Source organism: Ctenocephalides felis, unplaced genomic scaffold (assembly GCF_003426905.1).
Source record: "Ctenocephalides felis isolate EL2017-DRISC unplaced genomic scaffold, ASM342690v1 CF-g0.4_SCAFFOLD_01604, whole genome shotgun sequence".
Taxonomy (NCBI): domain Eukaryota; kingdom Metazoa; phylum Arthropoda; class Insecta; order Siphonaptera; family Pulicidae; genus Ctenocephalides; species Ctenocephalides felis.
This window is the reverse complement of record NW_020537758.1, coordinates 7,183,333-7,245,237: the sequence shown is the minus strand read 5'-3', so window position 1 is coordinate 7,245,237 and position 61,905 is coordinate 7,183,333. Positions and strand designations below refer to the sequence as shown.

Here is a 61,905-nt window from a genome sequence, read left to right as displayed (position 1 = left end):
ATTCTTGTGCAAAAGAAGAAAATAACACAAGACTGAGAACTTGAATTTTTTTCACAAGTTATAGTTAAGTAATTTTTTTTTATAAGTATAGATAAGTAAAACTTACCAATATTCAAAGTATAATAATTAAAATGAACTAATTAAGACTTTAAATATTAGTATAATAGATTAAAGTGATTGAAAAATGAGTGAAAAACCATAGATTAGTCTATTTAAAATGGCCAAATTTATAACTACATTAACAGTATTAATCATCATAGAATTAGATTACAAAAAAATATATTATATGAAATTTATTCAAAATAATAAATCCTCTTCGAAGAACGAATTAATGAGTATATTAATGTTTATGATAACATTAGCTTATCAGTTTATAGTAACTGCACCTGTACGGTGTGTTTCTAATATATATAATACTGAAAATGGTGTGAAATGAAACACTCCAAATAAAGTTTAGTTAGTTTTATTCAAAACTCTTAATGTATCACAGTATTTAATAATACAATTATATTAATTTATTCTTACAATTGCAGTAATGAAAACGACTAAAATACATTAACATTTATCTAATGTATACACGTATATAATATATATATATATATATATATATATATATATATATATTGAAATGTATTGGGGTTGTTGGTAACGTGGTTCGTATTGACCTCCTAGTCAATACAGCCTTACCGAGCGGTGGTTATAGTAATAGTAGGCTTAGGATTGCCTTGAGTTCTTTATTAAGATATTGGCTGAAATATCTTGTCACTTCTAAAGAACAACACTGATTGACTATTTTTAACAATACTTTATTAGCACCCACTTACAATGATTAACAATTATCTTTATACGACTAATATCGCGACTTTGCTGAGGCCAACAGCAACTATGTTGTGATAGACAAAAGCAACTCTGATTATGATTAAAACAACTCTGATGTACCAACTAATATCGGTACTTTATATACTTCTAAACTGGGACTACAAACACCTTACGATGGCGTATTTAAAATATTTGCTGATTGTGATAATGACTGCAATCGATATCGAATTGAGCATCGCTCTTACACAATGCAGCATTATCGATTGCTATTACACAATAATATATATATATATATATATATATTTTAGTATTATATATGTATTAATAACACAGGATGATATTAAATTAAGTGATATTTATAGCTAAGAAAAAGAGTGCACCATATTTAAAGAAATGGTCCGACGTATTAAATATTTAAGGCACTCGACTAACATAAGTGTTTGGAAAAAAGCAAAGTCCATTGTCAACGCGTTTCCACCGAATCGAAAAGCAAAGGTATAAAGAGCTTAAGCAAGATGCGGCAAGATGGTTGCAAACACCCAAACAGTAAAGAAACTGTTTTGCACAATTGTCTACACTAAAAAGTGCACTTAATAAGTATCCCTATTGATAACACAAGAAATTTTTGTTATTAAGTTAGAAATGTTTAAATATCTTCGTAATTTACGCTACAGCTTGATGTAATTTGGCCGTAAAGTGGCTCATAATTAAATTAAAACAACAAATTGAATTAAATACAATATATTTATTCATTATTTCATTAACATTTATGCACTTAACTAATCTATATATCACAGTAGACACCTTCCCTGACGACAAGACGGAGGTAGTTACTTAGGACGACATAATTAGTAGTTCGAGCGATTGTTTTTGCTGGAGAACAAGTCTTGAGTAAGTTGAGAGTTGAAGACTACTTGGCTTGAAGTTTTCGTTTACCCTATGAACAAAAACAATAAATTAGTAACAAGTCTCATAAAATATACTATAAAAAATAAATTACCTGATAAATCAATCAGCGCTGTCTTTCAAGCAACCTCAGCAAGACATTCATTGTAAAACCCAGCAAATGGTTTTTATAATAACTGATTAAGTTAGTGAGGTTAGTCGTGTTAGTGATTTAGTAAGAGTTAAGTTAATCATGCATAATTATGGGCAGTTATTAAAAAAAACCACTTGCGAATCATTTACATGAATGAGTACTCCAAACTCATGATGTTTTTAGCATCAGGGGCAGTGATAGTTGAATTGAGAAAATCTGCAAAAAAGAAACATTTTAATAAAGTTTGCATTTATACTGGTAATGGATAAACACATACTTGGTAAAATGTTTCTGGTGAGATTCCTGGTGAAGGAGTCAGAGTGCAGAGCAGCAGCGGTTGAAAGGACCTGAAAAAAAATAAACAGGTTATTTATTGTTCATATTTGTACTGATTATGGATAAACACACACCTGGTATAATGTTTCTGGAAAGATTCCTGGTGAAGGAGTCAGTGAGCAGAGCAGCAGTAATAAGTTGTAAAATATATGCAAAAATAAATTAAATATTAAACAAATTAACATTACATAAAAATAATGTTAAGCTAAATATTGGTTATTAGTCACTTACTTGAACTTGCTCAAAGAGCATTTATTCATAGTTCTTTAAAAAGTTTGTGGTCATAAAAATGAATATTTCAATCGTATCAATCCAGTTGTCCATGGTGTTGAAATCACAGTGGCTGTTTAAATATGCCTAAAAACAAATTATAAGGTTACAAAACGGCAAATATAGAACATATGAAGTATTATTCATCAATAATAATATATTGAATGTAAACTACATTTTCATCCTATACTTGGCTGTTCAATACTCAATTTGCTTGGTATGCTATATTGTAGTATTCATGTGATTTCATCTTGATGCCCAGAAATATAATGCAGAAATTTACTAGCGGCTTAATAATTGCACTTGGTTTTGTATGAAATGCATTGACAAAAATTGAAAACAGTGAAAATTTAAATTTAATGTAATACATCAAATACACATTGCATAATCCTAAAAGATTCAAACGACCATATTATTTATTAGTAGTTAAATAGATTAGTGTCTGTTAGTGTTTGTTAGTATTATTAGTTAGTAAATGGATGCAAATCATGCAAATGGTCATCGGAATCGTAAAAGCTAACGCTTTAATGATTATGTAAATTTGTAAAAAATGAAGCAAAAACTAAAATTATCATTTAATATCTTGGGTCAATTCACTGTTTAATAAATACATTCGGCCAAATGCAATTCTAATAAAACCAGAATGAGTGCATTGCAGTAATAATATTAGCATGAAAACTGAAAGATTCTGCACAAAACTACTGTAGTAACTGACTGCCCCAAACTCAAACATACCTGCACCTGTAATATACAGAAATTAGTATTAAATTATGCTAAACACTAATGGAGATTAGTGAATGATGTTGATACGTCACCAAAGCTGCCTTTGAGTACAATTCAGTTGCTCCAGAGAATCATAGAATGATTGTGGTCAAATATACGCAATTCTTGTTATCTACAAATCGAAATGAGTTAGCACCTGGTGATAATATAAATAAATATTAAAATTGAATAATATATACATATACTCACAAAATACTCAAGTCTCTCAATGATAAAAATGTTTATAAAATAGCGGTTGAATTTATACAACTCCGGGATTTTTCAATAGTGAATAAAAAATATTCCCGGAATTCTTATAACCGAGTTCAAAATATTCACAAATTTCGAATACGTTGCACAAGGTCCGGCAGCCTTTCGATTGTAAACTTTTGCATAGTCAACGAAATAATTTTATTTAACAGTAGACATTATGAAATGAAACATATCCGGCGTGCGTCTATGGCACTAATACGACTTTAGTATTAGCGCAACACTGTCGAACACGAAATGAAATCCGAGTGAATCCGTAAAGCGAAATGTATTTAGCACAAGTACAACGTACCGAATTATAGTCCAGGCAGCAATTGGCAGGGAGGCCTCTTTATTCCACGATGTTTGTTCGACCAACTCCGACGAGAAAATGAACGAATTTATGCCATGACATCCCACAGACTGGCATAAACCATAGATGTGCAAAGAAAACTTGTAGATGTGCGACTACAGAGCGTGCGAGTTCGTTCGGTCGAAGATGGCGCTTCAGTGACTCGAACGCCTCTTTTTCGGAAACTCGAACCAATTTTGTTTTGAATCTTTAATTTTAACAATAAAAGTGTTATTAAATAGATAAATCAATATCTTTAAACAAATAAACTTATTTCATGACAAAAATATGTTATTTAAATTATAAGTTTTTATAAAAGTACATACTTAGTGAATGATTTTATTATTGCAATAAATAAATTATATCTGATTTAGAAGATTATCTTAATTGAAAAACTAACTGGAACCGTGATGATTAATTGATTTGGCATTTGAAATATAATATATAATTACCCAATACCTGAAATATAAAACTAATAAATAAAATATCCAGATAAGTAGATACTAATGGCATTTATTTCGATTTATAAAATATATGCAAGTATTCATCATTAACTATATTCTTAAATAATATATATATATATATATATATATATATATTATATATATATTTATATATAATAAAGAGTTGTATATCAGATAATAGTTACCATTATGAATTGGTAATTAATTACTATATGTAATTTAGACTAACTAACCTGTAAAAGAGAGCAACAAAGATTTTTTTTCAAGTATATTTATTTATTTTAAAGACAAATATATATTAACAAAGGCCTTGAATAAAAAAAACAGTACGTTATTAAAATTTGATTTATATATTGTGTATAATTCGTATATATATATATATATATATATATATATATATAATTCATTTATAAATTTATAGAATTAATTGCAGCATGTAATATATTTGGCGTGACTGAATATAAAATGTTAAATCCTCCGTGCAGATGCGAAACTCTTGGCACACCACATTCGACTAGAAATTTGGAAAACTGAAAACAAAAGTAAATATTTTCGGTATACCGACTTGCTGTAGGGCATTATAATATTAGAAGCTTTTATAGGGTATTAAATTCTTCACAAATCTGTAGAACAATTGATTTAAGTTAGACGAACGGTTTGAGAGTTACAAGAGGAGATATAATAAATAGATGCATAAACTAGATAATTTACCTAATATATATATATATATTTATTACTTACCAATAGTACGTTTTCGTATTCGCAGCCTAAAACGACAATATTGGCCTGTCCAAGTCGATTCTGAATGGCAACACCAGGGGCTCCAAATGCGTCCAAATCTTTGGCGTCTAATTGGACGGATGTGAAAGGAATGTTAATGCTGCCGGTGATACAAGCCCGACTAAATCTGTAAAAAAAAAGATAAACCGATTCGTGAAAATTATATGTGAGACAAATTAAATAAACTACAAATTAGGCTCTGCAATAACTCGGAAAAAATAAAACTAAATATTATTTAGTTAATCCAATTATTCAATGTTGATTCTTTAGACAACGCATCAGAATTATAACTCAATATTCGACATCAATTTAAAAGTATACCAAGAAACTTCACGACATTATGTTGCAAGTAAAAGTCGTAGATAACTTAATTTTGAACATATTTGCTTAATACATCATTCAGATTAATCAAACGGTTTAAGATTTGTAGACCATTTAGAGCACAGAGGCACTTCATTGATTAGTTTTTTTTTTGTATCGAGATTTGAAGCGCACCGATTTTTGTTTGGGGGTAATTCTAGTATACAAATTAAAAAAAATCGATTTTTTTTATTTCATATTTTCAAAGTTTAAGTATCTAAGAATATGGGTACAAGAAGGTTTTTGAAAATTTGAATTATTTTCGGAGATATAGGCATTTTACTGACTCGGTCTCCATACTGGTTTGGCTTGACGCAAAACTTTAAATGCGTTTTTCTCAGAACAGACTTTTTTTTTAGTGCTGTTGACACGATTTTTTGAGTTTTAATCGACCGATTCACTTGAAATGTTCAGAGAGTCTTGTTTATAGACCTATCTATGGCCCGAACTAGGATTATCCACAAATTCCAATTTTTAATATTTTTAAAAAAATCGAAAAACTCAAAAGAACAGTAAAAACAACTTTTTTTTTCACACAGTCGCCGATTTGTGAAAAAAAATTTTTTTGCTCATCGCTAGTTCAGCCGATTGCGACATCATTGTAGATTAATAATCTATTTATTTTTTGAATTTCCGATGGCTAGGAGGGATGAAATCATGTCAAGACTAAGGTGCCAATTTTTTGAGACCACCCACTTAATCAGCTGCCAGTTTTTACAATTTTCAACTTTTTTATTTTTTAATTTTTGTTTTGTATTTTAATAATATTAACAAACAAGTGGTGAAAAAATGGATGGTAAAATCATTCATTGCTTTCTTTTACGATACTTTAAAAATGACCTAAAATGCATCGCTCTACACTTGAATACCCCCTTAAGTATAAAAAATGAACATACTAATATAAATATTCTGTGCTTTAAGGCGATTTTAAAATATACCAAGCTGCTGTAGGGCATTATTATATTAGATAAGATTATACTTAATTTAATTTTGAACAAATTTATAGAATATTTTATTTACAATTTTGAACAAACGGTTCAAAAGTTACAAGAAATATACTAAATAAATGCACATATTAGTTTACAATAAATGCATAAAGCGCAAAATGCGTTTAGAACATTTGTCAAGTTTCAAATTCAATTTAAAGTATACCGAGTTGCTGTAAGGCTTTATAATGTTAGACAATATTATCAATAATTTAATTTTGCATAAATTCACAAAATATTTCATTCACCCCTGTTCGCGCCATATCAAAGGGTGCGATTTATATTAATATGAAACAAAATATCATCAATAAAAAATCAAGTCAATCAATACTATAAAAAACAACATTTAAAATTATTGTAAATAGAACTATAACTTGTAATTAATATAAATTAAATACATAAAGTTACAAATAAAAGTGTTTACAACAAATTGGTCCTTCAAAATTCAATCAAACATCCATTGAGAAAACAAACCCAGACAAACGATTCAAAAGTTACAAAATATAATAAACGTATCTACCTCTATACACGTGAAATAAAACTAGATCAATGTACTTACAACGTTCAAAAAGATTTTAAAATACATCGAGTTGCTGTAGGACTTTATAATATTAGACAATATTTTAAATTACATATTAATTTAGTACAAATTCGTCATATAAATCTTTTACCCCAGGCAAACCGTTTAAGGGGCACAACTAGTGTGAAATTTCGAAAAAATCGATTTTTGTTTTTTGTCATATTTCGGTAGATTATACCTTTAAAAATAATATATAAAAATTTTAAATCGATATCTCAAATAGTTTTTGAGTTACAGCCATTTAAAGAGTATATATATATATAGTATATAGTATAACAATCATTTATTCTTTAAACGCGTTTTTCTCGAAACGGCATTTTCCGAATTTGCTGCAGCGATTACTCAAAAATAAATGATCCGATCACTATCAAATTTTTTTTACATGTTCTTTATATAGTTCTCCGTAAAATGAACTATCGATTTTTTGATCGGATCAAAAATCAAATTTTGGCTGTCGAAAAACGACCAAAATTTTGGGTAAAATTCGACTTTTTTTTTAATAAAAACGCCGCCATTTTGTCAATTTTTGATTTATTTTTTTCATCGTAGTTCATTTTACAGACAATATTATCTAGTTTAACGAGAATTTTTGGTTTTAAATTTCATCCAAGTAGAAGGCCGGAATCACTGCAGCAGTTAAGGGCCTTTTTTTATCGCGCCGTTGGACATCGACGATAATTTAAAAAATATTTAATTTTTTTCTTCAAAAATTTTACTATGTATTCTTAAAACATGTATAAATATATTCCTAAAATTTTGAAATGATTGATAAAGTAGTTTTTTTAATATAAATTCCCAAAAATCACCCTTATTTAAGCGGTTACTCTAGTTAAAACTTGCTAATACTTCTAAAACTATCAATTCCACTTACTGTATAGAACTGCGTATATCAACAGCCAGCAGCTCCTCATTCCGTTCCCTCAAAAGCCCCACAAAATCCTTAGCACTGATCCTAGGACAAAACTCCTTCTGCAAATCCTTAATCTCGACATCAGATATATCGAATTCGTCTAATTTCTCCTGGTCTCCCCTATCAGCCTCGTTGCATCTCCATGTGATACTTTTGGGGGTGCTCTCGTAAAGACCAGTGGAGTACTCCAGACAGGATTCTATGTCCTGTTCTGGCAGATCGGAGAATAAAAGGATGCATTCGTTGAATCCTGATGACATCAGGACTGATTCGAGACGTTTTAGGATCGATAGTCCTATGTAAAGAGGGAAGGAGCTGTCGCCTAACAAAAGTCTGTCCCAGAGATGCAGGATTTTGTGAATGGGGAAGACATCTGAAGTGAAAGATTTTGGTATAAATAATTATTTTATTTAAATAAATTACAGTTTTTTGATTTACTTACGTGAGAACATGGTCAAAAACCAAGGAATAGCGAACAACTCTGGAATAAATCCAATGTTCGCCAAATGTACTGCCAATTTGGGCTCGTGGTATGCTGTTAGTTGGGAAAATTTTCCAAGATATTCCCCAATCACCTTGGAATTATCCTTGCGGAAAAATCCGCGAAGATACCTGCTCACGAATCTTGAGAGACTTGCGTAAGCAAGAGCTAAAAAATAGAACTAGTTGGTATTGGTACTTTGCCTTGAGGCAAGTTACGTGAACTTTCCGATATGTTTAAATAATCGACTTAATCAATAAAAAAATAAATTAATTCATGAGTCATTAATATTAATCCGAGTGGATTTATTACACATAATTGGAAACGAACAAACACGTTAACTCGAAGAATTTTCTAAAAGTTAATTTTCAAAAATCAATAATTTTTATAATTAACTTCCCGTAGGGTAGTTATAGTAATGGGCCAAAAATCGCAAATGAAAATTTTTGCATTTCTCGACGTTTTGAAGGTTTCTGAACATTTTACTGGCATACCTCAGAAAAAATGGATGTGTGTGTGTGTTTTGTATGTCCGCATTTTTTCGTCCACGTTTTCGGGCGCACGGATCAACCGATTTGAATGGTTTAAAAACATTCGATTCCTATTGACAGGGTGATGTGCTGATTAGTTTTTCGCAAAGGCAGGTCCAGCCGTTACGGAGATATGGAGCAAAGAGTGCAGAAAGTAGAAAGCGAGTTTTTGAGAGAACGGATCAACCGATTTGAATGATTTAAAAAACATTCGATTCCTATTGATAGGGAGATGTGCTGATTAGTTTTTGGCAAAAACAGGTCCCGCCATTTCGAAGATGCTAAATATGCAAAAATGGCAGTTTTTGAGTGAACTAAGCGTCCTTAGATTTAAAGCGTTTAGAATGTGACTATGGAACCAAAAAAAGTTCCATAAAAATCGGCTTAAATTTTTTTCAACAGTTAATTACAAAAAAACTGCTCTGTAGATTTTCACCTAACACGAATCGGTATCATTCCCCTCAAACAGTTTTTGATTTTTTAAAATCGATTCGATAATATGAGCACTTTTTTCCAAATTACAAAAAAACGGCTCGGCAGATCGTCTCACAAAAATGACAAACTAAAGTCATCATTGAGATACATCAAATGGCTTTTAAATTTCTGAAATCGGTTCAGGCGTTTTTAAAAAAACGTCGATGAAACGTCTGATTAGAAAATTGATTCAAAGTAAACTAAAACAAGTTTTGGGTGCTAAATTTATTTGAATATAGAGTTAATTTTATTTATGCCCTCGTATATGATATTTAGAACAATTTTATGCTAAAATTTTATATTATAAATTTTATAATTATATAAAATATAGATGAACGACCTTGTGATAATCATATATTGAATAATAAAAAAACTGATAAAATGAAAATTGTATTTTAAGTTAATATTCTATCGATTGGTAAGAAGCGGTTATTTTTTCACATTTCTTCATATGACTAGAAAATTTCTTCTCGAGCACTCTACTTTTTTTAGTTTTGTAGTAACTATATTAAATTTACTATGATTTACCATAGACTGTTTTATATGTTCTGATACAAAAAAATTAAATAAAGCTAGTTGCTACGCGCGATTGTATATTCTACAAATTTCCAATATGTAGATACCGGACATTTTTTTACATTTCTTCATATAACTTGAAGATTTTTTCTAGGGCACTCTACTTTTTGGAAACTAGATACAATTTAATATATTTTACCATGAACTGTTTTATATGTTCTGATACAAAAAATTTAAATAAAGTTAGTTGCAACGCGCAATTGTATATTCGAAAATCGTCGAAAAAAATTTTTTAACACTTTATTACAAGAAAATGACCGGCCGATCTTTACCAAGAACTAATCAGCACGATTCTCAACCAATATCTTTCGAACGGTTTTTGAATTTTCAAAATCGATTCAGAACTGCGGGCTAAAACGTGGTCAAAAATTTTTCACTTTTCTGCTATTTACGAAGAAACGGCTCGGCCGATGGTCGCACAAAATTGATAAACGCTAGTCCTTATCGAGATACATCGAATGGCTTTTAAATTTTAAAATCGGTCTAGCAGTTTTTGAGAACACGTCGATTTACGGCAAAAAATTTGTTTGCGCACACGCACACACACACATACATACTTTTTCCAAATTTGGTCTCATTCGATTCAGAATGGCTTGCAACGTCCAGGAGAAAACATAAAATTAGCGAATCGGAATTTTTGATGAAAACATAAACTTCTCCTTCGGGAAGTTAATAAATCAATTTATCTCCAGAACATTAACAATCGTCTAATTTACACAAATTGAAAAAGTGCTCCCGTAAAGTCACAGTCTAAGCGCATTTGCAAATAATTCTGTGCGACATTTTCACTTATACTGTGCTTAGCTTGGGGGCATTTTCACATTTTTCAATAGTTTTCACAAAATTGGAAAAGTGCTCCAGTGCATAAACAGTCTAAACGCACTTGGGTAAACATCTGTACCAGAGTGGCGCTTAGACTGTGCTTAGCCTGGGTAATTTTTTGAATTTTTAATCCAAAATTATAAAAAAAAAATTATGGAAAATAAAAAAAGATGGAACAATTTTTTATCCTCAAAAGCAATTGTTTTGTCAATACAAGCAGAAACGGTTTAGATCATTCAAATCTGACGCTGAGTTCACTCAAAAAACTGCCATTTTTTGCTCTGTATCTTCGAAATGGCGGGACCTGCCCTTGTCAAAAACTAATCACCTCTTCTCCTAATCATTACAAATTGAATGTTTTTTAGATCATTCAAATCCGATACTCAGTTTTCTCAAAAACTCGATTTGTATTTTAAGTTTACGTTTTAAACTTATTAAGAAAGTTAATAAGCCCATCTCAGGGACTGCGGTGCGAAATGGAAATACGAAAAAACCTCTCACACTATTTCTTCCCTGAATCGTGTTGAAGTTTGACTACCCATTATTATTATTACCCAACACAATCATCTATTATTACCTTCGTCAGTGAAATTCAAATGCAAAAACGGCGCAGTCAACGAATCCAACCCCTGCCAATACACGTACTGGGGATTGCTCAGCACCCAAGCCTTCAATATCCTCTTCAGACTCGCATGCCCTGTAGGGGATGATAATAATTCATTGTACTGATGGCACCTTGGAATGTCCACTTCGATCTGCCTGTCGGTCTGTGTTGGAGTTTCCTTGTCGATGGATGCATATTTTTCTCGTTCGATCTCCAAACAGTTTACTCCGAGGAGACATGCCCAAATTTCACCTCTATATAGGGGCGGAATGTCGATTGAGCACTCGGAGAGGAGCATGTCTCTTGTGTAAGGGTAACCCTGGGAAATAAAAGATATATATATATATATATATATATATATATATATATATATATCTTGATAGTTTTTTCGACGTTGAAACATATTTCAAAGTGACTAGCAGCCCATTCGTCGAAATAAAAAAGGTATAAAGTATTCTTCTAATATGTTATAAGTTTTTTTTTTAAAAAATAAAACAATTTTTTTTTGAGTGTTTTTGTCCTGTGTTGCTGAATGATGACACGCATCTTGTGTCAAAACGTATAAATAAAAGTTTTTAATACTTTATACCTTTTTTATTTCGACGAATGGGCTGCTAGTCACTTTGAAATATATATATATATATATATATATATATATATATATCTTGATATTGTATATATATATATATATATATTAGTGTGTGTGTTACCTTTAGTAGCCTGTTGAATAAAATTATTCGATGGAACTGATATTCTGTATCGCGTTCTCGAATGATCAAAGGTAACTCTGTACTTCCTCTTATTATGTCTGAAATTTAAAAAAAATATATACATAAATAAATAAATAAATACATATATGTATATATATATATATATATATATATATATTGTTATTTTCTAGATTTTAATTGATAAGGGTTTCTTTACCGAACAGTTAATCCAACAAACAAAAAACAATAAGTTTTTTTTCTAAATGTTTAATTACGACGTTTCGGAACTAGAAATGTTTCATCATCAGGTTTTCTATCAGTAACAATATTTAAATATATAATAATATTAATGATGATGTCATCCGTTCTAAACAAAAATCACAAATAAAAAAGCCTATTTTATCGAGAAATAAATATGAATATATTAACATCGAACAAATTTATAAAATATATGAAAATTAATTATTTCAATAATAAAGCAAATATGAAAAAAACTAAATGTATTAAGTATTGGATTTTCTTTATAGATGAAAATTAAAATCGGTTCGTACAGATATATTTTTTTAATTACAATATTTATTACAACTGCTAAATAATTTAACATCTAGTAGCTTAATGAAAAATACGATAGTATTTTCATTAAAAGGATATCCGTATATAAAATATAAGGTAAGATAAAAGCAAATAATAATAATAATAATAAGATATAACCTTTTTGTTACTCTCTTGTTTATTTATTTTCATCTTTTGCCATTGTCAAACTATATTTTTTCTATAAATTAAAGATTTTGTGAAGATTTATTCGCCTTTGTTAAATTTACGCTATCAATTATGAAAAAAAAATAAAAAACAAAATTTAAAAACAATAAGTGAAGCTCTTTGTTTTAATATTTCAAGCAAACTAGTTAATACACACATAAAATTTAGTTTTGATCATAAAACGGGAAGTTCCTATCTTAATCTATAGATTTCCATTATAGATTACTAAGAATTTATAACTATAATATACATTTTGTAGAGTTGTATTTTGACAGTAAATCAAAAAAAATGTTATTGCAGATATATGCAAATTAGAGTTTAGTGTTTATAATTTCATGAAAATGCAAAATTAACAAATTTCTTTAAAAAACATTATTTTCAAAAACCGTGTAGGATCGAAAACGTGTAAAACGAGTACCGTGTAAAACGGGGTACTCGGTGTACATATATATATATATATATATATATATATATATATATATATATAATATAAATTGAGAGGTTTTCTCAGATTGTAAAATATTATAATAAAGTTGTTCTTGGGCGTCCATCCATTAATTGAAACTATTTTATTGAAGTAAAATGTTATATTGTCAAACGTTTCGGGTCCTGATTTGACCAATCTTCAGCGCATACAAATAATTTTAACAAAAAACACGGAAAATATAATGCACCAATCACTATACAAGTACAAAGCACGACTTTTAAAAACTATTAAATTAAAATAAATATTAAATTAAAATAAAATAAATGAAAAGGTTTTAAAAAAATACCCTTCTCATCGAGACATTTTAATAATTAATGTCATTATATTTCAATTTAATTAGCAACTCAACAATTTACATAACTAATGAATTTTTAATAAAAATGATTAATTTTTTTTATTAATTACTAGATTTGCAGTGTTTATCCATGAATTTTTCAGATTTTACTTGATTTGATATAATGAACTTGATGGTTTATTAAGTACTTTTAGTATTATCAATTTGTTATATTTTCAACAATGTTCTTGATTATTAATTAATTTGAATGATTTTTTTTTATAAATGTACTTAATTTTAATCAATCTCTTTTATTAACCATTCATTTAACTTATTTTTATTAATTTAATTAATATTTCGCATTTATTACATTACTCTACTATCTAGTAAATATTATCTATTGAATAGAAACAAACAAATAGATAAATAGTTAATCAAATAGATAAATTAATTATCAACTAAACAAATAAATAATAATAAAAATAATTAAGTCAACGAATGGATAATTGATAATGAAATGAACTAATAAATGTTTAATACTGTGAATTAACAGACGATTTATTTAATTAAAAATTTATATGCGGTTAATTAAATACTAATGGTGTATGGCATCTTGCCTTAAGGCAAATTGCTGGAACTTCGCGTACCGTAACGAAATGTTCGAGGAATACTGAATGTTTTCAAATAGATTATTATTAATATTGTAATATTGTCTTAACATTTATAAGAATTATATAAACTGAAATGCAAAGTTGAAATTATTTGTTTAAAGAGCATTAGAACTTTAGCCAGAATTAAAATTAAAAGTAAAGCAAAATTTTTCAATTTCGATTTTTGGAAAAATCGATCACGTGATCCCTTAATCTATGAATAGGCCTATCTACGTATACAAAAGAACTTACCATTTTTATATTTGGGACAGTGCAACAAAGGCCAATAGTGTGTGAACTTGACATGTGTCAATCTTGACATCAAATTGGTCAACTGGATTTGAACCACTTTAGGATCGTACAGGGACGATTGATCTTTAACCGCACCGTAGGTGATACCGTTGAGCATAACCAAACTGTAAAAAAATAATAGTAATAATAATAGTAATAATAATAATTTATTACAGTAAATATTGTGTTTCTATTTACTTTGGCAATGATAGTATAGGTGGCCTATTTTTCAAAAGTCCTTGTTTCTTCAACTCCAATTGCACATCGCCTCCTGCCAATTGCCAAAGACTGTAAATTTGTTTAAGTTCACACCGAAGCAAAGGATGGACAAAGTCCGTGGATTTTTTAGTTGATATAGTCTAGAAATATAAATAATATAAATATAAATAAATATATGCATACATATATATATATATATATATATATACATATGTATATAATTATAACTAACCTTATGATCCTCAACAACTTCAAACAATTTCAATTTCAACAATTCTTCAGCTGTAAGTCTTTCTTTCGGATTAATATTCAGACAGGCTTCGAGAAATACTTTCAACTCGTTATCTAAACTCTAAAAAAATATAAACACATAAATATATATATATATATATATATATATATATATATATATATATTTAACGTTTCTACACGTGATGTGTGTCATCAGTTAGTAATCTAAAAAACATATTACATAAATACAAAAATTGATAATAAATATAATAATATAAAAAGTATGTATATATAAATATACATACCTAACCAGAAAAAACAGAAAAAATTAATTATGTAAAATTTATTGAACACTAAATTTGTGTAAAAGAATAATATACTAATATATTAACAAACGATATATATATATATATATATATATATATATATATAATTTTTCGTATAATCACAAAGTCAACTCTAGTTTCATTCCTATTGCTATAAACCCCCATAAGAAACTAGTTGTGCATGGTATCGTGTTTTAGGGCAAACTGCTAGAACTTCCCGTCCCATTTTTTTTTTTTTTTGAACTTTTAATTTTTTTTGAAAACTTGAAAAAAAATAAGAATTCTGAAATGTTTAAAAAAATTTGACTTTTTTGAAAAGTTTGAATTCTTTTTATATTCAAAATATTTTTATACTTTAAATTTTTTGAAATATTTGATTATTTTTAAAGCAATCGTGCTGTGCGGCTATTTTAGAGAAGAAATATCACAGCGAATAAGCGCCCCATTGCAATTTCATCAAAGTTTATACTTATTTTCAAAATATCTGATAATTTGATGTGCATATGTCTAATGATCATTTTTGATCGCCAAATGGCATTTTTTCTACTCTTTTACTAGATCTCCAAAACCGCTAGGCCTGCCTTTCCAAAAATTTATTCACTTCTTCATCTTGTCAATACAAGTAAAATGCTTTTTGAATTATTAAAATCGGACGCTTTGTTCACTTAAAAGTTACTGTTTTTGGCACTTCGAAACGGCTAGACCTGCCTTCGCCAAAAACTAATCAGTACATCTCACTATCAATAGGAATCAAATGTTTTCTAAATTATTAAAATCTATTGAACAGTGTTCCCGAAATCGTCGAAAATTTGTATCCGAACATACACACACATGCATCCATTTTTTCTAAGGTATGCCCAAAATGTTCAGAATCAAATCTAGAATGTAAAGATATTTTTGTTTTTGTATGATTACTATCACCTAACCTACAGAAAGTCAATTATAGATTTTTTTAAAAAAACCTATATATGCATATAACAAAACATTATTATTTACACATTTACAAAACTAGAGACAACTTGCCTTAAAGTCTAGTTAATTACTTAACATTTTAAAGGATTCTTTTGAAATATTTTTATTATCATTTTTGTTAAGAATTCGATTTAAATATTTATAAAATTACAACAATATATACTTTATGTAGGCACCGGATATAAGTATTCTCGTATCTAATTTTAATATTAGTAAGTCGTATCTTTCAATTCTATTATTATTATAAATTCTTTTCAATATAAAAGAATACTGATTTATGCATTAATTTTGTCATGATTATAAATCCATTTACCTTTCCAAAGATATAGACAATGTTTATTGCTACAATTCGTTTTAAACGAATTATAGAAATTTTCCTGATTTTATAGTTGTATTAGAGTATATTTGTGAACTCCCCCTTTCAGGCACTTTTAATAAATTTCATATATTTTTAGTTTATAAATTTAGTATTCAGTTAGTCGCAAAACTAGGCATTTAACATATTACGCCTAGCACGTAAAAATTACTCATATATATATATATATATATATATATATATAAATACATTAATTAAAGATAGCACATTGTGAGTTACTAAATCTTTTTAATAAATAAATTTACTAATTACGTATCGATCGGTGTTTAGAATTCAAAGTGTAGTAAATGTATTGAGAATCAACCATAAACAAGTATTTTTTATTCTAACCTGGTATTTTTCTAGTAAATTGTGCTCGCTTGCAATTCTTTCCGGAATGTTTTTATTTGGCAAAAGACTTAAAATTTTTCTCATTATCTGAAATAATAATAAGAACAATAAAATACAAGATTTAGTAATAAATGAAAATTAATTCAAGTAATTCATACCTGTGGTAGTTTAAGAGTTGGCCAAACTATACACTGCAGACTTAGTTCTAATATTATTAAACCTATAGAAAAAAATAAAATTATATATATATATATATATATATATATATAAATTTTATTACCTATTGTCCAAATATCGGTTTTCGGTCCATAATTATCGCCCTGAGGGCCTCCTAATAAAACTTCAGGAGCCATGTACTTAGGATATCTAAAAAAAAAATAAAATAAAAAATCAAAACTTTCGCAAAAAAATCGCAAAACTCAAAAAATGTCAAACAAATATAATTTTATCTGTAAATTGACACACATAAATTGACAGTAAATTTCTAATAACTAAATATATTCATAAAATTTAATTATTTACCATTAGTCGACAATTATTATAAATTTAGACAATCAAGTTGTCATTTTTTAAATTAGTTTAAACTCTCTGTCATTATTTTTTTGCAAAATATTTTTATAAAATTATTTGGACGTCCTCAAAAGTGACCATGAACGTTGCAGAAAATAAATGCAACATGCACGAATATATTTTCGAACAGGAAGGATATAAAATCGAAGGTAAAGAAATAATAATCCAAAATTTCTTTAAACTTTTAAAATCAAAGCATATTGTTTTTCTATCTATTTATCTCTCCCAGACGACCAAAAGGATGACAAAACCGATTCAGAAATTTCCACCAGCTCCTTCTTCATCAGGCTGATGACCAAAAATATTACTTGTTGGAATTTATTCAAGAAAAACGTTGAAGATAAATCTGTTTATGTTCCATTTATGCCTGATTACTACAAAAGCACCAGAAATCAACTTTTTGGGTCTATGAGATTCTGGAAGTTCCAAAGCAATGGACTATTTCAGGTAAATCATTACCAAGTAAATCGTCTAATTTTAATTTTAACAAACGTCAAAAAAACTACTCATTTTCTCAAACTTGATGAATTTTTTAAATTAAATTACTTGTCGTACGGCCGCAATATTTAAGTAAGTTCTATAAGACCATAATATATATAAAAAATATTTATATTTCTTTAAATAACTTGAAAATTTTGTTCCGTACACCCTTGATTAATTAAAGTAACAAAAAGTAGATAAAGTTTACTACATTTGTACATAAGCTGTTTTATAATCTTTGGTAAAAAAATTTTGAGAAAATGAATCAAGTTTGAACCCACTCTTATGTATTTGAAAATTTGCACCATTTAAATTTAAGACACTTTCTGCAATTGATTAAATATCTTGAAAATTTTGTTTTGGGCAGACTTTTTAATTTAGCTTAGCAGAAACTAGATAAAATTTCTTGAATTTGCATATACACAGCTTCATACACTTTGGTACAAGAAATTTGAGAAACAAAATCATAGTATGAACTTGCTTTATGAATTTTAATAATTTGAGGTACTTTTTCAAATATTGTCAAATAACTCGAGAATTTTGTTCTTTTTTAGTTAGCTCAGCATAAACTAGATGAAATTTACTACGATTACATATACATAGCTTTATACACTACTATATAAAAATTTTGAAAAAAAAACAGTTGCACTTAGGTATTGTGTTAATTTCAAAGAAAGTTCCATAAAAATCGGCTTCAATTTTTTTTTTCAACAGTTTCAACCTAAAACTAATCAGTATCATTCCCAACTAATATCTTTCGAACAGTTTTTGATTTTTCAAAATCGGTTCGGTAGTTTGAGGTTAAATGTGGACGAAAAGTCCTTTTTTTCAAATTACAAAGAAACGGCTCGGCAGATCGTCACACAAAACTGGCAAACTTTAGTCCTCATTGAGATACATCAAATGCCTTTTAAATTTCTGAAATCGGTTCAGGCGTTTTTGAGAAAACGTCGATCAAAGGTCTAATTTTGACAAATGCCAAAAAACGATACTAATTTTTGCAAAGTTTGACGAATTTTCAAAATTAAACGACTTGTTCAAAATATTTTAGTATGATCTACAAGACTATGGTATCTACCGTCAAAAAAAAAATCATAAAAATCGTCGATTTTTTTTTTGTGTAAACTTTATTACAAGAAAATGGCCTGGCCGATCTTTACCAAAAACTAATCAGCACGATTCCCAACTAATATCTTTCGAACGGTTTTTGAATTTTCAAAATCGATTCAGAATTACGGGCTAAAACGTGGACGAAAAATTTCTCACTTTTCTGCAATTTACAAAGAAACGGCCCGGTCGATCGTAGTGCAAAACTGACAAACGATAGGCCTCATCGAGATACGTCGAATGGCTTTTAAATTTTTGAAATCGGTCCAGCCGTTTTTGAGAAAACGTCGATTTACGGCAAAAAAAATCTGTTCACACACACGCACACACACACACATACTTTTTCCAAATTTGGTCTCATTCGATTCAAAATGGCTTGAAACGTCGAGAAAAATTAGCGAGTCGGATTTTTTTATGAAAACATAAACTTCTCCTTCGGGAAGTTAATAATATATATTGATAATTGTAACTCAACTGAATTGACAAGGTTTTCCTTAATTTTTCTGCAAACATCACCAGTTACTTTATCATTTTACCCAATTATCACCAGAAAAACGTATCTTTACAGGATTCAACACAAGATGAAGTTTATAATTGCAGTACAAATGGAGTCATAGATTCTGCCCTAAAAGGGAACAACGTTCTCATAATGTGCAATGGACAAACCAATTCAGGTAAATTGAGAAACCATTTAAAATTAAATTTAATTACACAGATTCAACTACTTATTATTTTTTCACAGGTAAATCTTTCACCCTGACCAACTCCAGATGCGACTACCAAAATCGCGGCATCACATTCCGCCTAATCTCCGATCTTTTCAAAGCCAAACAAGATCTTTGTGACAAAAATTTGGCCAGAGTCGCCTTTCGTATAAGTTTCATCGAATTGGACGATTGGACGTGGTGCGATTTGCTCAAACCCTGTTCAGAAGAACGTAAAAAAACAGGAAAAAAGAAAAAAGACTGTGATGATGACTGTGATGGGTATCCGAAACGTTGCAAAAGAGCTACGACCAGAGGCGTGCGGGAGAAGTGGTTTGAGGGCGTCAATATTTGTAAAGTGCACGAGTTGTATGAGGCTTGGAGATTGCTGTTTTTGGGTAAAGTGATAAAAATTGATTTTTAACTTCCCGGAGAAGTTTGTTTTCATCAAAAAATCCGTTTTCTCGACGTTTCAAGCCATTCTGAATCGAATGAGACCAAATTTGGAAAAAGTATGTGTATGTGTGTGTGTGTGAACATATTTTTTGCCGTAAATCCATGTTTTCTCAAAAACGGCTGGACCGATTTCAAAAATGTAAAAGCCATTCCATGTATCCCGATAAGGACTGTTGTTTGTCAGTTTTGTGCGACAATCGGCCGAGCCGTTTCTTTGTAAATCGCAGAAAAGTGAAAAAAATTTCGTCTACGTTTAAGCCCGCAATTCTGAATCGATTTTGAAAATTCAAAAGATATTAATTAGTTTTTGGTAGAGATCGGCCGGACCGTTTTCTTGTAATAAAGTGTTAAAAAAAAATTTTAGACGATTTTTATTATTATTTTTTTCTATATTATTATAGTCTTCTAGATTATACTAAAATATCATGGTCCTACGACAACTAGTTTAACTTCAAAAATTCATCAAAGTTTGCAAAAATTGGTTTCGTTTTTTGGCATTTGTCAAAATTAGACCTTTGATCGACGTTTTCTCAAAAACGCTTGAAACGATTTCAGAAATTTAAAAGGCATTTGATGCATCTCGATGAGGACTATCATTTGTCAGATTTGTGCGACAATCTGCTAAGCCGTTTCTTTGTAATTTGAAAAAAAGTGTTAAACTTTTCGTCCACATTTAACCTCGAACTACCGAACCGATTTTAAAAAATCAAAAACTGTTCGAAAGATATTGGTTGGGAATGATACTGATTAGTTTTAGGTAAAAATCTACCGAGCCGTTTTCTTGTAATTAACTGTTGAAAAAAAATTGGTGCCGATTTTTATGGAACTTTTTGGGGGGGATATATAGCATGGACTTATAGAACTTACTGAAATATTACGGCCTTACGACAAGTAGTTTAATTTTAAAAATTCATCAAAGTTTGAGAAAATGAGTAGTTTTCTTGACGAATGTTACAATTAAATTAGACGATTTACTTGGTATAACAATAGAATACTTGGTCTTAATAAACGTAATAAATCATTAAAGTCCTACGGAAACTGGTTCAATTAAAAAAATATTGATTTTTGAAAATTTGCTTTTAGAAAATATTCCGATTTAACGTGTACGTTCGTTTTCAATTATTTGTAATAAATCCACTCGGAATACTTTTAATCACTCATAAATTAATTTATTTTTCATTGATTAAGTCGATTATTTACACATTTGGGGGAAGTTCATGTAACTTGCCTCAAGGCAAAATCCCAATACCAACTAATTTATTTTTGGAACATTGTACGTTGTTAATTTTTTTGTAGGTGAAGCTCGCAGAAAGACTGATGAAACGTGTTCACACAAACCTGCACACAAGGCGAATGCAATATTCACCATATATATTTATTGTGAGTCCCTGGTGTATACAAATCCAGTACTGACAAAAGCAACTATACATCTACTGGATCTGGCAGGTAAACCACCAGAAAACCAGCCTTACAGCTAGGGTTTGTTGGTTTTCAAAAACCGGTCTTAAAAACCGGTTTTTCGGTGAAAATTATGGAATTAGAAAACCGGTTTTTTAGTGAAAAAAGTCGGTTTTCACTGTATAAATGGAAAATAACAAATATAGCCAAATATAAAAGATAGATGAAAGCGTTTTGATTCTTGAAATCATATCGGTTCAATAGCATTTTATATCTTATAAGACTGTAATGGTTCTCAGAAAGGTTTTGTATATAATGATATAGATTTTTATACCAGTGTATATATTAATTTAAATCAGTGTGACTTCTTCTTGAAGAAGTAACATCCACTACTCAAACTTAAAAAAGAAGCCACATATTAAAGAACAAAAAACTTAGAATTATTATATCAGGCGTTAAAAACAATTAGGCATATATAGGTCGCAAGTAGGAGAGTATTTTCTAGTTCAGAAAATATCGCGAGTAAACAAAAGACACGTTCGATAGACGTTCTGAGTTTTTAAAATCATATTTTATTAAACAAAAAAACAATTAGAATGTTTAAAAGTAATTAATTAAAATTGCTCGGAACAGACAACACCCGAGGTTAGCTTAATTGCTTTTAAAACTAAAATTGATATTAACAAGTTTGTATCAACATGTATCTAATTTCTTTTTTAATTTAATGATTTTTTTATTGAAAAATGTATTATTTTAATTTATTCGAAAACTTTCCTTTCACTATCATAAAAATATTTTTATTCTCATATGTGAAAATGATGCATGAATAACGAATAATTATTTTCAAAGTTACTTAATCCAGATAAACTATTATTTTTTAGTTCTACTAATTAAAATTAAAATAATTTTGTTTACTATCTATAAAATTGAACAATAAATAAATCCAGTGAAATACTGCTTTAAATCACACTCAATTTGTGGATAAATTACAGAATATTCGAGCTAAAATTTATTTTCTACACCAAATTCGAAAACCGGCTAAAACCGGTTTTTTAATAAAATTAAAATTCGAAAACCGGTTTTCTGAAATGTCGGTTTTTGTATATACCCTACTCACAACATTCAATTATTTATTACAATTTTTTCTCATCAGGTTACAATACGTTTGCCCAAAATCAAACATGTCCATCATCCAAAGACATCTTGGGGGCCAACATGATGAAATACCAACTATCTTTGTACATGAGTGGTGTCAAAAAGCATGATCGACCAACACAAATGGGTGATCCTAAGAAGTCTAATTCACCTGCCGAGATGGCGGTGAAGAAACGGAATTTGCTGATATGTGAGTAGTAAAAATTTGTTACTAATGGGGAAATCCTGCCGTAACAGAGCTCATAAAATAGTGAAAGTGAAAATTATGAAAACGTCTATCTATTTGCTGTGCGATCAGGCGTACTTTACATATTAGGTTGTCAAATATCTCCCTTCCGCTTTTTTGCTCTTGGTTTATAATACAAAAAGGCGGAAGGGAGATATTTGACAACCTTAGCTAGGAAGAATCTTATGATAACTGCATCATCACAGATTCAATTATCATAACATTCTTCCTTGCGTGTTCATAAGTAAAATTTGCCTGGCATTTTCATAATTTTCACTACCAAGAACAAGTATAAGAGAGCGTTGCCGTGACAACACTATTTTATGAACTCTGTTACGGCAGAATTGCCTCATAAATCTGGTTCATATGATGTTATTTGATTATTTTCAGGTTATTTGAAAGATGTGTTGAATCCCAGCACGATTTTGAAAGTTATATCTCACGTGAGACCTGTCAAGGAAGATTTGGATATAACAATCAGCTCTTTGAAGTTTGGATCTATGCTGAAAGGTTTAAAAGGTAACTCGTGCCTTGAGGCAAATTGCTGGAACTTCCCGTACCGTAATGAAATGTTCGAAAAATTTTAAACGTTTTCAAATATATTATTACAAATACTGTAACTTACATTATTTTTGCTATCTTGTTACATCTGAGCAAATCAAATGTAAATCATAAATCAATTTATCTCCAGAACATTAACAATCGTCATTTCACTTCATTTCGAATTAAATTTCAAAAAAAAAAGTTGTCTAGTTTGCACAAAATTGAAAAAGTGCTTCCGTATAGTCACAGTCTAAACGCATTTGCAAATAATTCTGTGCGACATTTTCACTTATAATGTGCTTAGCTTGGTGGCATTTTCACATTTTTCAATTATAAATTGGTAAAGTAATAAATTCAATGGTTTCACAAAATTGGTAAAGTTCTCCAGTACAAAAACAGTCTAAACGCATTTGTACATTTGTACCAGAGTGGCGCTTAGACTGTGCTTAGCCTGGGTAATTTTTTAAACTTTTATTATAAAATTACGAAAATATTTTATGAAAAATAAAAAAGAAGATGCCATGATTTTTTATCCTCAAAAGCAATTGTTTTGTCAATACAAGCAGAAAGTTTTTTAGATCATTCAAATCAGACGCTTAGTTCACTCAAAAACTGCCATTTTTCGCACATTTAGCTCTGTATCTTCGAAATGGCAAGACCTGTCTTTGTCAAAAACAAATCACTTGTTCTACCAATCATTACAAATTGAATGTTTTTAGATCATACGAATCCGATACCCCGTTCTCTCAAAAACTCGATTTGTAATTTTTGCACTCTTTGCTCCGTATCTCCGTAACGGCTGGACCTGCCTTTGCCAAAAACTAATCAGCACATTTCCCTATTAATAGGGATCGAATGTTTTTTAAACCACACACACACACATCCATTTTTTCTGAGGTATGCCAAAATGTTCAGAAACCTACAAAACGTCGAGAAATGCAAAAATTTTCATTTTCGATTTTCGGCCCATTACTATAATTAGCCTACGGAAAGTTACAAATTTGTTTAAAAAAGTGTCTTAAAAGTGGTTATTATTGCGGTGTTATTATTTTCTAGGTAAACTTTGCCCGTACACAGAAAATGTTCCTGAATTGTACATAAAAAAATTAGAGGAAGAAGTCAGGATTTTAAAAAAAGACTTGCTGTTCCACAAAATTCTGTTAGAACAGGTTAGTTTAAAAAGCCAGTTGACATTTTTTTTTATTTTACATAGCAAACTATGCTCTGAGTGTATAGTTTCCTATGTCAAATAAAATAAAACTAGTGGTGTATGGCATCGTGTCTTAAAGTAAACTGCTGGAACTTCCCGTACCGTAATGAAATATTCGATAAAATTTAAACGTTTCCTAATATATTATTACAAATACAGTAACATCCATTATTTTTGCTATCTTGTTATGTCTGAGCAAATCAAATATAAATCATAAATCAATTTATCTCCAGAACATTAACAATTATCATTTCATTTCGAATTCAATTTCAAAAATATAGTTGCCCCCTAATTTACACAAAATTGAAAAAGTGCTCCTGTATAGTCACAGTCTAAACGCATTTCCAAATAATTCTGTGCGACATTTTCACTTATACTGTGCTTAGCTTGGCGGCATTTTTACATTTTTCAAATTTCAAAATTGAAAAAGTGCTCCAGTACATAAACAGTCTAAACGCACTTGGGTAAACATTTGTACCAGAGTGACGCTTAGACTGTGCTTAGCCTGGGTAATCCACAATTACAAAAATATTTCATAGAAAATAAAAAAAGATGTAATAATTTTTTATCCTCGAAAGCAATTGTTTTGTCAATACAAGCAGGAAGTTTTTTTGATCATTCAAATCGGACGCTTAGTTCACTCAAAAACTGACATTTTTTGCACATTTAGCTCTGTATCTTCGAAATGGCGGGACCTGTCTTTGCCAAAAACTAATCTCCCAATCATTACAAATTGAATGTTTTTTTAGATCATTCAAATCCGATACTCCGTGTTCTCAAAAACTCGATTTGTATTTTCTGCACTTTTTGTTCTTTATCTGCGTAACGGCTAGACCTGCGTTTGCCAAAAACTAATCAGCACATTTCCCTATCAATAGGCATTGAATGTTTTTTGAACCATTCCGATCGGTTGATCCGTCTGTCCGAAAACGTGGACGAAAAAATGCGGACGCACAAAACACAGACACACATCCATTTTTTCTGAGATATGCCAAAATGTTCAGAAACTTCTGAAACGTGAAGATATGCAAAAAATTTCATTTTCGATTATAGGCCCATTACTATAACTACCCTACGGGGTGTAAATATGCAAAAATTGACAATTGTTTTTTTTTTTTAAGGAAAATCCCCAAGACTACTCCCAAGCTCGTCTTGACCAAATCAAACGCACAACTTTACTCTACCTGACTTCAAATAAAAACATCAAAATATCAACGCCACCACGAAGGGAATCTTTGGAACCCAAACAGGAGACAACAACTGGGAAAAGAAATAGCAAAATTAAGCCAAACGACAACCACAAAATTGTCGAAGACGAAGAGATAGTTTTAACATCAGCTGCTGAAGTCCGAGTGGCCTTACGATCTTGCAGAGACTTGTATCAAGAATTGGAGACCAGAAAGGACCAAGAAATAATTGAGGCTTATAAACGAGGTAAAGGATTTGAAAAACTTTTTTCTACCGAATTACCGGTAAACCGCCCGATTTTTCGGCGGTATTTTTACCGGTATTTACCCCAAAAATACCGGTATTTTCGGTATTTTTACATAAGCGCTATTCGATACATAATACACTAAATTTTAAATTTCTCGGAACAAATTTATCGTTAAATTCCTTAATCGCATAAACAGCTATATCTTCAAGTGATTCAATAAGATAAACAAATGTTTAATATTATCTCAACTCGTCATTAAACTGAATATTTATTGCTTTACTAAGGGCTTCATATCGTGTAACAATAAATAGAATTGGACTGATAGATAATGATGTTTGTTTCATCTTTTGTAAAAATGTAACGGTTTTTTAAATGATATTTACGCCAAAATATAATAATTATGATAATTACTAAATATTTTTGCTTCCTATTACAATTATAAAATATTATTTTTCGAAAACGTTTCGAAGTTTGAAAATACTATAGGAGCATCACATTGTTTTAACCCTCCGTCGGTCGGATATTTTTTCACCTTCGAACGGTCGGAAAGGTCTGGCTAGACCACCATTCATTTTACATGCATTTATATGGGATAAATGAGTTTTTGGTGTCTTATATATTAACGATTATTAGTAGTAAATAAAAATAAGTAAAAAATAAGCAAATAAGTAAAAAATATTTATAGTTTTGTTTTTTTCTATTTCTTACCGTCTTTTGCAAGTGTTGAGCTTGCTTATAATAAAAATATTACATATTATATTATATAAAAAAAATCAAAAAATATAAAAAAATCGTTGCTTTTTTGTTAATTTTTCTGTTTTATATCAATGAAAAACAATATTTATTCTTTTTCGGCGTCTTTGAAATGAATGTGAAATTCAAATGAAAACGAAATGAGGTGCGTCGCCTTTGAAATGAACTGTAAAACTCAAAGTGAAAATATAATTTCACTACAGGTTTGCCGAAAAAAATTTCGAACGCAGTACGGGTAGAAATTTTTTTGATAATGTATGCATTACTCATGCGATTTTCAGTGTTTGCGATTACCAATAAGTTTGGTAGGTTTTCAAAGAACTCTCGTCATGAAAATACTAAAATTCATGTTACAACACATAGCAAAGAATGTGGTCTGTTCAAAAAGTACCCGGAATTTTCGTATATAAATATAAAATATTTATTTATTCGTCTACATTAATGTGGTCCCCTTCAAAGTAGTCCCCCCAGATATAATACACTTATGCCAGCGTTTTTTCCAATTTTCGAAGCACCCTTGATATTCACTTTTTGATATGTCCTTGAGCACTCTCAGCGATTTTCTTCAATCGAGGAAAACCGCCGTCCTTTCATGGGTCTCTTCAACTTTGGGAATAGGAAAAAGTCACACGGAGCCATATCTGGTGAATTTTTGCACTTTGCAACACTTTATTTCATTTTTTACGCAAAATTTAATACAAATTCTTTGACTTTTCAATTCTTCCATTGTAAAAATCGCCGAGCTCAGAAAAACACGTCGAACCTTAGCGACTACCACAGACAAAGTAAACAGTGAATATAGCTGAAAATTTCATCATACTTTAGGGGCATGTATACCAACACAATAAAAAAAAATTTTTGACAATCAGACACTCCAGACCCGCGAAATTTAATTATTAGTAATTCCGGGTACTTTTTGAACAGACCATATATTCTTTGCTATGTGTTGTAACATGAATAGAAAATACCATGAAAAAAGACAAAATACTGGTTTACATATATCAAAAAGCGTATATTTCATACAAAATGTATGGGTGGTCTAGACAGACCTTTCCGACCGTTCTAAGTATAAAAAAGTTAATATCCTTATAATTATCCTTCTGTACATTTTTTCGTCCTGATTTTTTCAATGATCGACAGCTAATGAAAATTTAGGAAAAGTCAAGAAATTTCAAGTCGATAGGATTACTAGAAGTATTTTTTTTTTTTAATTGAAGTCGAAAAAAGTCTGGCCAGACCACGCCGACCGACGGAGGGTTAAATAACAATACTCAACAATGATAGTAATTTATTATTTATCTCGACAAAATATCCGATCTTAAATTAGTGTAGAAAATTATTTTTTTTAAATATTGGAGATTATGCTATTTAACAAATCGGATACAGACAATACAGTTTATTACAATAATGTAATATGATCTTTTACGAGTTTTTAGTCTTTCTTACTCATAAGTTTGTTTTTGGTGAAAAGTACTCAATATTCTCGATAGTGATAATAAATTAATTAAATTGGATATAATTTTGTTGAATTATTATTTAAATAAAATAAACTTATTGTTCTATTTTATTGTATAGTTGAATATAGTTGTAGTTGTATATACATTTTTTTTTATATTTGTACTAGTAACATTAAATTTTATTTACGTTTGTTTAAGATAATAAAAATACCTGTAATTTACCGGTATTCCGGTTTTAAAATGGAAAATTACCGAAATACCGGTATTGCATTCCCTAATGTTTACTTTGTAGGTTTGATTGAGTGTGAAAAGTCAGAACCGGAATGTCCTTCTGAAGAAAAAGAAGACAAGCAGAAAAAGTTTGAGGAAAGTATTTCAGGAACAGAAGTTACAAGTGAACAAGGTACAAAATAGATTTGTATATATTGAGGTGCAAAAATTTGTTCAACACTAGGGTTTATACAAAATCCTACATTTCAGAAAACCGGTTATCGAATTTTAATTTTACTAAAAAAACGGTTTTAACCGGTTTTCGAATTTTATATAGAAAATAAATTTTTGCTCGAATATTCTGTAATGTATCCGAAATTTAGTGTGATCTAGAGCAGTATTTGACTGAATTTATTTATTGTTCAATTTTATTGATAGCAAACAAAATTATTTTAATTTTAATTAGTAGAACTAGAAAATAATAGTTTATCTTGATTAAATAACTTTGAAAATAATTATTCGTTATTCATGCATCATTTTCACATATAAGAATGAAAATATTTTTATTATAATGAAAGGAAAGTTTTCGAATAAATAAAAATAATACATTTTTAAATAAAAAAATGCATCAATATCAATTTTAGTTTTAAAAATAATTAAGTTAAACTCGGGTATTGTCTGTTCCGAGCAATTTTAATTATTTACTTTTAAACATTCTAATTGTTTTTTTGTTTGATAAAATATGATTTCAAAAAACTGAGAACGTCTATCGAATTGCTACTTAGGCGTGTCCTTTATTGTTTGAAATAGAAAATACTCTCATACTTGCGACCAAATTATGCTTAATAGTTTTTAAAGTCTGATATAGCAATTCTAAGTTTTTTGCTCTTTAATTTGTGGCTTCTAGGGTTTAAAACTCTTTTTTTAAGTTTGAGTAGAGGAAGTTACTTCTTCAAGAAGAAATCACACTGATTTAAATTAATATATACACTGGTATAAAAATCTAAATTATTATATACAAAACCTTTCTGGGAACCATTGCAGACTGATAAAATATCAAATGCTATTGAACCGATATGATTTCATGAATCAAAACGCTTTCATCTATCTTTTACATTTGGCTATATTTGTCATTTTCCAATTTTACAGTAAAAACCGACTTTTTTCACTAAAAACCGGTTTTCGAATTCGACTTTCTCTTTTCAGGTCGAGAACGGATATCTGTAGGTAAATTGGATCCCAAAGCAGGCATCGCTATTGGCAGAACCAGCAAAGACTCAACCAGATCCAAAAGAAGGTACCTAAAGTTACCCAAATTCCTCACAGCATGCATCAAAATCTATTTTTCCCCAGATCTCACGCCAATGGTTCAATAGGAAGTCAACGTACTGCACAATCCTTGATCGATTATCAGGAATCAGCAGCCAGGTTGGCATTTACATCCAGGACAACTGATGTTAGCGATGTTGTTGATACTGCTGAAGTATTAAATTCAGCAATTCCCGATTACGAGAGTACTTGGAATGAATTTTTGGGACTCGAATTGTGGAAATGCAGGAAAGTCAATGCGCTGCATCTTAAATGCCAGGAAACTGCAAAGGAGGCTGTGAGGAAACACAGAGGTAAAAATTGATTTGATAAGAATTGATTGACTAGAATCCGATTAGTATGACGCCGGATATATTGACAACCGCTTAATATGACGTAATCGCACTAGGAATTTGGTTTCCATATAAAATTCCTTAAAAAAACAGCTGTCTAGTCGGATATATTGACCTCGCTTACATTGACATGTCGCTTATAATGACCCATTTTTTGCAAAAAAATATGTCCAATTATAATGACCGACATGATTTTACATGATGTGGCCATGTCTACGAAAGCAATTGTTATGTCTTTTGTGCACAGTAGCACCAGGGGCTGTTTTTACAATAAAATTATGCAAAGGAATCAATCAAAAATTACTGATTACTTACATTAAAAAAACACATTTGTATTAGGTTGTCAAATATCTCCCTTCCGCTTTTATATATATATATACGTGTATATATATATATAAAAGCGGAAGGGAGATATTTGACAAGCTAATATATATGTATATATATATATATATATATATATATATATATATATTAGCGTGGTCCTTAAAATGGTCATTTTCGAATTTCCTTGCTCCCAGGGGCTCAAATGGTACCAAATAAATAAAAAACAATTCTCCGAAGGTTTTAGCTCTTAATATTAACGTTTAGATAGAGCGCAATTCAATCAAAGTTTTGTATGGAAATAGCATGAAAAAATTTTCAAAAATTTAAAAAATGTTTTTAGATGTAATCTAGCGAACAAATAAATGAATAAAACTTATTCATTTATCGCTAAGTTATAACTAAAACATTTTTTTAAATTTTCAAAATTTTTTCCATGCTCTGTCCATACAAACTTTGATTGAATTGCGCTCTATCTAAACGTAAATATTAAGAGCTAAAACTTTCAGAAAATTGTTTTTTATCTATTTGGAACCATTTAAGCCCCTGGGAGCAAGGAAATTCAAAAATGACCATTACAAGGACCACCGTAATATATATATATATATATATATATATATATATATATATATATATATATATATAGTTTTTGATATGAAAGTCTAAAAATAAGAAAAACACACGCATAAAAAAGTTGTGTCCTTAAGGGTATCCTTTTTCGTAGAATAAATAGAATATTTTTTATGGACAGGATGTTTTCTTTGAATTCGATATATTGAACTCGGATAGAAGATAAACAAGTCGTTAAATTGTCATGGACCTGCCTTAAAAAATATAATACACACACACACACATATATATATATATATATATATATTCCTATATATATATATATATATTAGGTTGTCAAATATCTCCCTTCCGCTTTTATATACACGTATATATATATATATATATATATATATATATATATATATATATGATACAGTTTTTATATATATATATATATATATTAGGGTGGTCCTTAAAATGGTCATTTTCGAATTTCCTTGCTCCCAGGGGCTCAAATCGTTCCAAATAGATAAAAAACAATTCTCTGAAAGTTTTAGCTCTTAATATTAACGTTTAGATAGAGCGCAATTCAATCAAAGTTTGTATGGAAAGAGCATGGAAAAAATTTTGAAAATTAAAAAAAAATGTTTTAGGTATAACTTAGCGACAAATGAATGAGTTTTATTCATTCATTTGTTCGCTAAATTACATCTAAAAAACATTTTTAAAATTTTTGAAATTTTTTTCATGCTATTTCCATACAAAACTTTGATTGAATTGCGCTCTATCTAAACGTTAATATTAAGAGCTAAAACTTTCAGAGAATTGTTTTTTATCTATTTGGAACCATTTGAGCCCCTGGGAGCAAGGAAATTCGAAAATGACCATTTTAAGGACCACCCTAATATATATATATATATATATATATAAAAGCGGAAGGGAGATATTTGACAACCTATTATGTTTATGGGTAGGGTAGACTAATTATTAATGGCCCACCACGGATATCTCATAAACAAATAAAATTAGATTTTTTTTAACAATTATATTTGATAGTAGAGGGCAAAAAATGTATAAATTCATAACCAGCCATCACATTTATTCTTATGACTTTGCTATCAAAAGATAAGCGGCACATAACTGCGATAAAAAGGACCAGCTGAACCTTTATTTTGGCAAAGGTGTAAGCAATAAAATAGTAAAGTTTAAAAAAAGCAATTTTACAAGAGATTAATTGAATAAATTGTTATTCCGGCTCTTCTGTTGAATATTTCTGACCAATAGCAGATCAATGTAATATACTGTGTGGTCTTTGTAACAAATGTACCCACAGAATTAATATTTTGCATTGGTTCAATAATGTAGCATAAAATGCCTTTAAAATTTAATAAAAGAAATTGCATCTGTTCGCCCCCTGATTGTTCCACTTTACCCCGTATGTGAAGTAAAATGGGTCAGATAACAAATGTTTAAAAAATAGTAAAAAATATAATATTCATATAATTAGGAATTATGTACGTATGTATGTAAGTTTTTCTGAACATAGTTCGATAGATGCTTCTTTGATGTATGTTATGTGTTGTTCATTGGGTTTAGACAGTACAATTACCGTAAGTCAAATTGGACCGTTGTGCCCCGCCCTACCCTATGTAAATTTTATTTTATATTAAATTTTAATGTGTCATTTTTATTTTTAATTAAAACGTTTGTATAGGATTTTCTTTAAAATTACTGAAACATGTAACATATTTGCATATTAAAAAGTTTTTCTTCAGTACGCTTTTAATGACGACCGGTTAGTATGACGAGATTTCGGCGTCCCTTCGATGTCATACCAAGCAGATTCTATATATATAAAAATGAATATTCTATATATATTAATGAATATTTACAGATTATAATGATATGGTGAAGATTCTGCAAGAAGCCAGGAACCGTCTGGAACAAGCTAAATTTGATGCCCGAGTTGCAAGACACAATCGATATCTAGTCGGTGATGGTGTGATAAATGAAGATTCAGAACCGAATGAGAAAGAACATGAAATATCTGAAGCGATTCAAGTTATTGAAAAGGAAATACTGGTCAGTTACTCACAAATGCTTAAAAAAATAATGGAAGCACGCTCATATTTATTTTTTTTAACTTTCCGTAGGGTAGTTATAGTAATGGTCCGAAAATCGAAAATGAAAATTTTTGCATTTCTCGACGTTTTGAAGGTTTCTGAACATTTTGGCATACCTCAGAAAAATGAATATGTGTGTGTGTTTTGTATGTCCGCATTTTTTGTCCACGTTTTCGGGCGCACGGATCAATCGATTTGAATGGTTTAAAAAACATTCGATTCCTATGGATAGGGAAATGTGCTGATTAGTTTTTGGCAATGGCAGGTCCAGACGTTACGGAGATACGGAGCAAAGAGTTCCGAAAATACAAATCGAGTTTTTGAGAGAACGGATCTTCCGATTTGTATGATCCAAAAAACATTCAGTTCATAATGACGGGGGGAAAAGTGGTTATTAGTTTTTGGCAAAGGTAGGCCCAGCGGTTTCGGAGATACTAAGCTAAATGTTAAAAAAATGGCAGTTTTTAAGAGAACTAAGCGTCCGATGATTCAAAGAACTTTCTTTTGCTTTTGGAAAAAAATTTTTTTGTTTCTAATTTTTTTTTTCCAAAAAATATTTTTGTAATTTTGGATTAAAAATTCAAAAAATTACCCAGGCTAAGCACAGTCTAAGCGCCACTCTGGTACAAATGTTCACCCAAGTGCGTTTAGACTGTTTATGCACTGGGGCGCTTTTCCAATTTCGTGAAAATTATTGAAAAATGTGAAAATGCCGCCAAGCTAAGCACAGTGTAAGTGAAAATGTCGCACAGAATTATTTGCAAATGCGTTTAGATTGTGACTATACGAGAGCACTTTTTCAATTTTGTGTAAATTAACTATTTTTTTTTTTTTAATTGAATTCGAAATGAAATGACGATTGTTAATGTTCTGGATTGATTTATAATTTACATTTGATTAGCTCAGATATAACAATAAGATAGCAAAAATAATGAAAGTTACAGTATTTGTAATAATATATTTGAAAACATTAAAAATTTCTCGAATATTTCATTACGGGAAGTTTCAGCAATTTGCCTTAAGACACAATGCCATACACCACTAGTTATTTTTTTTTTTTTAGATGCACAAAGAATGTCTACAACGTCTCCATGCTGACCAGAGAGCAAGTATCTCAAAACTAAACCTGTACAAACAATCCCTGGACGAATGGTTTCAAGAATACTGCAACGACAAATACAAAACCAATGTTGGCATTGTTAAATCAGAATTGTTTTTGGGCGAAGAAGAAACAATCGAAGAACAAGCCATGGAAATGGAAGAACACGATGAAAATTTAGAAACTTCTGAGGAATTTATGTTTAATGCTTTGCAGAGAGAAATGTTTAAAGAAATGTCTAGGCATAAAAAATGTATTAAGAAATTGATCAATATATAAATTATACATGAACATATATATATATATATATATATATACATATATATATATAAATATATATATATATATATATATATATAACTATAAATTATAATTTCACTCACCCAATAGGAAACGATACATATTTTCCATTTAAAGTCATGTAGTACAAGCCGTAGTTGAAAAGCTTTATTTCATTATTATCTCCGATAAGAATATTTTCAGGGCTCAAATTTCTGTGTGTTATTCCTAAGCTGTGTAAATGCTTTATGCCATTAACTAAACCTTTAGCAAACTTTGTAATAAAATTGATTGAAATATTTGGTAATTCTGAAGCACAATGTTCTGCTAAAGTTCTTCCTGAATACTGGGCAACGATAATAGTCCTTTCTAAAATAAAATATACATATATATAAATATATATATACACACACACACACACACACACATATATATATATATATATATATATATATATATATATATTTCAATTATCTTACCGTGTTTTCCTCTAACAATATCCAAGTATTGACAGAGATTCTCATGACATATTGTCTTTAGAATTTGAGCCCTGCCCAAAATTGCAATCGAATAAGGTGTTAAAGGCAAACCATTGCTGCCACAAGTCTCGACTGGATGGCACCTTGCAAAAAATGTGACTGCAGCAAATAAACTAACTTGGTCTACGTTACTTGAGATTACTGGACACATTTTATGTGTGTATACAAATATATATATATATATATATATATATATAGTTATCACAATGGGAATGAGTATTTGTTTGAATAATAATATAATGTAATACTAGTGTTAATAATAATATATAGTTTAACACATTTGTGGTTGTGACATTTTTAGTATTAAGTCTATAAGTTTAATGTGTGTATATGCACATATGTGTCGTTCACACTTATTATTACTATTAACTTATTATTACTACTAATAAATGTAATGCAAACTAATTATTTATAAATATATAGTTCAAAATATTTGAGGTTATGTTTGTGCTTATTTATTATAAATCCACTTTTAAACGTGTATATGTAATTAGGTAATGTTAACACTTTTTATTGATATTAATAATATATATTGAACACAATTTATGTATTTTATGCACATGTTTTATATTTATTAAAATTATTATATATTATTTTAATATTTGACACTTGTGTTTGACATTAACATAACCTATAATTTACAGGTTGTGCAAATTGGTAAAGCGGAATTTCCGATAACGGTTTAAAAATTCAAATCCGTTACAGAATTTGTTTATTATTTATTAATATATACATATATATATATATATATATATATATATATATATATATATATATATATATATAGAAAACCCTACGAACTCCGTTTCGCCACCAGATGGTTTCGTGTGAGATAGATGAAGAAATTTTTTGTTTGTTTTATATTTGAAAAGGAAAAATATGATTTTATTGCACAACAGTAATGAATTTATTTGATTGAAGTGTTTTTTAGTTGAACTTCTCTAAGTAAATAAAAGTGAATCCGCAAATTATCTGTTTCATTGAAGTGCTCTTTGGTAAACCACATTTTTTGTTTTTTGCTCTGACGTTAACACAAACAAAGCGGATGGTTTTCCAACTCGTGAACAGGCAACGTATAACTGCCCATGTGAAAAACAATGATTTTCTAAATAATCTATTTGAAATTTATCCCGCAAACACTAAGCGATTGGCCTTGCGACTTGTTATTGCGAACGCAAGGCGAACTGGAAATTGCAATCGTTTGAAGTCAAAGGAAGACCAGTCAGAATCATTGGTATGTCACCAAATCGCCGGCAATTTTTGATTGAATGGTGAAATTCAGTGCATGTACATCATTATTCTTTGCGGGAAGAATTGCTCGTTGACTTAACCAAGCATAATTCAGATAATTCTCACTAATGTCATTACTCGAAGTTTTAATTACGGTGCGTGAAGTTCCAGCAACTTGCATTAGGGCACAATGCCATGCACCACTAATTTTCTTAGCTATAAACCGAAACGCGAGACCTTTCCAAAGAATGCAAAATTGTCGAAATCGGTTCGTGCGTTCTGGAGTTATTTCGTCAGGAAGGAAAACCCGACTCATCTTTATATATATAGAAGATATATATATATATATATATTACAAAAAATACTAAGTTTCCAGAAATCAATCCTTTTATTATTTATTAAATAGCATCATTAAATAAAAAACTTATGTCACATACTCATAACGCACTAACTTTTTACTAATTAAACAATATACTATAATCTCGTACACAAACCAAAAACCTTTTGATCAGCAGTCGACATTTATTTAATTCTATATATGAATTCTAGACCTAAACAAATCATCAATTCCTCCTCATCTTCTTATCAGGAGGCGGCATCAGATCATGATCGTTTCTAAATCTGTGATTCTGGATAAACCTTAACAATTTTTCAGTCGTCACAGGATTTTTAATACTGTGCCAAACAGCTGAGGATAAAAACAACATGTAAATGATATTTTTACCCTTTAGTATAAGTCATTTACCTTCGGCTGTTGAGTAACTGTTGGGAAAAGATTTGTCCGTCCGTTCTCTCATAAATACCCATTTATTGTTTTCAAGTTTGCATTCGATAATTTTGCCATCTAGTTCTTTTAGTTGCTTCGTGTAATCCATTGTTGCAAACGGCTGGTCGCACTGACCAACATATAAAAATCCTGTTTTCTTTGGCAGAATTCTACCAAGGATAATGAATTTAAAACTTGCAAAAAAACGAAATTTATGAAGTCTCTTATGGTCACTTACCCTAACCCTCCTAGAGTGTTAATTTTTAATTTAAAATCTATAGAATTCATGCTCAAGGGTTTCCATTTTAGTACTTCACTGCACGCTCCAGGTACATAAGGCTATAAAAACAATTTATATATATATATATATATATATATATATATATAATAATAAATAATAACATAATAATATATAAATAATAAATTTTTGTTGAGTGTTTTTGTCCTGTGGTGTGTATAATGTTTCTCTATGCTATAATTAATTTTTATTGTTGTTTATATTAGTTAATAAAATTTTCAAATTGTTGTAGTTGCTGAATGATGACACGCATCTTGTGTCGAAACGTATAAATAAAAGTTTTTAGACTTTATACCTTTTTTATTTCGACGAATGGGCTGCTAGTTACTTTGAAATATGTTTCAACGTCGAAAAAACTATCAAGATATATATAAATATATATATATATATACATATATATATATATATATAAATATATATATATATATATATATATATATAAATATATATATATATATATATAATTTTTTTTAAATAATACTCACATCCAACGAAGGTTGAAATATCAGTCCATCAGGCTCATGAGACAAACTTTTTGCAAATTTAGGTCCCAATAAATTTTCAGCTTGAGTGACGTCCCAAAAACTTTTATTTCTGATACTAAACGGTTCTTTGATGCGTTCGATTTTACCTTCTTTCATTGCCCTATGTCTAGAGTATAAAAAAATAATAGATTATTATTATCGTCATAAAAATCTTTTCTCATACTATTTGACAAAATGTTACAAATTTCAGCAAAAAGTCTTTTAAACCTGGTGATGGAACATATCGAGTTCCGAAACGTGGTAAATAAACATCCACTGAAAAATTGTTCATTTTATAATATTTTATTATTTAAACAAATTTTGTCTTCGACAAAAATAACCTGATGATGAAACATATTGAGTTCCGAAACGTCGTAAATAAACATCCACTGAAAAATTGTTCATGTCATAATACTTTATTATTTATTTGCTAAATTAATCAACAATGTAGTTACAAACAAATTTGGTTTTTGCCAGAAAAAACCTGAAGATGGAACATACCAAGTTCCGAAACGTCGCAAACTGAAAAAATGTTCATGACATGATACAGGGTAAGTTATTGTAATCGTCTACAAATCTAAATTAAAAAAATTTGCATATTTCCACGTTTCAGAAGTTTCTGAACATTTTGGTGATGGAACATATCGAGTTCCGAAACGTCGTACTTAAACATATACTGAAAAAATATTCATGACATAATATAGGGTAAGTTATTGTAATCCTCCAAAAATCTAAAATTAATAATTTTTGCATATCTTCACGTTTCAGAAGGTTCTGAACATTTTGGCATACCTTAGAAAAAATTAGTATATGTGTATGTGTGGATTCAATTTTTCGTCCACGTTTTCAGGCGCACGAATCAACCAATTTGAATGCTTTAAAAAATATTCGATTCCTATTGATAGGTAGATATGTTGATTAGTTTTTGGCAAAGGCAGGTCCAGCCGTTTCGGAGATACGGAGCAACAAGTGCAGAAAATTAAAATCGAGTTTTTAAGAGAACGGTGCGCCCGATTTTAATGATTCAAAAACATTCAATTCTTATTGATGGGGAGAAGTGGTGATTAGTTTTTGGCAAAGACAGGTCCAGTTGTTTCGGAGATATGGAGGTAAATGTACGAAAAATGGCAGTTTTTGAGAGAACTAAGCATCCGATTTTAATAATCTAAAAAAAAAATCTGCTTGTGTTGACGAAACGATTGCTTTTGGTAAAATTTTTTTTTAGCAATTTTTTTCTGTACTAAATTTTATTCTTCAAATTCTATTTCGTTGCGGTACGGGAAGTTCTAGCAATTTGCCTTAAGGCACGATGCCATACACCACTAGTTTATTTATTAAATCAATCAATAATATAGTTACAAAACATATTTTGTTTTTGGCACAAAAAAACTGATGATGGAGCATGCTTAGTTTCAAAACGTCGTAAATAAAAAATCTTTCATTTTTAAAGAAGTATAAATAAATTTATTGAGAAATCAAGGATTAATATATATATATATATATATATATATATAAATATATATATATATATATATATATATATAAATAATTTTTACCTGGGTGCAACAATTTCACCCTCAACATACTTCAGTCGGTTTGGATAAAAAGGTTCCTGTGACACATCTCGTCCATTGAGACAAATAATATCATAAACCAAATACCGTGGTATGTTTTGGCCTTCAACTTTGTCCATAACCATTTCCTACAAAAAAATTATAATTTATTACAATAACAGTATTCAATTCATTCAACTAAATTATATATTATAATTACACTAACCCCATCAAGTAACGTATCGACTAAATGTGTATGTATATTCATTTTGTGTGGAAAGTACATTGACTCAACTTTAAAAACAGAATTGTCTCTGTCGAAGAAATATATTTCGTTCAGTTTGTCAATCAGCATCATGTACCTATAAAAAATAATAGTGTTAATATAAAATAATAAGATATAAATAATTATTATTATTTACCTGGTACCGTCGGCTTTCCACGATACCCGATAAGGTTTGATTTCCAATTTTTTTATATTTTCGTTGTCCATTGAAACGGGTTGCGACCCTGGAAAACCTTTATTCTTCCAATTACACATAGCCTGTAAAAAATAATATATCACAATTGATATAATTTTATATGGGTATATACAGGGCCGGTCCTGCCTTGCATGCGATGCATGCAAAAAATGCGGGCGCAAGCCTTAGGGGGCGCCAAAACGAGTTTCGGAAATTAAATTTATAATATAATATTTATACTTTTTATATGAAATCTAGAATTATTTATTTAAAATCTAGAATACTTAATAAATTATAATAAATAATTTAACTTAACTAGAGATACGGAGACACAAAAAGCATATTTATTTTGCAATGTGATATCAGTAGAAACAATTAACCGATTAATAATTCTGCAAATTAGTAAATAACAGCTCTGTTTATTGCTTAATCTACTTATTCAATTTTTTCTTTGTTTGAAGTTACCGTGGAATCGAAAAAGAAATTATCTATTGTTCAATCCCATAAGCGCAAACCTGCGAAAGATTGAATTTATTGTTGGGCATTATTGACGAAAAATTGCAAGCTGATTTAGTTGAATCGGAATTTGTTAAAAAATATAAACAAATTATGAAAAATGGAGAGTCAGTGCTTAGGAAATGACTTATTTATTCCGAGAAATTGAATTGTAACTTTTGCTTTTGTTGCAATACTTGCAAATATTTCGCATCTGTTGAACTTTGAATGTTGAAGACATGCGTGGAACAAATATAAAAAATGGAAGCAAAATTTACTTTGAAACGAAAATCTTAAGGCTTGTTTTATACCTAGTGGTGTCCATACTCTAAATTTATGAATTATTAACTATACAGAAATAATACATATCAAATATAATAAGTTTTTTTTTTCAATATTGGTCAAGAAATGTGTAATTTCTTTGCATTTTTTTTACTGATTTTTGAACAATACTTCTAAAATACGTTAAAAATTTAACTTGAAAACAATAAGCTGATACTCTGAATATGACGGCTCTTACGATATCAATAAGGAGAAGTTTACGACGCAATTTTGGATATTGTAAATGATGAAAAATTAAATTAAATTAAAATTTAAAAAATCCAAAATGAAATACGAGTGTTATGTTTGAAATGAAATGCTAGTTTTTTTAAATATTAATATTGCAAATACGTTAAAAATAATTGAAAATTTCAAAATACTTGATTATAATCAACCCCCGAATCGCCTCGATTTTCTACATAAATTTAAAATCAATATATTTTATACGCTTTTAAATTATATCTAATTTTTTGTGCACTAAATCCAGAATAATTAAAAATTAATTTATTTATTTCACTTAATATTTTTGTTAAATTAAAGTTATAGAATTTAAGAAATACATTTCAGAAATAGTATTTATTATTTTGATATCAAGATCTTTATATCAAAATAATAAATACTATTTCTGAAATGCGTTTCTTAAATTCGATAACTTTAATCTAACAAAAATATTAATTCTTTTGCTATGGTAGTCGAACTTACATCCTTAACCAATTTACTACATATTGAATATTACTAAAATGTGAAATTATGACAGGGACTGTTTTATTTATTGATATCGATATTAATAAATAAATTTAAAATCAATATATTTTATACCCTTCTAGATTATATCTAATTTTTTGTATACTAAATCCAGAATAATTAAAAATTATTTTTTTAAAATATGTGAATATTTATATAATTTTAATGATAAACTGTTAAAACGGTGAAAATTAATAGGGGGAGGGGCGCTAGAAAAAAAGTTGCATGCGGGCGCTGAAGACCCCAGGACCGGCCCTGTATATATATGGGTATATATAAATAAGTGTGTATGTAATTTTTACCTGTACTTTCTGTTGCAATACAGCTGCTTCATTTTCATCTCGTATGAGATAAACACCAGGAACACCTTCCATGAATGTCGCGTTCTGATTATACTTTTCCTTTCGTCTTTTCTTTTTCTTACCAGACGTCGAAGAAGGATCCCCGGAATCATTATTCCTTTAAAAAAAATATTAAAAATTATTAAAACATTTAATAACTTCCTGAAGAAAATCCTAGAAGTAAAACTTACCCATCATCAGGATTGTCACTCTCATTTCCTGCAAAGTCATCCTTATCACCATCATCGTATTCTAAAAATTTAAAAATGATATAATACAAAAATAGTATATATATATATATATATATATATATATATACTAGCTGGCCCGGTAAACATTATTTTACCATAAAAAATACTTCCACAAGAAAATTGATTCCAAAATTAAAAAAATTAACGGTGGACAATTCTTGATAAAAATAAATAGTATTGCAAAGTACTCGGACTCTATATAACTGTTTCCAGAATAATGTAGTAAATTTTATCTAGTTTCTCCCTATCTAACTGAAAAGGGATGCTTTCATATGATATTTGTGAGTTATTTGACAAAAACCAAAAAAAATTCCCAAATTTTCTATTTATTTAAATATTTTAAATCTATTTCAAGTCGTTTTATTCCAAATTTTTATATCGGGGTGTATATAACTGTTGGCATGAAATCGTCGTAAATTTTATCTAGTTTCTCCCTATCTAACCGAAAAGGGGTGCTTTTATATAATATTTGTGAGTTATTTGTCAAAAACCAAAAAAATGTCCCGAATTTTCTATGTATAGAACATTTATATAACATTTTAAATAACATAACATTTAAAAAAAACATTTTAAACATTTATAACATTTAAAAAAAAATATTGAGTGTAAACCACCCTTGATAAAAATAAATAGTATTTTGAAGTAAAAAAAGTTGTATATGTTTTGTCAATCCGCATTAAAAAAACTAAAATAAAAGCGTTGACCCCCAAAATTACAAAAAAATATTAGGATTGGACAACCATTAATAATAATAAATTGTATTTTAAATAAAAATTCAAGCTTTTTCTTCAAACTCAAAAATCTGAACTAAAATTATGTCAAAAATATTCAATGACTGAACGCGGGATAAAAAATGATTGAATTACTATAAAAAAACAGGGGTTGGTGATAAAAAAGTAAAAAATTGGGTTGTATGTATTTTTTAATGACAAAAAATTTCGCCAAAGAAAAAATTAAGTGTGTACAACTCTTATAGCTCACTAAATACTAAAAATCTAACTAATACTGAAAATTTTAGTATTTAGACTGTCAGTTAATCTGTACATACTATAATGTAACAAAAAAAATTGTCAAAAATAATTAGTTTAAATGTTCCAGTTATTAATAGCTTGGTTTATCACAGTGTAATAGTGTAGTGTATTTTTGTATAATTAATTTTCTGTAAGTATTTATATATAAGTTCAATAACTTTATATCTTTTTCCTTCTACATTATACAAAATCTTTTAGTTGTTCAGTTAATCTGTACACACTGAATGACGGTCTCGTCGAAGACCGAAACGTATTATATATATATATATATATATATATATATATATATATATATATATATAAATCTCGTATCGCGATGTTGGTTCGCGATGGACGCCCAAACTACTGAACCGATTTTAAATTTTATTGGCTCATCGTGTGCATATATATCCAACTTAGGTTATAGGAAACTTTGAAAAGTAAATTTAAAATATAAATATATAATTTTTATGAATTTCAAAAAAATTTGACAGAAAATGGCCAAAAAATAAACAAAACACTAAAATGACAAATGTCAAAATTTATGGAAAATTCGAGAAAAAAAGATTTATGATTTTTGAAAAAAAAAATTGACAGTTCAAAAAATAAAATTCAAAAACATGTACATATATAGAAATATCCAACATTTAAATCCAAATTTGATGAAATGCTATATTCAAAATCACTGTTTATAGTTTTAAATCTAATTAAAAATCAATGCTTAAAAATTTAAATAAATGTTGACATTAAAAAAATGTAAAATGACATGCCAATATTTATGAAAATAAATACATAAACAGATTTATAATTTATATTTATTTGATTTGCTTACCAAATTAGTTCGGATACCAAAATTTCATCAAAATATTATAGATCACAATAAAAAAGCGGCATATTAAATTTAAAATTAATCATAAACAAAATTTTGACAGTTCAAAAAAATTGAATTTCACTGACTTTAATTGAACGACTTCAATAAGAAACAAATAAATTAATTGATCCAAATTATGTTATAGGCAATATTGCCAAACAAATTATAGATACAAAACACTATTGAAAAATAAATTATATCATTTTATATTAATTTTCGACAAAAAAGGAAATATTTTGACATTTATAAATTTAGTGCATATTGGATATATGAAATTGGCATTCACTATTTTTAAATTAAATGCGAATGTAAAAAATCAGATATTTATATAAAAAATTGTATATATAGATAATGGTACTGCCTTGATTTAGACTAAAATCTAATTTATACACTGATCAAAAAAAATATTTCACTATTTGATATAAATACTAGCTGTAAGTGGAATTCTGTCTTAAGGCAAATAAGGCATCGTGCCTTAAGGCAAATTGCTGGAACTTCCCGTACCAAAAATTATTATTTTTTTTAAAAACAATTAACATTTTTGAAAAAAAATTACTTTGAAAGAATAAGATTTTTGAGAAACTATAAATTGGACAAAAAATAACTTTTTTTTGAAAAAAAAATTTTTTTTAAAAAAACATTTTTTTTTAATTTTTTTTTTTTTTGAAAAAAAAATTTTTTTTCTTTATTTTGACATATTGTAGAAGATCTGAACTTTTTTTCACAGCAATCGTACTGCTTTAACTGCATAGAGACAAAATATAAAGCGCGTAAGCGCCGCGTCGCTGTCTAACGCATAAGCATTGGTACGGAACCCATAGAAATGTTAACAAAATGTATACTTATTGTTAAAATCTCTATAAAATATCTGATAATTTGATGTGCATATGTCTAATGATCATTTTTGACCGCCAAATGGCTCATTTTTTTACTTTTTCCTCCATATCTCCGAAACTGCTAGACCTACCTTCATGAAAATTTTATCGGTTCTTCATCTTGTCAATACAAGTGAAATGTTTTTTGAATTATTCAAATCGGACGCTCCGTTCTCTCAAAAACTGAGTTACCGTTTTCAGCACTTTTTGCCCCGTATCTTCGGAACGGCTAGACCTGCCTTCGCCAAAAACTAATCAGCACGTCTCCTTATCAATACGAATCGAATGTTTTTTGAATTATTCAAATCGGTTGATCCGTGTTCCCGAAATCGTCGACGAAAATTTGTATCCGCACATACATACACACACGCACATACATACATACATTCACACACACACACACACACACACACACACACATACATCCATTTTTTCTAAGGTATGCCAAAATGTTCAGAAACCTCTGAAACGTAAAGATATATAAAAATTTTCATTTTCGATTTTTTTGCGATTACTATAACTTGCCCTACGGGAAGTTAAAAATTAAAATAAACAAAACACTATGATGCGTTGGAATTACTTATCGAAATGTAAGGAATTTGTGTAATAAAAATATAACATTATTATTAATATATCATGTATATTATAAAAACTTCTTCAAAGCGGCAAAATATTTTTGATGGCAAAACAACGTTTGCCGGGTCAGCTAGTATATATATATATATATATATATATATATTATTTATTTTACCTATGCACCAATCTGGAAGTTGAGGCGCCGGCGGAGCATACTCGACATCATCGTGTATCTTAAACAACTCATCAATATAATCCTTCTTATAAATCCCAGGCGGCCTAACACTTGCAAATTGTTTCATAGCAGCCCCAACTTCCATATCATACACTTCCACCAAAAAAGAGACTATCATAAAACCAGTCCTATTAAATCCATGAGTGCAATGAACACCTATAAGTTTCAAAGGATTCTGCTCTATAAACTTTCTGGCAACTTCAATGAAATTTTGCACTTGATCACGGGATGGAGTCTCTCCGTGGCCTCTGCATTGGATTTTCTTGTATTTGCAATTGAATTGTTTGATTATCTTCTTGTCGTAGAAACGACTTGTGTTGGTTAGGTCGATCCAGAGACCTATTTCAGCCTGGGAAAAAATAGAAATATGTATATAATAGATGACCCAACAGACGTTGCCTTGTATCCACGTCTACAATTCAAAAGTTCCACATTTTTTAATATCCTGTACTGTACTTTTTAATCCTATTTGATGTCCTGCCTTTGTGATTCATTTATGGTCTTTGCATAAGCAGTATAAGAAATTCAGAAAAAAATAATATAGTATTATTAATTAGTGATATAGTAAAAGAACAATATCACACTTGATTTTACCACACGACACAATTGCTTCAATAATTTAGTCGTACGAGATACTAGTTGCTTCTAGACAATTATAATTTCTAAACTACATTTTTCTTACTAACAATTTAATAAACATTATTGTTTATGTTCAAATCTTAGGTGAATTAATTTGTAAAATCTAGTTCTTCAATCTAAGATCAACTTGCTAAATTTTCCCTATAAATAAATTTTTAACATATGAAACAAAATTCTAAATCATTTTTTTTAATAAGAAGAAATACTTTTGTATTGTTAAATAATTTAGAAAAGTAAACCAAAATGCGACATGCTTTTAAGTTTAAAAATTATTATATATGCAATTTTGAACTTGTTGCGTTATTTATTAAACTGATTTACATATTTTCATCTGCCAACATATAATGTTGATTGTATCTTATATTATTTTAATTTCTGCCACATCTCAGCTACTTTTCGGTAATATTAATGTAGGCATTACATTTTTCTTATATATAATATTCTAATATTATCTGGGTTCATAATTTCACCTAAATTCAAATTTCAAGTCAATTAACATTTCTATAGCAGATAACAGTTCAAATGTTTTCAATGTCAAACAATGATAGGTGTATTTTTTGTAATTTTTGCCATTTATTTCTACAATATTACTAGAATTTCATCGTTCATTTAATCTTAAAAATTTTCATTGACAAACTCTAGAAAGAATTATCGAAATTCGAATAGCCGTTTAGGAGAAGTATCAAATCGTACACCCGTACAGAAGAATTTTATATATAAGATATAACTTGAGTAATTTCGTATATTATAACATGACAAAATATCCTTAGAGAATCACTTGACTTAACAAACATAAATGACACCATAAAACTGAAAGAAACATATATATTCACATGTTTTCACATAATTTACATATACATTTATATATATATATATATATATATATATATATATATGAGTGAGTTCTTGAGGGCGATACATCAAACAAAGAAAAGCCAAAGATTTATAAAATAATCTTTATTTCCAAACGTTTCGACACTCAATTTAATGTCATCATCAGTGGATCCACTGATGATGACATTAAATTGAATGTCGAAACGTTTGGAAATAAAGATTATTTTATAAATCTTTGGCTTTTCTTTGTTTGATGTATCGCCCTCAAGAACTCACTCATATATTTCAACATCAAAATTAACTACTAAATCATATATATATACAGTGGCGTCGGAACCAAATTTTTGATGGGTGGGCTCGTTTTTTTTTTTTTTTAGATAGGCAGCCAGTGGTACCATTATTTTTTTTAGAGATATTAGCCCATATAATTTTTTGAAATTGATGGGTGGGCTGAGCCCCCCCATCAAAATTCATGGGTGGGCTCAAGCCCACACAGCCCACACGGTTCCGACGCCACTGTATATATATATATATATATATATATATATATATATATGTAAAAATTAATATAGTATTCCGTATATTATATGATGACGAACTTTCATTGCTAATAACTTTCTAAGTGACAAATTGTTCCGAAAGGGGATGAAATTTGAAACTCATCCTTGTACTAATATCCTTGTGAGAAAAATTGTGTTTGGATATAGCCTTTGTAATGATACAGAAATTGTAGCAAAAACTCATTTCTATAAAATATTTTTATAAAAAAATTATTTTATTTTGCAAAAATTTTAGGCAAAATCCTAAAATTGCACGCAACCTGAAACGACGCTTTGTTTTAGGTTAACGTGCAAGTGCGTACGAAATCTTGGGAAAATATTATGATTAGATATTTTTGAAATAAAAGTTAATTAATTTAGAAAATATATGTACAAAGTACTTTGAGGAGTATATAAATATAATAAACAATTAAATTCTTAAAAAATCTAATTAATTAACTTCCCGAAGGAGAAGTTTGTTTTCATCAAAAAATCCGATTCGCTAATTTTATGTTTTCTCGACGTTTTAAGCCATTCTGAATCGAATAAGACCAAATTTGGAAAAAGTATGTGTATGTGAACAGATTTTTTGCCGTAAATCGAAGTTTTCTCAAAAACGGCTGGACCGATTTCAAAAATTTAAAAGCCATTCGATGTATCTCGATGAGGACTAGCTTTTCTGAGTATTGTACGACGATCGGCCAAGCCGTTTCTTCATAAATAGCAAACAAGTAAAAAAAAATCTATATTTTATATAAAAAAAATATTTTATTTTTGGCAAAATTTTAGCGTTTTTCACTAAAATTGCACGCAACCTGAAACAACGCTTTGTTTTAGGTTAACGTGCAAACGCGTACGAAATCTTGGGAAAATATTATGATTAGATATTTTTGAAATAAAAGCTAATTAATTTAGAAAATATATGTACAAAGTACTTTGAGGAGTATATAAATATAATAAACAATTAAATTCTTAAAAAATCTAATTAATTAACTTCCCGAAGGGAAAGTAGTTAATGTTAATTTGTTTTCATCAAAAAATCCGATTCGCTAATTTTATGTTTTCTCGACGTTTTAAGCCATTCTGAATCGAATAAGACCAAATTTGGAAAAAGTATGTGTATGTGAACAGATTTTTTGCCGTAAATCGAAGTTTTCTCAAAAACGGTTGGACCGATTTCAAAAATTTAAAAGCCATTCGATGTATCTCGATGAGGACTAGCTTTTCTGAGTATTGTACGACGATATGCCAAGCCGTTTCTTCATAAATAGCAAAAAAGTAAAAAAAAAATTCGTCCACTTTTTAGCCCGCAATTCTGAATCGATTTTGAAAATAAGTAGAAATATTTTGGTGTTTAGTAGAGTAAACAAAAATGCGACATGCATAAGTTTAAAAAAATAATGTATGTGCAATTTTGGACTGATTGCGTTATTTATTAAACTGAATTATATAATTTCATCTGCAAAACTATATACTGTTGAATGTATTTTATTTTAATTTCTGCCACATCTCAGCTGCTTTTCGGCAATAATAATGTAGACATTACATTTCTCATAAGCTCATAATTTCAGCTAAATTTAAATTTTAAGTGAATTGACATTTCTAGCAGAATACAGTTTAAATGTTTTCAATGTCAAACAATGATAGGTGTTTTTTTGTAATTTTTGCCATTTATTTCTACAATACTACTATAGTTTTATCGTTCGTTAAATTTTAAAAATTTTCTTTGACAAACTCTAGAAAAAATTATCAAAATCCGCATAACCGTTTAGGAGAAGCATCAAATCATATACCAGTACAGAAAAAATTTATATATAAGATACCCGTTACCCCGAAAATTAATAAATTTCAGGGTCAATATTTAGAAATGTGTAGTAATTAATTATTAAAATTGGTCTTTTTTTGGAGAAAAAAGAAAGTTTTTAGGTCAGACATTTAACAGCCTTAATGCATAGAAGAAATGATTTTTATTTAAGGCATTCTAGAGAAATATGAATGCTAAATACAACTTACATTTTTTTTTTAATTTCATACTTCATTCGAATTTTATGTTAATAAAATTAAAAATGTATAAATATATATATGATTTGTAGAGCTTCGAACAAATAATCTAATGGTAATAAAAAACCAAAAAAAAAATTAAAAAGATTTTTATTTATTATCGGCGTTTCGGAACTAAGTTCGTTCCATCTTGAGGATAGAGACATGATCTTGTTTAAAACCATATACTTGAGAAAAGTAGAAAATCGTGGGTTTTATAAAATTAATAAACTTGTAGAAAAGATAACATTAAAACATTTAAAAAACTCGTTTTTATTCATTTACTGTCGACGTTTCGGAACTAGGTACGTTCCATCTTCAAGACATCTGTCAAGAAACATGATCTTGAAAAGATTTAAACGAATAATATATTTAAGAAAAAATAAAAATTAGTGGATTTTGATAAAATTAATGAAATTATGAAAATGAGTGAATTATATTTTATATAATAAAAATATATGATTATCGAATAAACAAATGGATTATATACTTAAATATTAAAATGATAGCAAAAATTATTTAAAATTGAAATTAAGCAAGAACAGAATTATTTACCTCTATGATTATACACTAACACTTTATAAGTTGCTAAAAACCATTTTTTGCCGATATTAAGTGTGTTAAGTTGGTTTTATTAACTTTTTTAAGAAAAAGAACAATTTTCGTGTTAAGAAGTTATTAGGATTATTATTATTCTTTGAGATTGTCATTTGAGACAAGAAGTATTATTCGTTCGATGTTATAATATATATATATATATATATATATATATATATATATATATTTAATGATTAAATGTGACCAATTTTAATAACTTCTTGAGTATATTAAAGTTTTATTTGGAATACTTAACGATGAGAATTGAATTCATTTAGATACAAAAAATTATTTAGCGCTTTGTTATAATATTTTAGTTGTTACTTCTTCAACAGTTCAGAACTAACTAACTTTTATATTTTTACATTTTTAAAATATTTCCAATATTTCTAGTTTTATGATAGCACCCTGAGGGTACATAAGCTATCATAAACATTTATTAAGGGTTGTCTTGCAGATGTACAAGATATTCCCAACATTTGCCATTGCTTGGGATTATACATCGTTTAAATGAATTTACTTATGACTATTATTTATAATTATAAAGAACGCAATTCTCAACAATATATATATATATATATATATATATATATATATATATAATGTGAGGAGTATAAAGATTCTCAAAATATTTCATTTGCTTTACAAATTATTTCAATAAATGCAAGGCAAGTCAAAACTGGTACAATTTATCAAATCTGTATTTAATTACTAAATGTCCTTACAATATATATATATATATATATATATATATATATATATAAAGTAATTTATAATATAAATAAATAATTTATTAACTTTGAAGTAGTTTATTACTATGTGTCAATTTTTACCTTATAACTTTTCATATTATTAAAAAGCATTTCAGGATCAAATTTATCCACCAAAGGGACATCGAATTTGCTATCCAAAGGAGTTTTAAAGGCTAAAAATTTGTCTGCAATCAAACCCAAAGCCTTCCTTGGACATTTCAACCAACGATCAGGAGGCCTGTCTGACATTTTGAAGCACTAATATTATAATAGACACTTAAATAAATAAAATTAATTAATAAGTTATTGTTTTTGCACTATTTTTGTTTCTCATTATTGCTTTTTATTCATTATTTTTCGTTATTAAATTGGATTTGCATATGTCACTTGATATAGGTTATGTTACTTTCTTACTTGGCAAAAGACATTTATTGAGAGTGAAATGTTAAACAGTGAAGTTGGCTTCGGAAGGAAACAGGGGGGAAATTTGAATTTGAAATTAGTAAATATTTTGTAATAATAAATTACAAACAATTATCTTTTCATAAGCTGCATATTTAAATCAATTACAACCACAATTTTTCTATATTGCATGTATTTGTTTATAATAAGCTTATACAAATATACATCTATAACCTGATCCGTGTAAGTACAACATGAATTATATTTATATACAACATTGATAAAAAAATATACACCGCTAATTATTCTAAATCTATGACTTTGGTTTTTGAATTTATTCCTTCCATCCGTCTTATCAAATCATAATCCGAGACTTCTTTTGCACTTATTTTATTTTCTTAACCCTATGGCACTTTTCTTGTATCGAATCAATCACAATAAACTTTTTTCTATACTGTAAGTAATTTGTGGAATTATTTTAAGCTAAATTTAAGTAGGTGGGTCGATAAGATTTCACCAATTATATTCTAACTGGGATAAATATAATACTAGAATTTTGCATGTTAGAATAACTTTGTAAAACCGTAAAGAAATTTTGTTATCACAAATTAACCAGCAGTATAAAAACTTTAAGCTGATAATAAAATCATCGCGTACACCTTGGTAATAACATACACTGATTATTATGCTAGTAAATGTGGAATAGGCTATCTATCGTGAAACAGCATATTATATATATTTTTAAACAAACGCTAATCAACCTTCTTAGACTTGTTACTGTTCTGCTTGCGTAGATTCTCGTGCAGTTGAGCTCTCTTGAGTTTCGTCATTAGTTGGGTCGATTGGTACAGCCAGCTTCCCTAAAAGAAATAAATACATATACATATACATATATATATATATATATATATATATATATATTATACTTACAACCATCAGCATGCAGTTCAAAAGTATAGGAACTGAAAACACGACAGAAATAAATAGCCCTTTACTATCAAAGTATTGCTGTCGAGAAAATACTTTCCAATTGAGGGCTGCATAGGCGTTTAATTGCTCTGAGAAATATACCATCAGTACTGAAAGGAAAAGTAAAATCAATATTTAGAATTAATTATTCATGCGTTATATTTAGCATTGTAATAGGTTTTCAATCAATAAATAGAAAGCATTGGAATATATATATATATATATATATATATATATATATATATGCTAACAGTTTGAAAAAAAAAATTGCCACTTTTTGAGTTTCTCAATTTTTGTTAAAAATAGTAAAAAATTTAAATTTAGAGAAAAGGCTAGTACATGGCTGAAAAGAAGTCTATAAAGGAAATTCTCTAAAAATTTCAAGTAAATCAGTGAGTAGAACTTAAGAAATCGTGGAAACCTTTATAAAAAAGACAGTTTTGAGAAAAACGCATTTAAAGTTTCACAAAAGAAAAGAAACAGAAAAGGATTATCACGGTGAAACATCTGTATCTCTAAAAATTTTTTTTTTTTTAAATCATACAGATTCTTAAAAAGTTAAACTTTGATAATGTGAAAAAAAAATATTTTTTTACTACTTTCCTTAGGATAAGTTCTTGTAATCGTCCAAAAATCGAAAATGAAATTTTTTTGCATGTCTTCACGTTTCTGAGGTTTCTGAACATTTTGGCATACCTCAGGGAAAATTGATGTGTGTGTGTATGTATGGATACAATTTTTCGTTCACGTTTTCAGGCGCACGGATCAACCGATTCGAATAATTCAAAAAACAATCGATTTCTACTGATAAGGAGACATGCTGATTAGTTTTTGGCAAAGGCAGATCCAGCCGTTTCGGAGATACGGAGCAAAAAGTGCAGAAAATAGAAATCGAGTTTTTGAGAGAACGGATCATCCGATGTGAATGTTCCAAAAAGCATTCAATTCGTAATGATTGGGGGAAGTGGTGGTTAGTATTTGGCAAAGGCAGGTTCGACCGTTTCGGACATACGGAGCTAAATGTGCAAAAAATGGCAAATTTTGAAAGAAATAAGCATCTGATTTGAATGATCCAAAAAACTTTCTGCTTGTGTTGACAAACGATTGGGAAAAGAAACATTTTTTTTCTTTAATTTCCAAAAAAATTTTTTCTGAATATTGAAAATAATTCAGATTTTAATTATAACTCTAGCTAAAGTTCTAAAGCTCACTCATGTACTTAATAATTGTAACTTTACAAATAAGTTTATATAATTCTTAAAAATATGAGATAAGATCCTTCATTTTAACTCCGCTGCATTAAGTTTTGTTCATTAACTTTTTATATAAACACTTATAAACGTTACTGTCCAATTTATAAGTTGTAATATTTTATATCTTATATTTATAAAATACGAATAATAAAAGTTACAGTATTCATAATAATCTATTTGAAAACATTTAATAATTTTTGAATATTTCATAACGATATGGAAAGTTCCAGCAATTTGCCTTAAGGCCCAAAGCCAAACACCACGAGTTCAGTTTTCATATTTAATTTTAGTTCTTGTAAATGAAAGCTAGGTCTAAGTTGAAATAAATGAATCGTAGGCTAAATTTTTAAAGATATTCATGTTTTTTATTGACATTGGTCCTGTATATATATATATATATATATATATATATATATATATAATACTAGAGGACCCGACAGACGTTGTCCTGTACCGATGCTTGCAATTTTTTAATATAATATACTAATATTTGCCGTTTACCTAAAAATAATTATTATTGTTTTTTTATTACTCTTCACGCCAAAATGCATATACATTTATAAGGTGAGCAATGTTAAATGTAGAACTGCTTTAAACAATGACATGCTTTTTCGTTTAAGAAAATTTCCTTAAACTTCAGAAAGATTTATCAAAATCTGAATAATCGTTTAGAAGGAGTGTACAGTGAGTGCTTGTAATTTAATATGAACTTTATATAATAACAATAAAGCTCAAATTGATTCTACGTTTTAGTTAGAAAACGTTCGTATGTGAAAAAGAAAAGATCTGTTTTTAGGGTTTTCCCGAAAATTATTTAATTTTTTCTCACGGTAAGAACCATCCTTGGACTTCAACAAACATTTAAAAAAAAGAATTGGCCAAATTGGTCCAGTCGTTGTTGAGTTATGCGCTTACCAACACATTTTGCGATTCATTTTTATATATATATATAATATATATATATATATATATATATATATATTTGTTAGTGTATCTATTACTACTTACACAGGAGGAAAAAGAGTACAACTTGAAAGTTTCCATAATTCCTTGTCAAAACTGCTGTGAGTAATACGGTAACATGAAACAATATCAAAGCAATAAGCCACGGATCCCTCCATTCAATCTGCAAGAATAATATCAATATTTATAAACATTTTAAAGCAAACAATAACAAGTATCAATGCCCGGACATATGCATTGTTCAAACAACGTATCAATTTACAAATTTACACGTAGAATTAACCTGTCATAATAATAAACTTTGAACTTGAAACTCACGCTTTGTAAAAAGGGCCAAAAGCCGTCGATTGAATTGACTTCTATTAGATATGGATCCATTATTTTGAGTTTTAATTTAAATTAAATTAATTGTCATATTAATAATTTGGGTTTTTGTTGATTTTAAGTAAACAGATGTAAATATTACAAAATAACCTTATATGACGTTTGGCTTTTTTTTCTGAACAGTCACCGATAAACTGATTGAAAGGGCGCGCTATTTGAAATTGGTATAGATGGCGGATGTATTATATTTTAATGTAAATAAGTATGAGCATAGATAAATAAGTACTAGTGGTGTATCAGACACAAAGTTTTGTAAAAACAACTTTTTGTAAAAAAAAACATTTGAAGAATTGAATTATGCACTTTGTGCAAAAAACCAATGAATGTAAATGTGTATATAAATGCTTGTATCAAAATGTTACTTTTATTTATTCAATCGTGAGTTTGTTGTTATTGTTGCCAATTTAAATAATTTTTCTATCTTATACATTTTTGCATGTAAGTAATTTATGTCGAGAGGGATGTTAGGCATTTTTTGTATATTTTATTTAATTAGTTTTCTATATGAGTTTTTTATATTAGTTTTATTTAATTATCATATTTTTATAATTTGTGTAATTATTTATAAATGTTGTTTTCTTAATTAATTTAATGTAATTGATACAAACAATTCAGATAATAAAAATAGAAAGAAAACAAGAAAACTATGCTAAACTAAACTACTGCTAAAATGTTGATACTAAAAACTATGTTACCAGTCTATATAAATATATGTTCATGCTCTATGCTCAATTTTTGATGAAAATATTTTTAAAATATATCAACAGTCTGTGCTGCCTGGATCTTGGTTGAACAAGTTGTTTTTTATAATAATAATAAATGTACAAGTCATCAATTTAAATAGGTTTAAAGTTAAAGTGTGTTTTGTGTGAAAATATGATTTGGGTAAGCACCAAACAAATGTTTTATATTTTAATTTTAAGACAAAGTGGTTCATGTTTATGTATTACTAAATATTTTGGCAAACTGTTAGGCATAATTCTAAACAAATATTTGTTTCAACACATTATGATATTCATTAAGGTTCAAAATAATGATTAATACACGAATTTGTGACTTTAAGTGAATTAGATTGTTTAAGGTTAAACGTCAAACGTCAAAATTGACAGTTGTTTGACAGCTGTTTATTTCCAAATGTGTTTTCAAATGTGTTAATTATTAAATATTTTATTTGAGAATAAAACCACAAAAACTTGATGAAAAAATTTGTGGATGAAAATATTTCAAAAGTGGAAAATACTTTTTTTTATTGTTCAAACAAAAGGTGTGTTTTTTATACAAGGAAATACGTTTTTGGATGTTTTCTTGAAAACACCCACTAAGCCAAAATACGTAATATTTATGTAATTTTTACGCAAAAAAGTGACATACTTATGTCATTTTTACGTAAGATAAATGTAAGATATGTGTCATAATTTCGCCTATTTTAAGTAATGTGGATTACGTAATATGGATTACGAAAATATTTCATAATAATTACGTAATTTTTGAAAAAAAAAATGACGTGGAGGGGCCCTTTTTTACACACATACATAAATACATACAGGCATATTCGTATATATGAACACACACACACATACACACATATGCGTATATGTGAACACATACATTCATGAACTTAGAAATGCGTATACACATAGTATGTACATACATATATAATTTATATGTATGTACATACACACACACACACACATATATATATATATATATATATATATATATATACTATCCGAAAAATAAAAAAAAAGCACATTTATATGGTATGTTTATTTTTTCGGCATATGTACACAATTTTAACATTAGCAAATTCACAAAGTAATAAATAATAATTCACAATTTTTATAAAATAATGTAATTACATATGACATATTTATCAACATTCTCATGGCAAATGGAAAAATATATACAATATGATAAATGATAAGAGAAATGCAAATTTAAAATTAAACTCGAAATAAAAATCATCGAAGTATCCTTTACAAAGTCTTCATAAGCTCTTTCACTAAATATTTCATATTATGTAATTAGGAATTGTATCTTCAGTTAAAACTAAATGTGGTATAAGTCTATGATGTCTTCTCTACAAAAGCATTCTCGATATCTATTTCATGGCCCATTTGTGATGAAGAAATGCATCTCGGATATAAATTATTAGCTTTCGATTTTCACCTGAAATAAAAAACATGGTAATAATTTCTATTTAACTTTTAATACATATGTTTTTTTTATATACTTACACAAAGCAAATGGTTTTCAAAAGGCCAAGTGATTCTGTTATAAACTAGCTGTAAGTGGAATTCTGTCTTAAGGCATCGTGCCTTAAGGCAAATTGCTGGAACTTCCCGTACCAAAAATTATTATTTTTTTAAAAACGATTGACATTTTTAAAACAAATTTACTTCAAAAAAATAAGATTTTTGAGAAACTATAAATTAAACAAAAAATTACTTTTTTTTGAAAATTTTTTTTTCAAAACAAAATCTAATTTTTTTTTTTTTTTTTTAAATTATTTTTGGAAAAAATAATGTTTTCTTTATTTTGGCATATTTTGGAAGATCTTTTTTCAAAGCAATCGTACTGCTTTAACTGCATAAAGACAAAATGTCAAAGCGCGTAAGCGCCGCGTCGCCGTCTAACGAATAAATATTGGTACGGAACCCATAGGAATGCAAACAAAATTTATACTTATTGTTAAAATCTCTATAAAATATCTGATAATTTGATGTGCATATGTCTAATGATCATTTTTGACCGCCAAATGGCATTTTTTTCTACTTTTTTCATTAGATCTCCGAAACCGCTAGACCTGCCTTTATGAAAATTTGATCAATTCTTTATCTTGTCAATACAAGTCAAATGTTTTTTGAATTATTAAAATCGGACGCGCCGTTCTCTTAAAAACTGAGTTACCGTTTTCGGCACTTTTTGCCCCGTATCTTTAGAACGGCTGGACCTGCCTTCGCCAAAAACTAATCAGCACGTCTCCTTATCAATACGAATCAAATGTTTTTTGAATTATTAAAATCGGTTGATCCGTGTTCCCGAAATCGTCGACGAAAATTTGTATCCGCACATACATACACACACATACATACATACATACATACACACACACACACACATACACACACACACACACACATACATCCATTTTTTCTAAGGTATGCCAAAATGTTAAGAAACCTCTGAAACGTAAAGATATATAAAAATTTTCATTTTCGATTTTTGTGCGATTACTGTAACTTACCCTACGGGAAGTTAATAATTTGTCACTGATTTTTTATTAACAATAAAATAATATTTAGAATATGAAGAATAGAATAGAAGTTATTTATATATCTAATTATTATTAGAAAAAAATTTAATAACACACACGATTAATTTTTAGGTTAATGGAGCGTTTTAGAGTAAAGATTTAAGTAATTCATGTAATTTAAGAGGCTTTAGAATACATTTATGATAGACATATATTTTCACATATTTAATATCACTTTCACATTTAATTAGCAAATTAAAAATATTGATAAGACACTACAAAACACAAAACTTAATTTAAAACGCATGGCGAATCGTACTCCCATAATCTTTGCCGAATTGTCGGCGGCCTCGGCACGGCAGTCTCCTTGCAGACATAACGGTACTTATGTCACTTAGCGCCGTTCATTGGTTGACAGCTTCGCTCATGAAACGAAATATTCCGAAAATTCGCGAGCCATTTTTATTTCGTCTCTATGCAGTTAATGCAGTACGATTACTTTGAAAAAAAGTTTAGAATTTTCAAAATATTTCAAAATAAAGCAATTATTTTTTTTTCAAAAAGTCTTTTTTTCAAAAAAGGTAATTTTTTGTCAAAATTTTATAGTTTCTCAAAAATCTAATTTTTTCAAAGTAAATTTTTTTCAAAAATGTTAATCTTTTCAAAACAAAATAATTATTAGTACGGGAAGTTCCAGCAATTTGCCTAAAGGCACGATGCTATGCGCCCCACTAGTTTATGTAATATATATGAAATAAAATCTTCATTTTTTTTACGTAATATTTTTTTCAGGAAAATTACATAGTATTTATGTAATTCTTTCGTAATATCTAATTACGTAATGTAGATTACATATTTCTTACCTAAAAATTACGTAATATTACGTAACTGGTTTAGTGGGAAATAATCGTGTATTAATTGTCGTGTTAATAATATTTATTAAAAGTGCAGTTGTTATCAATATTTCAAAATTTACATCATAAAAATGGGTAAAAATACATAAATGCTCTTTGTAAGTAATGTTTTTTCTTTTGAATCATACGTGCCATTATTAAGTAAATCAATTAATTAGTTTAATTGATGAAACAAAAATTATTTGTTTGTCTAATGTTAATGAAATAACTAGTAAATTTTCACAAAATTAAATTACCAACCATTTTTTTAAATATTTGAATATTTTAAAAAGCAGAATAATGATTTTAGTGAGCTAACAGTATAATTATGCTGTATAAGATTTATGAATCATTAACCATATTGAATTCATGGATTTTATCAAACAAATTTTACTCAATTGCAATCGATATGCGAGTTCGGGACATTTTTTTACATTCTATCAAATATTTTGGAAATTTTATTCTGGACACTTTTATATGTTTATTTTAGTATAAACTAGACAAAATTTGCTAGAATTTAGTGTATAATGTTATATTTTCTTTTATATTAAAATTTTGAATAATTTGTAGTTGAAGCGCAAATTTGAGTTTAATAATTGGCGACATGTAGATTTTGGAACATGTTTATTTGCTTATACTAGTATAAACTAGATGAAATTTACTAACAAATAGTATAAATTGTTTTATATACTTGCATATCAAAATTTTGAATAATTTTCAGTTGAAACGCAAATTTAAACGTAATATCTAGATTTGGGACTTGTTTTTACTTTTCTTCAAACAACTTTTAATTTTCTTTTCGGGCACGTTAATTTGTTTACATTAGTAAAAACTATATCAAATTTACTAGAATTTAGTACAAACTATAGTATAGTACTATACTATACTATAGAACTATAGTACATATAGTTTGAGAACTAAAATTTCGTATAATTTTTAACTGGAATGCGAATTTGTGTCTGTGTAACTTAAAAATTTTGTTCTAGGCATTTTAATTTATTTATATTGGTAAAAAATAGATAAAATTTAGATTTATAAATCATAAACCATATTAGAAGCAAAGACTGCTATTCATGCTTTTGTTGAAACTACAGTGATGATATCAAATTATTCGATTATAATAAATGATTTATTTGAAGTTGAACCCATGAATACTATCCATGGATTGTTTTAAGAGCTTTTTTTTAACCTTGGAAATGATATCAAGTTATTCGATTAACACAAATGATGTACCTACAAATTAATCAAATGTTTTTATTTTTTCACTAAGTTTTTGTGGTTTTATTTTCAAATAAAATATTCAAAGCTTACTTAATGTTACTAGTCTGGTATTAAGTAACAAATAATTTTATTTTATATATAAATAAATATTTATTCTTATTACAGGTACTTATGCACTTATAGGAACAGGAACCAAAAAATCTGGGTCTCCCCTATACCAAAGGAAATTTGTAATCAAGAACTTATTGGACAAAGTTTTTGGATGATTTTTTATTACACCAAGGACGAAATCATCCTGTTTGATGAGCTTTCAGGGCGTGTACCACTGGAAAACAACAAAACTTTGGTTGCAACATCGGAATTTTAGCAAAAAAAATAGATTTGCTTTCGCTATTTTGGAAATGTTTTGACTGATTCCAAAAGATTTTCGGACGCTAATTTCAAAAATGCTATCTATTTTTGGATAAACCCACATACACCCCCCGAAAAATTGAAATCTTTGGTTGCAAAATCGATTTTTTGTTTTAAAAAATAGTTTTTTTTCGCGATTTTCAAAATGTTTTGATTGGTTTTGATTGATTTTGAGACGCTGATTTCGAAAATATTATCCGTTTTTGGATAAATCCACATACCGCTGCAAAAAATCGAAATCATTGGTAGCAAAACCAAAATTTTACTTATGAAATTAAATTTTTTTTCGCGATTTTCAAAATGTTTTGACCGATTCTGATAGTTTTCGAAGCGCTGATTCCGAATATAAAATCAGTTTTTGGAAAAAAAAATTCTTCTGCCCTTGGTACCAGATTGAAGTTTGAAAAATTGCCAAATTTGAAGCTGATTTTAACTATGAAGACGATGATACATTTGTATTTTTTTTGGTTTGGTATAAAGATTGTACTTTAGTCTACACAAAGCATTAATTAAAATTATTAATTTCATTCATTAAGTGCCTTAAAATTGCATTTGAAAGTCACGATTTTGGCCAATTTTGGCTGCTCCTGATAGACTGTCTTTTTATCGAAAAAGTAATAAGATTTTTAAATTACACCAAAGTAGGTTTGGTTTACTGCTAACTAGGCGTAAATATGAATTTATTAAAAATTATCCTCCTACTATTTCTTATCTTTTATATATATATATATATATATATATTATTTATTTATTTATATATATATATATATATATATATATATATATATATATATATATATGTATATTTATATATATTATGTCGATTTTTGTAATACTGACACTCAATAAATTTAATTCTATCTATATGTCTTATTTATTTACACAGTTTGAAAAATTATTGGCT

General features: G+C 28.5%; 3 protein-coding genes across 3 annotated transcripts; all 3 read right to left on the bottom strand.

The window, feature by feature from the left end:
* Nucleotides 1–2,003: 2,003 nt before the first annotated feature.
* Nucleotides 2,004–35,448, bottom strand: LOC113373287 (TBC domain-containing protein kinase-like protein). Its single transcript, XM_026613595.1, has 17 exons — nucleotides 35,238–35,448; nucleotides 34,863–35,127; nucleotides 17,300–17,385; nucleotides 17,178–17,239; nucleotides 17,020–17,106; nucleotides 15,017–15,136; nucleotides 14,764–14,924; nucleotides 14,527–14,690; nucleotides 12,105–12,202; nucleotides 11,368–11,713; nucleotides 8,350–8,556; nucleotides 7,869–8,280; nucleotides 5,033–5,198; nucleotides 4,723–4,821; nucleotides 3,200–3,205; nucleotides 2,136–2,205; nucleotides 2,004–2,074 (listed from the first exon to the last, which is right to left on the bottom strand). Exons 1-17 carry the CDS (start codon nucleotides 35,446–35,448, stop codon nucleotides 2,004–2,006), a joined length of 2,631 nt encoding a protein of 876 aa, XP_026469380.1.
* Nucleotides 35,449–37,077: 1,629 nt separating this feature from the next.
* LOC113373286 (mRNA-capping enzyme-like) lies at nucleotides 37,078–51,498 on the bottom strand. The gene is made up of 11 exons (XM_026613594.1): nucleotides 51,331–51,498; nucleotides 45,789–46,197; nucleotides 42,222–42,282; nucleotides 41,992–42,148; nucleotides 40,091–40,212; nucleotides 39,895–40,030; nucleotides 39,672–39,817; nucleotides 38,077–38,242; nucleotides 37,532–37,632; nucleotides 37,273–37,463; nucleotides 37,078–37,215 (listed from the first exon to the last, which is right to left on the bottom strand). Exons 1-11 carry the CDS (start codon nucleotides 51,496–51,498, stop codon nucleotides 37,091–37,093), a joined length of 1,782 nt encoding a protein of 593 aa, XP_026469379.1. The 3' UTR covers nucleotides 37,078–37,090.
* Nucleotides 51,499–51,894: 396 nt separating this feature from the next.
* Nucleotides 51,895–55,329, bottom strand: LOC113372942 (transmembrane protein 18-like). The gene is made up of 4 exons (XM_026613275.1): nucleotides 55,155–55,329; nucleotides 54,882–54,999; nucleotides 52,582–52,730; nucleotides 51,895–52,511 (listed from the first exon to the last, which is right to left on the bottom strand). The coding sequence occupies exons 1-4, from the start codon at nucleotides 55,212–55,214 to the stop codon at nucleotides 52,404–52,406; spliced, it is 435 nt and encodes a 144-aa protein (XP_026469060.1). The 5' UTR covers nucleotides 55,215–55,329; the 3' UTR covers nucleotides 51,895–52,403.
* Nucleotides 55,330–61,905: the final 6,576 nt, after the last annotated feature.

What these genes read in the sequence shown, in the direction of transcription:
- LOC113372942 (XM_026613275.1), bottom strand. Translation starts at nt 55,214, where the DNA reads ATGGATCCATATCTAATAGAAGTCAATTCAATCGACGGCTTTTGGCCC. An exon ending in TTTGGCCCTTTTTACAAAGC is followed by an intron (nt 55,000 to 55,154) that starts GTGAGTTTCAAG and finishes TTATTCTTGCAG; the next exon opens with ATTGAATGGAGGGATCCGTG. An exon ending in TGTACTCTTTTTCCTCCTGT is followed by an intron (nt 52,731 to 54,881) that starts GTAAGTAGTAAT and finishes TTTTCCTTTCAG; the next exon opens with TACTGATGGTATATTTCTCA.
- LOC113373286 (XM_026613594.1), bottom strand. Translation starts at nt 51,498, where the DNA reads ATGTCAGACAGGCCTCCTGATCGTTGGTTGAAATGTCCAAGGAAGGCT. An exon ending in ATAATATGAAAAGTTATAAG is followed by an intron (nt 46,198 to 51,330) that starts GTAAAAATTGAC and finishes ATTTTTTCCCAG; the next exon opens with GCTGAAATAGGTCTCTGGAT. An exon ending in AGTGACAATCCTGATGATGG is followed by an intron (nt 42,149 to 42,221) that starts GTAAGTTTTACT and finishes TTTTTTTTAAAG; the next exon opens with GAATAATGATTCCGGGGATC.
- LOC113373287 (XM_026613595.1), bottom strand. Translation starts at nt 35,448, where the DNA reads ATGTGTCCAGTAATCTCAAGTAACGTAGACCAAGTTAGTTTATTTGCT. An exon ending in CCTATACTATCATTGCCAAA is followed by an intron (nt 14,691 to 14,763) that starts GTAAATAGAAAC and finishes ATTTTTTTACAG; the next exon opens with TTTGGTTATGCTCAACGGTA. An exon ending in GATATACGCAGTTCTATACA is followed by an intron (nt 5,199 to 7,868) that starts GTAAGTGGAATT and finishes TTTTTTTTACAG; the next exon opens with ATTTAGTCGGGCTTGTATCA.